This window comes from Scardinius erythrophthalmus (genome assembly GCF_964197995.2).
Source record: "Scardinius erythrophthalmus genome assembly, chromosome: 11".
NCBI classification, from domain to species: domain Eukaryota; kingdom Metazoa; phylum Chordata; class Actinopteri; order Cypriniformes; family Leuciscidae; genus Scardinius; species Scardinius erythrophthalmus.
Genome location: NC_138231.1, coordinates 6,059,122 through 6,131,210, shown reverse-complemented (window position 1 = coordinate 6,131,210; position 72,089 = coordinate 6,059,122). Strand labels below are relative to the sequence as shown.

Here is a 72,089-nt window from a genome sequence, read left to right as displayed (position 1 = left end):
AATCCGCCATTAGACAGATTTTATCTCCTTCAGCTTTCGACTCACCTCGTCGCTGATTCTCTCCAGAGTGAAGCCGCTCGTCGTCGAACAGCCTTCCAGCGGAACTGCTTCGCATCTCGGCGTCTGCCAAGCTGAGCGTTTCCCTGTGGCATCCGACGAGTATCCTTTTTTCTAACTCAAAAGAGCATTCTAAAAGAGCAAATCGCTGTTTTCACAGCGCGCGGCGTTGTTGCAAATGCCGCTCACCGTGTGTGACTCATGCGGGGTCTCCCTGCACGCCTCTGACACACACTCTCTGTGTGTTACCTGCCTCGGCCCTGAGCACGCCGAGGCAGCGCTCACTAAAGGCGGCTGCCTCCACTGTGACGGAATGCCTGTTGCCATGCTCCGTGCCAGATCTTCCGCCGCCTCGCTGAGTGTTCCCGCCCACCTTCCATCTCCGGCGCCCCGTGAGCCCCGTAGGAAGAAGCGGCGCGACCAGAGGCCTCCTGAACGCGCTCATCTGGACGAATGCACGCCGGGTCTCTCCCCGCACGCTTCGCCCGCGCCTTCATCTCCAGTTCTGTTCTCCCAGAGCGACCAACGCCCCTCTTCTGAAGCGGCAGGTCTCGTCTCTTTCGGTCTGTCAACAGAAGAACTGGACGACGCTGTTTCTATGGCAGCATCTGAAAGTGAGGAATGGTCGGGCTCCGCGGACCCCGCCCCCCTCTCTCAGCTGGATCCCACTGACACTCGAGCGAGCATTGACGCCGAACTCTTCCGTGTCATGTCTCGCGCTGTCGAAGAACTGGGACTCGCCTGGCTTTCCCCAGCTGAGCCTACCAAAAGCCGCCTCGACGAATGGTACCTGCCGGGGCGCCAACAGGCCCCTCGTCAACGTGCCGCCCCCTTTATGCCCGAGGTCCATGATGAGCTCACTAAAAGCTGGCGCGCGCCCTTTTCAGCGCGAACGCGCTCTTCAGCTTCTTCAACGCTCTCCTCTGTGGACGGCGCTGAAGAGAAGGGGTATGTTTCTCTCCCTCCATTAGAGGAAGCGGTCGCTGCACACTTATGCCCCCCCACTGCTGGGAGTTGGAGGGCTAAAACCGTGCACCCCTCTAAGCCGTGCAGGACCACTTCGGCTCTCGCCAGCCGCGCTTATGCTGCCGCCGGTCAAGCCGCCTCTGCACTCCACGCTATGGCGACCCTGCAGGTGTTTCAAGCTAAGCTCCTCCGCACTATGGACGAGTCTGGCCCGGATCCAGACACCTTCAAAGACCTCAGGAGTGCTACAGATTTGGCGCTGAGGGCCACGAAGACCACCGCGCAAGCACTGGGCCGCAATATGTCTAGCCTGGTTGTCTTAGAGCGCCACCTGTGGCTCACTTTAACGGAGATCAGGGACGCTGACAAAACTGCCTTCCTCGACTCTCCAGTCTCTCCATCCGGTCTCTTCGGCCCTTCTGTAAGTAGCTTCGCTGATCGCTTCACGGAGGCTCAGAAAGCTTCGAGTGCTATGAGGCACTTCCTGCCCAAGCGCTCTAGCTCGGTCCAACGGCGCCCCAAGAGCACGCCGCGACCGGAAAAGCCCGCGTCTCAGGTTCTCCAGCCCCGCCCCGCGGCTGACACCACTCGACGCCTGAAGCCTGCAAAACGATTCCCGTTTCCCAGGCGCCAGGGCCCTCGACCGAAGCTAACGCTCGACCATGAGCCCAAGAAGCCGTCCTAACCGGCAGAAAAAGGGGTCTATGTCCCGCCGCGGCCGGACCAGCCCCAAAGATCGCTCGAGTGCTTCTCACAGCCCCCTCTTCAGTTCAGGCGGCTGGAGCAGTTGTGTATGCAGACAATGGGCCCGTCACGTGTTATGCACCCCTGCACCCAAACGCTGTTTTAACGGCGACCCACACAGAGCACAAAACGAGCAAAATTTCTCCCCTGACTTCATATCAGTTCGAGCCCCCGTCTCTGGGCGTTCCAGATATGATGATGCCTTTGGCTCTTCGGGCTCTAGCCTTGCAGGCTATACCAGAAGTTTCAAAATGGGTGATAAACATCATAAAGCACGGCTACTCGCTTCAGTTTGCACGCAGACCCCCGCGCTTTCGCGCTGTGGTTCAAACCTCGGTCAGCAGCACACTGTGTCATGTCCTCCGCACCGAAGTACTAAGTCTGCTAGCAAAAGGGGCTATCGAGAGGGTTCCTCCTTCTCTAAGCGAGTCAGGCTTTTACAGCCGTTACTTTCTTGTTCCGAAGAAAGACGGCGGCCTGAGGCCCATTTTAGATCTCAGACATCTGAACAAGGCTCTCATGTCACGGCCGTTCAGGATGCTCACGACCAGACATATACTGGCGCAAATTCGCCCAGGCGACTGGTTTTTCTCAGTAGATCTGAAAGACGCTTACTTTCACATTCAAGTGAATCCCCACCACAGGCCATTCTTGAGATTCGCCTTCGAGGGGCAGACATACCAGTACACGGTTCTACCGTTTGGGCTGGCTCTGGCACCTCGTACATTCACGAAGTGCATGGATGCAGCTCTCTCCCCCCTGAGACAGCGGGGAATGCGCATTCTAAACTACCTCGACGACTGGCTCATTCTGACTCAGTCAGAGGCGGAGTCACATACTCACAAAGCCTGGCTCCTCAGCCATCTAGAATGTCTAGGGCTCAGGGTGAACTTTTCAAAGATTATTCTGTCACCCAGCCAACGTATCATGTTCCTGGGGACAGTATTCGACTCCGTTCTTATGAGAGCATGGCCCTCCCCGGCCCGTGCTCTATCGATTCAGCGGCTCGCCGCATCGTTCACGGAGGGGTCTCATGCACCCCTCAGAACGTTTCAGAGGATCCTTGGCCTTATGGCCTCAGCATCATCAGTACTCCAGCTAGGCCTACTGCGCATGCGTCCTCTTCAGCTATGGCTAGCACCTCGGGTGCCACCCCACGCCTGGCACTCAGGCCGATTGATTATCAAGGTGGATCAGCGCTGTGTTCAAGCCCTGGCCCCTTGGACGAACGCCAGCTGGTTTCAGCAGGGCGTGAGTATGGGGGTGGTCTCCAAGAGGAGGGTGATTTCAACAGACGCTTCCAACTTAGGTTGGGGAGCCCTGTACGAGGGCAGGCCTGCCTCCGGCCTCTGGTTGAGCTCGGAGAAACGCCTACACATCAACTGCCTCGAAATGAGGGCAGTTTTTCTGGCCCTGAAAACCTTCCTCCCATACCTGGCTGGACACCACGTATTGGTCCGGACGGACAACATGTCAGTGGTATCTTACATAAATCGCCAGGGCGGCCTCAGGTCCCGCAACCTGCTTGCCATAGCCACACAGCTACTGTTATGGGCTCACACCAATCTGCGCTCGCTCAGGGCAGCTCACGTGCCGGGCACGTTGAACACAGGAGCAGACATGCTCTCTCGGGGCAGGGTTCCCCCAGAGGAATGGTCTCTCCACCCTCAGATGATTCTCCTACTTTGGGAGGTCTTCGGGAAGGCGGAAGTAGATCTCTTCGCCTCAGAAGACAATCGTCACTGCCCAATCTTCTTTTCAAAGAGCAGGGATGCGTTGGCCCACGACTGGCCCAGCCTTCCCCTCTATGCTTTTCCTCCGGTCTCGATGCTCCTTCAGGTCATCGAACGGATCAGAGACACGAAATGCGCAGTGCTCCTGATAGCTCCTCTATGGCGAACCCAGTCTTGGTTCCCGGAGCTGATACGGCTGTCTGTGACAGACCCTTGGCCAATCCCAGTGAGGCGCGACCTCCTGGCTCAGGCCAGCAGGACTATATGGCATCCCCGTCCCGATTTGTGGCCCCTACACGCTTGGCCACTCAACGGGTACCCCAGGACCTCCCAGAGGGCGTCCTGAACACGATCAGGGAAGCTAGAGCTCCGTCTACCAGACGCCTCTACCACCTTAAATGGTCAGTGTTTTCCAGCTGGTGTTTAGCTCGAAACCTCGACCCACACACTTGTGAAATTCCAAGAGTGCTATCCTTTCTCCAGGAGATGCTGGATGCGGGTCGCTCCCCCTCCACTCTCAAGGTATACGTAGCAGCCATTGCTGCACAGCATGTATTGGAAGCCGGAGCCTCCTTAGGAAAATGCGACCTTATAGTTCGCTTCCTTAAGGGCGCCAGAAGGCTTAACCCGCCTCGGCCGCCATCTGTCCCAGCATGGGACCTTTCTTTGGTTCTGCGGGCTCTTAAGGGACCTCCCTTTGAACCACTTCGGTCAGCCGACCTAAAACCTCTCTCCCTGAAAACCGCCCTGCTGTTGGCACTGGCGTCAGTCAAGAGAGTAAGTGACTTACAGGCGCTCTCTACTAGCGCTTCCTGTCTGGAATTCGGCCCCAATGACTCTAAGGTCATCCTTAGGCCAAGACATGGATATATTCCTAAGGTGCTCTCAACTCCGTTCAGAGCCCAGGTTATTTCTCTGTCAGCTCTTCCCATCTCAGAAGAGTTCAGTGATGTTCTCACACTCTGCCCTGTCAGAGCTTTGAGGATTTATTTAGAGCGTTCAGCCTCTTTCAGACAGTCTGAACAGCTTTTTGTTTGCTTCGGGGGCCGAACCAAAGGTCTTCCTGTCACGAAGCTCACGCTGTCCAGGTGGATAGTGGATGCCATTGCTCTGGCCTACACCTCACTGGGCCTTACATGTCCCATAGGTGTTAGAGCTCACTCCACGAGAGGCGTCGCCTCTTCGTGGGCCTGGTCAAGTGTTGTTTCTATCGAAGACATTTGTGCGGCGGCCGGATGGTCCGTCCCGTCCACATTTGTGAGATTTTACAACCTGGAAGTTCCTGCTCTGCAGGCACGAGTTCTCTCTATCTAAGCTCTGGCTCTGCGGACCCAGGCTAGTTTTGACATTCCTTCTGTCACATTGTGCGATGACCGGCTAGTCTGTTTCGTCCACATTTGTGAAACGTTACAACCCAAAGTCCCTGCTCCGCAGGTACAAATTCTCTCTAGCTAGGCCCTGGCTCTATGGATCCAGACTAGTTACGAAAATGCCTATGTAGGACCTTATGCGGCGGCCGGCTGGTCCGTTCCGTCTGCATCTTTAACCTCTATGGTACCTGCCTTATAGGCATGAGTAAGTCTCTATCTAATGTATGCAGCGGCCGGCTGGTCCGTTCCGTCCGCATCTTAAACCTCTATGGTACCTGCCTTATAGGCATGAGTAGTCTCTATCTAACGTATGCGGCGGCCGGCTGGTCCGTTCCGTCCGCATCTTAAACCTCTATGGTACCTGCCTTTTAGGCATGAATAGTCTCTATCTAACGCTGGCTCTGTGGACCCAGACTAGTTTTTGACTCAGACACTGGTTGTCATCTCGAGTTGTGGGATTCTTAAGACTGGCCCTTGGCCCAGCTTTATCTGTTTGGATATCTAAGGGCCTGAAGATTCGGTCTCTTTATCCTAGGCTATTCTGTACTTCCTGGAGCTCTCGGTGAGTCAGATTGGCCAAAGACGACAAGCTCGGCGTTTTAAATAGTGTTCCCACAGCGTTTTCAACACAGTACGAGAGAACGTTCTCGTAAGGGAACGTACTTGGTTACTTACGTAACCTCGGTTCCCTTAGAGATAAGGGAACGAGTACTGCGTTGCCTTGCCGTGCTATTGTCTCTTATGGCAGGTGTCTTTTCGCTTCAGTCGATTTAAACCTGTCAAATGGCGGATTCTCTGTGTATTTATACTCTTCTGTCACGTGCAGTTTCGCGCGCTTGACTCTGGCAGAGTGCCAAGCGCCCCGATTGGCTCGCGCTCCTCTGCTGTTCCGCCATTGGTTCGTGCAGTTGCTTTGCACAAGCCAATCAGCACGCTCACGCGAGCTTCTAGCTCTCGCATGTGCTGCAGCAATGCGTTTTAAAATAAAGGCTTCAATATTCTCGAGAAAAGGACTTTTCCCACAGCGTTTTCAACGCAGTACTCGTTCCCTTATCTCTAAGGGAACCGAGGTTACGTAAGTAACCAAGTACGTTTTACAGTGATAATAGGAAATTACAGTAACAGAGATTGTTTTGGCTTTACAGCAGCTCTAGGATAAAATTATAGTCCAGCAAAAGTTATGACTGACTGATTCACTTCCATTGCGAAGATATCGCAAATTCACGAATGATTGCGCGACATAACAGGATGCCCTGTGCTGAATTTCTGCGGAGTACGATGTACTCTCAACAGCTATCCAAATTCACTCACTCATTTTCATTCACTCCTTCAAGTGAATTTTATTAGTGGACTAATGTAGGGAATAGTGACTGAGGGTTTAGGGGGCGATTTTGGATTCAGCCAAGGGCAACAGGAACTAAATACAACTCAACATAGGCACAACAAGACAAAAGATTGTCAAAATAAGAGTCCATGAAACAGAGATATAAGCTGCATCCCAATTCAGAGGCTGCATACTTCGAAGGACCCAGACTTCAAAGGCAACACCTCTGAAGGCCACAAAGGTTGGAATGAGCATTTTTACGGACGGACTAGACGGAGGGTTGTTCTTGTCGCCAAGCAACTGTGGCAGCTGCGGTTGACAAGCGGCAGTAACGTTTGTACTAGACTTTTTTGAAAGTTGTATTAAACTGCCTGAATTTAAAACAGGGTTCACCATGGTAATTTTCTCTTTATAAGAGTATAAAATATATAGAATCACATCTTAGTAAGATATTTCAAAATTTGAACCACTTTAAAGATTTTTTTGAAAAAAAAATTATTTGTATCATTAGATATTTGAGTAAGTTGAAGCCCAATACTTGCGTTTAAAAGTGTATTTCGGCAATCTCTCTCAAAAATAAGGAAGGAGGATCCTTCTTCAAGCCTCGAAGGATCCATCTGTTGTTATCCTTCATTTCGCAGGAAACGAAGGCCGCGTTTGAAGGATGCAACCTCTGAATTTGGACGCAGCATCAGGGAATGGTGACAACGTGTCTAATTGGCTGCTATCTTTGCTCATTAATTCCAGATATTTTTTGGATTTGGAATGAGATAAATGGTAAAGATATATATATATATATATATATATATATATATATATATATATATATATATATATATATATATATATATAGCTTTTTTTATATATATATATAGCAAGATGAATGATTATTAAGTAATGTACAAAACAGAAATTTTAAAAGATGTCATTTCAGTCTGTATATTTTTTTTACTCTTAATTTTTAATGAGTGCTTGATTGTCATTTGTTGCCCTGTGATGATGTGGGAGGGTCAGAGAAGAACATGAAGAGTATTTAAAGCCCTAACTGGACTAAATAACATTTTTATAGGTTCTGTTTTCTGAGACAGGCAGGATGGATCTACCTTCACAAGAATACGATCCCACTGAGTTTTGTTTTCCTGCAGTGAACAACTCTTGTCTTAAAGGCACACACCTTGTGTCCACTCAGACTGTGTTGTATCTCATATTGGTGTCGGCGATGACTGTGACTATTCTAGGAAATTCTGTGGTCATCATCTCCATAGCGCACTTCAAACAGCTCCAGACTTCCACTAATATCCTGGTGATGTCTCTGGCTTTCGCGGACCTGCTGCTTGGACTGGTGGTCATGCCTTTCAGTATGATCCGTTCTGTCAATGGTTGCTGGTACTATGGAGATACTTTCTGTTTGCTCCACTCCAGTTTTGACTTATTTCTCACATCTGTGTCTATTTTTCACCTCATTTTTATTGCTATTGATCGACATCAAGCTGTGTGCTATCCACTTCAATACCCTACGAGAATAACCATCCCTGTTGCATGGGTCATGGTGATGATAAGTTGGAGCATGGCTGCATTATATTCATATGGTTTGGTGTACTCAAAAGCTAATGTGGAAGGACTGGAGGAATTTATTGAATCCATATACTGTATGGGAAGTTGCACTCTGATTTTCAATGCATTGTGGTCTGTTTTAGACACGTTACTAACTTTTTTCTTGCCTTGTTCTGTCATGGTTGGACTGTATGCAAGAATTTTCGTAATTGCAAGAAAGCACATTAGAACAATTGGTGATGCAAACCAGCATGAAAATGAAAGCACGTTTAAGAGCTCTCGACGATCTGAGCGTAAAGCAGCAAAAACTCTCGGTGTGGTCGTGGGTGCATTTATTCTTTGCTGGCTGCCATTTTTTATTAACTCTATAATGGATCCCTACATCAACTTTTCCACCCCAGTTGCTCTTTTTGAAGCGTTTGTCTGGTTGGGTTACATTAACTCAACCATAAACCCCATCATATATGGCCTTTTCTATCCATGGTTTAGAAAAACCCTTTCTCTCATTATAACAATGAGAATATTTGAACCAAACTCGTCTGATATCACTGTTTTCTCTGTTTGACTATTCCATTTCTGATCTCACTGTGCATTTTGCAGATCACATAAAAGACAGTGTAAAATCAGAGGTTTATTCTGTGATAAATTAAAGGGTAATCTAAAATCAGATCTCTGGCACACTTACTATATATTACTGTGCATTATGCATAACATTAAACACAAATTGCATTTAATCAAATTACTGTAAGTTGCAGTCTACTTTCCAGTAAATTGTGGTTAGTCTTGGACGCATTACAAACATTCTTAAGTTGTTCTGTCATGGTTAGACTGTATGTAAGGATTTTTATAGTTGCAAAAAAAAAAAAAATATGTAAGAACAATCGGTAAGTCAAACCATTATGAAAATGAGAATGTGTTTAAAAGCTCTCAACGATCTGAGTGTAAAGCAGCAAAAACTCTTGGTGTGGTCGTGGGTGCCTTTATTATTTGCTCTAGGATGAATCCCTTCATCAACTTTTCCACCCCAATTGCTCTTTTTGAAGTGTTTGTCTGGTTGGTTTGGTTACATTAACTCAACCATAGACCCCATCATATATGTTTTTTTTTTCTGCCCATGGTTTAGAAAAACACTTTCTCTCATTATGACAATGAGACTATTTGAACCAAACTTGTCTGATATCAAATTTTTTCACTGTTTTACTTTATTTAATTGCGATCTGACCTCACATAAATAAAGAACAGTGTAAAATACAATGCGTTTTATCAATTAAAAAAAAAAAAAAAAAAAAAAACAGTCCAGCCACCTTAGTTCAGTACATTGCAAAGCAGACATGACTATTTTAAACAAACAGAACATAAACACCAGGTCCAAAAAACGGCCCACTCGTTTAGGCCTGTATATGAGCAAACATGAGGAAATCGTCACACATTTATAAACAGTATTTGCATAAAGTGCTGCAGTAAAGATTTTTTTTTTTTTTTGGCCAACCCAGAAGTTCGCATCACCCTGGTTCCCTCGACAAAAAACAAATAGGATTTTTTCCCTTGGTTTTTGAATTATTGCAGAAAATAAGCTCTGTGGCTAACAAAAGTTTATGATACTTACATGTTTAGTTAATTTGAATAATTTACACAAATTAACAGCTTTTATGAATTATACACTCAATAATACAACAATTATACACTCAAGTTGGCTGTGAAAGCGGAGTTGTGAGTAGATTCGTTTTCTTGTTCGGCCTGATGACGTTTAATGTCCCCAACAACCTCGTTTAGACACTTGTTAAAACCACCTTTTACAAGACAAGTAACAGCTTTTCTTTTTTTTAAAGCAACAACATGTAACTTTTCAACCTTCATAATATATTTCCAAGACCCTTGTGATAGTACATCGACTTACAATAGGTTGAATGAGACGTCTGCCAGAGCCTGACGGGGTCTGTATCGCTTTTACTGGCACTATGTAACTTCGGGGTGCGGGTAGTAACCAGAGCTCAAAAAGAACTACAAAATTCGACTGCTTTACGGCATACGTCACTTTGCCCACCACTTCCTCAAATGTGGCCAACCAGCGCGTTTGTTTTCCTACGTCTGTTTTCGTCATGGCTGAAGCAGCAGCGAAACGTAAGAAGTCCAAGGTTTTGTCGGAGTAGAGTCGGAAGAGGAAAAGGGAGAGTAATAAACTGAAAGTCAGGACGAGGATCAATATTGGTCGAGCGTTTGCTCGCTGGCGTTAGCTAATGGAGGAGGAGAGTTACCAGACCGATGCTGACTTGGCCGTCATGCTGTTGAACTAGTAAGTAACTGTAAATTGCTTGCATACTATCTTTAGTTTTTCTAATCTGTTGTCTGCCTGGCTACGTTACGGAAACTATCTGGTCCTCCATTTATTTATCTTCATGAATCAGCTAGTAGATGAGCGAATTATCAATCTGGTAGCTAGTAAACACTAACATGGTAGCAGTTTTAGATGGTTAGGATGCTATCGCTATCATTCTCGTTCAGATTTGAGCATTGCAATCGACATGCAAATCGCAAATGTTTGAGTTAAAATGTTTAGTCTACTAAACATGTATCAAGTCAAGTCAAGTCAAGTCAACTTTATTTATATAGCGCTTTTCACAATACAGATTGTATCAAAGCAGCTTCACAGTATTAAATAAAATAGTACATCAGTGTATGTTTCTGGTGTAAAACATCCACGTTTGGTAATGCAGATCAATAGCACTGTTGAATCGATTAATCAAATTAAGTATCCCCAACTGAGCAAGCCAAAGGCAACAGTGGCAAGGAACCGAAAAACTCCATTAGGTGACCTAATGGAGAAAAAAAAACCTTGGGAGAACCCAGGCTCAGTCGGGGGCCAGTTCTCCTCTGGCGTTTATGAAGTAGAGACCGGATTTAACTGTAAGATTAAAATATTATATGAATGCCTGGCTGAAGAGATGCGTCTTTAATCTAGTTTTAAACTGGGAGAGCGAATCTGAGCAACGAACAGAATCAGGAAGGCTATTCCAGAGTTTTGGTGCTAAATGTGAAAATGCTCTCCCTCCTTTGGTGGATCTGGATACCCTAGGTATGACCAGAAGCCTCGAATTTAGTGATCTTAAAGAGCGCGATGGATTATAGGGCGATAGAAGATCCGTTAAATAAACTGGAGCTAAGCCGTTTAGGGCTTTATAAGTCAGTAGCAATACCTTGTAATTAATACGGAACTTTATAGGTAACCAATGTAGTGATGATAAAATTGGTGTTATATGGTCAAACTTTCTTGATCTAGTAAGAACTCTAGCGGCGGCATTTTGGACTAACTGTAGCTTGTTTATTGAGGATGCAGGACAACCAGCTAATAAAGCATTACAGTAATCTAGTCTCGAGGTCATGAATGCATGAACTAGCTTTTCTGCATCAGAAACAGATAGCATGTTACGTAATTTAGCAATATTTCTAAGGTGAAAAAAGGCTGTTTTTGTAACATATGAAATATGATTTTCAAAAGACAAGTTACAATCTAATATAACACCCAGGTCTTTTACTGTAGAGGATAAAGTAACAGGACACCCTACTATGTTAAAGTTGTATTGAAGGAGGTTTTGTGGGCGGTTTTTTGAACCGATAAGTATTACCTCTGTCTTATCTGGATTTAATAAAAGAAAATTGTGCGTCATCCAATCTTTTATATCTTTAACACACTCTGTCAATTTGGATAATTTAGCGTTTTCATCCGGCCGTGATGAAATATATAGTTGAGTGTCATCAGCATAACAATGGAAACTAATTCCATGTTTCCTTATAATATTTCCAAGTGGCAGCATATATATTGAGAATAATAGAGGGCCTAACACAGATCCTTGCGGCACTCCATAGTTTACTGGAGTTATGATCGATTTTTCTCCGTTTAAATAGACAAAATGGTAGCGGTCAGATAGGTATGATCTGAACCAGCTTAATGCTTGTCCTTGAACACCGGTATAGTTTTGTAGCCGATCTAAGAGTATTGTGTGATCTATAGTATCGAACGCAGCACTAAGATCAAGTAAAACTAGTATTGAGATACAGCCTTGGTCAGAAGCTAAGAGTAAATCATTTGTGATTTTAACGAGCGCAGTTTCAGTGCTATGATGCGGCCTGAACCCAGACTGAAACTTTTCATAGGTGTCATTTTCTTGCAAGAAAGAGCCCAGTTGGGCAGACACAACTTTTTCTAATATTTTGGACATAAAAGGAAGATTTGAAATGGGTCTATAATTTGCTAGGTTATTTGGGTCTAATTGTGGTTTCTTAATTAGTGGTTTTATAACTGCCAATTTAAATGTTCTTGGAACATGACCTAAAGATAAAGACGAGTTAATAATATTGAGGAGAGGCTCTTCCACTACAGGTAACACTTCTTTCAATAGTTTAGTTGGTATGGGATCTAATAAACATGTTGTTGTTTTAGAGGAAATGATAAATTTATTTAACTCTTTTTGTTCTATAGTTGTAAAGCACTGTAATTGTTCTTGCGGGGTGATAATCGAGGCTGAATTATAAGGCGCGATTGAAGATTGAACGTTTACAATTGTGGATCTGATGTTTTCTATTTTCTCAGTGAAAAAATTCATGAAATCATTACTACTAAACTGTAACGGAATATTTTGTTCAGGTGACGCTTGTTTATTTGTTAGTCTAGCCACGGTGTTAAATAAGAACCTAGGATTGTTTTGGTTATTTTCTATTAGTTTGCGGAGATGCTCAGCCCTGGCCGCTTTTAGGGCCTTTTTATAGCGTGACGTACTGTCTTTCCAAGCGATTCTAAAAACCTCTAAATTAGTTTGTTTCCATTTACGCTCTAAATTACGGGTTTCTCTCTTTAGAACACGAGTAGTATTGTTGTACCATGGTGCTTTAATTTTCTCTCTGACCTTTTTTAGTCTCATAGGTGCAACAATATCCCATTTTCCAGAGAGAACGGTGCTCATAGTGCTGGTTAGTTCGTCTAGTTCATCTGTTTGTTTAGGTTCAGGCAGCAGCTGAGACAGATCCGATAAGCAATTTGAAAAATTATCTATGGTGGATGGAAGGATTGTTCTGCCTAATCGATAACGCGGCGCAGCATGATATATTACCGGGGTACGTAATATGCAAGTTACCATGTAATGGTCAGTTACATCATCACTTTGCGGAATGATATCTATATCGGTTGGATCGGTTCCATGTGATATAATTAAATCGAGTGTATGATTAAAACGATGAGTCGGTCCGGTAACGTTTTGCTTAACCCCAAAGGAGTTTAATAAGTCCATAAACGCAGCCCCTAACGTATCATTTTGATTATCTACGTGTATGTTAAAATCTCCAACAATTAATATTTTATCGACATTGACCAATAGATCTGAGAGAAAATTTGCAAATTCTTTTAGGAAATCAGCGTAAGGCCCTGGTGGTCTATATACGGTAGCCAAGGCTAAAGATAATAGGGATGTTTTTCTATCATCTAAGAGCGTAACATTTAGTACAAGTACTTCAAATGAAATAAACTTATAACCCGTTTTCTGAGTAACATTGAGAATATCTCTATAGATAGTTGCAATACCGCCGCCACGACCAATCAGACGGGGCTCGTGCTTATAGGAGTATCCTGATGGAGTAGACTCATTTAGACCGAAATAATCATTTGGTTTAAGCCAGGTTTCAGTAAGGCAAAGTACATCTATGCTATTATCTGTGACTATTTCATTTACAATAACTGCCTTAGGTGTGAGTGATCTAATGTTTAAAAGACCTAGCTTTAGAAATTGTTTTTGTTTACTAATAGCAACATTTTCTGTTTTAATAACAATTAGATTTTTCCTAGATCCTGCAGTAGATTTATTATTTGATCGCACTAAACGAGGAATAGACACAGTTTCTATGCAATGTTCTACACTAGTATTTATATCAGTTAATTTGGTGCAGCAGAGACTATGATTTGGACTTTTGGTTACTAGTCAAAAGGTATTTAACGTTTTGGAGATGTTATCTGACAGAAGATCCGATCCGAATCTGTTTGGGTGTAAGCCATCAGCACGGTATAGCCTAGGACGCTCCCAAAACAGATTCCAATTATTTACAAAGAGCAGTTTCTGCTCATTGCACCATGACGTTAACCATTCATTTAGCGCGAATAATCTACTAAACTTGTCATGTCCTAGACGGTACGTGGGAAGCGGTCCTGACACAATGATCGTTATATCAGGCGATGTGCTGCGTACCGTATCGATCAGATTCCTGAAGTCTTTCTTCAGAACTTCCGTCTGGCGCAGCCTGATGTCGTTCACTCCCGCGTGCAATACCAAAGTTCCGACGCGCTCGTTATCGTTCAGAATCTCGGGAACGCGAGCAGCGATTTCAGAAACACGAGCACCAGGAAAGCAGTGACTGTGCACCTTATTTTTACCTGATGTAGCATGGACGTGCCGAACAATGGAATCACCGATGATCACAGCATCGCGTTCTGTTTCGCGAAGAGCGGAGAAGCGGTTTTGTGTGGATAACTCGAAAACCGGGAGGGTCGGAGAGGGTCTTGGTCTAGACCTGACTCGCGTCTTCCGCTGCGGAAATATCCAGGCTTCGTGGTGGCGTGTTGGAGCCGGAGTGAACGAGACCATGGCTGATCGCGACCTTGGCGCTCGGAACCGATGCCGAGTAACGCACGGAGTAGACGAGGTCGGAGTCAGCCGGTTAGTAACATTAATCTCTGATTTGTGAGCATCAGCGCGTGATGTTTCAAGAGCTAAACGCCGGTCTCTCAGCTCGGCCTGTCTCACTAAAAGGTCGTGGATCTGTTTCTCAACAGCTTCCAGCTCAGACTGTACCGCGTGCAGCTCAAATGTGTCCTCACCTGCACCAAAAGGTAGACTACTTGCATCTGATATATTCGCCATTTTAACAGATGGACAGTAAGTTAGCAACGACACTACCAGTGATGCTATCAATTAATACTAATTTCTGACAAGCGTCTTAGATATAATCCGTCTTTTAAGTGGTACGGGTGTAGAGTAGACGCACGATAGGTGAAAAATGTTTGTAAGTGAGTGTTGAGAAGACGCGTTCAGCCGTGATCCCCGGGAGTAACCTATAAGAGTATCCAGCGTAGAATCACTAACAGGCTTGAGACACGTCTGCTCAACAGTCCGCGTTGTAACTATGAGGTTTGAGCAGTAGTGCTTCTCAGTGAGGAAAAGTAGAAAATGTTTGTTGTAAGTAAGTTTAAAGAGTAAAATCAAGAATTATAAATCAAATCGATAGAGCTCCAAAGACAACAACGCGTTCAGACGCGACGCATGCGCATTCGACAACAGGAAGTATCCCCCAGGGTATAATGTATAAATTATGAAAGGGGGAAGATTAATAATATTGTCATTGCCCATATGAAAAAAACCTGCATGCTTCATATACAGTAACCGTAAATCATTTTACGACAGCGGTAATGGACAATTCCGCTTCCAACCTGTAGGGCGACCGCAGAGGAAAAGTTCCATGTTGTTGCTTTAATCTCTAGAGGGTATTACTGATGTATTTTATATCATAGAATAAAACATGAAAAATTAGCTTGTGTTTGCCACAGACCTTATTTCAAGCACTTAACCAAATACCCACAAAAAAAAAAAAAAAAACTTTGACTTCAGGACAATGGAACCAGAAGTGCTAAAATGCTAACTCGTTTCTGGGTTTTGGTCTACAAATATACATCATACATGCACCACATAAGTAGGCGAATTGAGACGCTGCAATAGGGAATCTTGACACTGTGAACGGTTTGCTGCCATCTTTGCTCATTAGTTCCAGATATTTTTTGGGATTTGCCATGAGATAGATGGTATAGCTTTCATTTATCCTGTCATTTACACAATTTTATTTGAAATATACATTTTTATATACGAAGATGAATGGTTATTGAGTAATGGACAAAACAGAAATTTGAAATAATGTCATTTCATTTGGTATATTTTAACTCTTCATTTTTAATGAGTGCTTGATTGTCATTTGTTGCCCTGTGATGATGTGGGAGGGTCAGAGAAGAGTACAAAGACTATTTAAAATCCTAAAACAGCATTTCATAGGTTCTGTTTTCTGAGACAGGCAGGATGGATTTAAATTCACAAGAATACGATCCTACTGAGTTGTGTTTTCCTGCAGTGAACAACTCTTGTCTTAAAGGCACACACCTTGTGTCCACTCAGACTGTGTTGTATCTCATATTGGTGTCGGCGATGACTGTGACTATTCTAGGAAATTCTGTGGTCATCATCTCCATAGCGCACTTCAAACAGCTCCAGACTCCCACTAATATCCTGGTGATGTCTCTGGCTTTCGCAGACCTGCTGATTGGACTGGTGGTCATGCCTTTAAGTATGATCCGTACTATCAGTGGTTGCTGGTACTATGGAGATACCTACTGTTTGCTCCACTCCACTTTTGACTTATTTCTCACATCTGTGTCTATTTTTCATCTAATTTTTATTGCTATTGATCGACATCAGGCTGTGTGTTATCCACTTCAATACCCTACGAGAATAACCATCCCTGTTGCATGGGTCATGGTGATGATAAGTTGGAGCATGGCTGCATTATATTCATATGGTTTAGTGTACTCGAAAACTAATGTGGAAGGACTCGATGAATATATTGAATCCATATACTGTATAGGAAGTTGCAGTCTGCTTTTCAATGCATTGTGGTCTGTTTTAGACACGTCACTAACTTTTTTCTTGCCTTGTTCTGTCATGGTTGGACTGTATGCAAGAATTTTCGTAATTGCAAGGAAGCACATTAGAACAATGGGTGATGCAAACCAGCATGAAAATGAAAGCACGTTTAAGAGCTCTCGACGATCTGAGCGTAAAGCAGCAAAAACTCTTGGTGTGGTCGTGGGTGCATTTATTCTTTGCTGGCTGCCATTTTTTATTAACTCTATGCTTGATCCCTACATCAACTTTTCCACCCCAGTTGCTCTTTTTCAAGTGTTTGGCTGGTTATGTTACATTAACTCAACCATAAACCCCATCATATATGGCCTTTTCTATCCATGGTTTAGAAAAACCCTTTCTCTCATTATAACAATGAGAATATTTGAACCAAACTCGTCTGATATCACTGTTTTCACTGTTTGATTTCGATTTCTGATCTCACTGTGCAGCACACTGATGCTTCCTTTTGCAGATCACATAAAAGACAGTGTAAAATCAGATGTTTATTCTGTGATAAATTAAGGGTGATCTAAAATCAGATCTCTGGCACACTTACAGTGTCTTACTCTGTATTATGCATGATATTAAATACAAATTGCATTAAATCAAGATACTGTATAGGAAGTTGCAGTCCACTTTTCAGTAAACTGTGGTAAGTCTTAGACACATTACAAACTTTTTTCTTACCTTGTTCTGTCATGGTTGGACTGTATGTAAGGATTTTTATAGTTGCAAAAAACATGTAAGAACAATCAGTCAGGCAAACCATCATGAAAATGAGAATGTGTTTAAAAGCTCTCAACGATCTGAGCGTAAAGCAGCAAAAACTCTCGATGTGGTCGTGGGTGCCTTTATTATTTGCTCTAGGATGAATCCCTACATCAACTTTTCCACCCCAATTGCTCTTTTTGAAGCGTTTGTCTGGTTAGGTTACATTAACTCAACCATAGACCACAGTATATGTTTTTTTTTTATACCCATGGTTTAGAAAAACACTTTCTCTCACTATAACAATGAGACTATTTGAACCAAACTTGTCTAAAATCTATGTTTTCATTGTTTAACTTTATTTAATTGCGATCTGACCTCACATAAATAAAGAACAGTGTAAAATACAATGACTTTTATCTGTTTAAAAAAAGAAAAGAAAAAAAAAAGAAAAAAAGCAGTCCAGCCACCTTAGTTCAGTACATTGCATAAAGTGCTGCAGTAAAGATGTTTTTTTTTTTAGGCCAACCCAGAAGTTCGCATCACCCTGGTTCCCTCGACAAAAACCAAATAGGATCTTTTCCCTTGACTTTAAAATTATTGCAGAAAATAAGCTCTGTGGCTAACAAAAGTTTATGATACTTATGTAGTGAATGTGAAAGACATAATTCACCTTTGTTATTAAGTGTAGTTCTGTACACTGTTTTTCTGCATAACTGTTCAGGGATCGCGGTCCCTTTAAGATGTTGGGAAGGCGTGATTACATAGGACGCGGTTCAGCGCCATTCTTCCGTGGTTTGTAAAATAAACGACACACGCATTCGTGTGCTCAAAGTGAGAAGTTGTCTCTTGCAAATTACTGCAATTTCCACACTGGTGACCCCGACATTAGTCTGCTGGACGTATCCAGAGACACGACGCGATCATGACTGCGAACGCTGTCACCCTCAAACTCCCTGAATGGTTCGCCCAGACGGAAGCGCAGTTCACGCTGCGTGAGATCACCGCGGATACGACCAAATATTACTACGTTGTGTCTGCTCTCGGAAATTCAACAGCATCCAGGGTGGTTAGCCTTCTTACAAATCCTCCCGAAAACGAGAAGTTAAGTATACAGCACTTAAAACCCACCTGTTGAAAAAGTTTGAACTGTCGGACACTGAGAGAGCCAGCAGGCTTTTCTCTCTTCAAGGCAGTGGCGGCTCGTCCATAGGGGGCGCTGGGGCGCCGCCCCCATCAACATTTCAGAAATTAACATGGGTAAAAACATTATATTAAAATGAAAAAAAAAACATTAAAAAATAATAGTTTACTTATGTGCCGGCTGGTAGTAAGAGCCTCAGAATTTAATAAAAACTGTCTTTAATCGATTAACTATTTACTATGTTTTTCAATACGTTTCATGGGCGAGGGACGCCGGACACATGGGTGTTTATGTGAGTACACAAATTCTCGGGCAGCATGTGACCTGAAGCTGGTCTCTGATTGGTTTCTTAAAGATCCTCCTCGGGGCGCTAGTCGTTGCGTCCCTGGCCAATCATAATTGGATACATGTTATTTTATCCAATCTGATTGGTTCTCGTCACCTGTCATTCAACTGTTCGCGGTGGGAAGTAACCAATAACCTTGCTTGCTACTAGACTGATCACTCACTTTTTATTACGCAATGGCAGCAGTTAATCCAAATTCTGTCATTTATTTACAAAAAAAAAAAACCTTTCTCAAGACTTTCGCTTGAAGAAAAAAAAAAAAGATTAAGGATCTCGGACCGGAACAACCAGATTTACACATCCAGCAGCAGGCAAGTGACAGAGGTCAGAGGACGAAGCATGGTAAGTGTGTGCGCCATGGTGATGCAGGATTGACTGACAGCAGATGAACTCTCTACAACAAACACATGCTAACTTACGAGACGTTGAAGAGAAACAGGAATATGATGGCAGACATCGCAAACATATGTTTCAATGTGCAATTTTTTTACATATAATGTTAGACGTCGTCTTTTTGTCTGGTACTAATAATCTTCACTAAGTTAACGTTAGCTAAACACTACGTTAGCATGAGTTTTATTTATTTAATATTAATTTGACAGGGACAAATACATAGAACATTGCTTTATAAAGAATACAAAGTAGATGCCATGCAATTCATAAAGCTTTTCTGCTGAAGGAAGCATAAAGTGCTCTAATGTCCTGGAAGTCCAGAGTCAATGCAGCCGTCTACCAGGACATTTAGAGCACTTCATGCTTCCTTCAGCAGAAAAGCTTTAAGAAGATGCTTTATGAATATGAAGATGATTTTCAGCAGGATTTTTCCCTGCCCAGTGCCCACACTGCCAAAATAACCAAAACCTGTTTCAATGACCATGGGATTACTGTGTAACTAACTAATACAGTGTGATTTCATGTAATAGGCTATTCTAATTTTCAAAAATTTTGATTTTGTGGGTTCCATGAGCTGTAAGCCATAATCATCAAAATTATAACAAATCAAGGCTTAAAATATCTCACTTTGCAAGCAATCAGCCTTTTTATAAAATTAGTTTCACATTTTAAGTTGAATTTCTAAAATAATTTAACTATTCCATGATATTCAAATTTTTGGAAAGGGTCTGTATATAAAGGAGAGCAACATTATGTTCAAGTAGGAAACATGCTTTTTGTTACTACTTTGTTGGTCTGAAATGTAAATAAAAAGAGATCAAAATAGCTTTTTTGTTTCTGCTTTGTATTTTGCAAAGCAGACCCCCCCCCCCCCCCCCCCCTGGAAAAAAAAATGCGCCCCCCCAAAAATAATTATCACCAGCCGCCACTGCTTCAAGGACTGGGTGACAGCAAACCGTCCGAGCTCAAGTCTCTCACAATGGACCGTATGCTGGATCTTTTGGGCGAACACAGACCGTATGCTGGATCTTTTGGGCGAACACAGACCTGACTTTCTTTTCATCCAGCTTTTCCTGCGTCAGCTGCCTTCCCAAGTGAGAGCTGCATTAGCCAACACCACAATCACTGACTGTCGTAAACTAGCTGAAGAGGCTGATACATTTTTCCTGGCGAGTCAGGGACATTGTGTGGCCGCGTTTTCCCCTGCACATATTTCTTCAGTGACACAGGACGACTCCACACTTATTGCTGCGACTACTTCTCGTCGGCAGCAGTTTTCTGGCACCCAACAGCTCTCTGGATTGTGTTTCTATCATGCAAAGTTTGGAACCAAGGCCAACAAATGCCGTCCACCATGCAGTTTCAGTGTTTCGGGAAATGCCAGGGCCGGCGCTCAGTAGTGGCCATGAGTGTCGGCCGAGTAGGCAGGCTGCTTTTCATCCGCGATAGCATCTCCGGTCGCCGTTTTCTGTGCGACACGGGAGCACAAAGGAGCGTTCTGCCTGCATCCCGTTTGGACATGGTGACCGACAGCCACGGCCCCCCTATGGAAGCTGCCAACGGTAGCCCCATCCGCACATATGGAACAAGGTATGTCGAACTGTGCTTCAGAGGACAGCAGTTCGGTTGGGACTTTGTTACTGCAAAGGTTGCCGTTCCCCTCCTCGGCGCCGATTTTTTGTGTGCACATGGACTGTTGGTAGATGTTAAGAACCGCCGTCTGATTGATGCTGTCACGTTTTGTTCTTATACGTGCACGCTCAGCGAGGCTGACCCCATCCGACTGTCTAACATGCTCTCAGCTTCCGATGACTTCCACCGTCTACTGGCCAGTTTCCCAGCCCTCACTCAGCCCACTTTCTCTGCATCTACTGTGAAGCATGGTGTGGAGCACCATCTTGCCACTGATGGTCCACCCGTTTACGCCCGCGCTCGGCGCCTCGACCCGACCAAGCTTGCCGTTGCAAAGGCTGAGTTTGCAAACATGGAACGCCTGGGCATAATACGCCGATCCGACAGCCCATGGGCATCACCCCTCCACATTGTCCCCAAACCTGGCGGCGGCTGGTGCCCGTGTGGCGACTACCGGCGGCTTAATGAGGCAACGGCACCTGATCGATACCCAGTCCCGAACATACAAGATTTTTCAGCACACCTGGCTGGCAAGGTAATTTTTTCCAAGGTGGACCTCGTCCGGGGATATCATCAGGTGCCGGTACACCCACGGGACATTCCCAAAACAGCAGTAATCACGCCGTTTGGTCTGTTTGAGTTCCTACGCATGCCGTTCGGCCTTAAAAACGCCGCCCAGTCTTTCCAGCGCCTCATGGACTCTGTTTTGCGGGACCTGCCTTTCCTTTTTGTGTACTTGGATGACATCCTGGTAGCAAGCACATCCAAGTCTCAGCACCTGGCACACCTCCAAACCCTTTTTGAGCGGCTTAGCCACCATGGACTAATTGTCAACCCCGCCAAGTGCCAGTTTGGTCTCTCCACCATCGACTTCCTAGGACACAGAGTCACTAAGGACGGGGCAGTTCCTCTCCCATCAAAGGTGGAGGCAGTCATGCAGTTCCCATGCCCACACACTGTCAAATCCCTGCAGGAGTTCCTCGGCATGGTAAATTTTTATCACCGCTTCATCCCTCGAGCCGCTCAGCTCATGGGGCCTTTGCACAAGGCCCTGAAGGGTAAACCCAAACACGCTGTGGACTGGACTGAGAGCAGAGTCAAGGCTTTTGATGCCACTAAAACAGCACTAGCGAACGCCACCATGCTGGCGCATCCTTCTGTGACAGCCCCCATTGCCATCACCTCGGACGCCTCGGATTACGCTGACGGCACTGTTTACGAGCAGTGGGTGGGCGGGGCCTGGCAGCCGCTGGCTTTCTTTAGCCGTCAGCTGCGCCCTTGTGAGTGGAAGTACAGCACTTTCGACCGGGAGCTGCTGGGTCTCTACCTCGCCATTAGACACTTTCGTTCCCTGCTAGAAGGCCGACACTTCACTGCTTTTGTGGACCACAAGCCGCTGACTTTTGCCATGGCCAAGGTGGCTGAGCCGTGGTCTGCCCGCCAGCAACGGCATCTGTCTTACATTTCCGAGTTCACCACGGACTCGCAGCGGCTGTCCGTAAACAAGTTCCGCGGATGAGGACTGAAGGTCCTCCTTTGGTGCAGTCCTGATGCCCAGCATCACCCACGGGAGCTTGTCGACCCAGTTGCTGTCTTTGAGGCTGGCACGCAGGGAAGCCTTCATCGACCTATGAAAACGTTCACAGAGTCCGTTAGCCTGCGGGTGATATGCAGTCGTGCGGTGGAGTTTCACTCATTTTTCATTCGCCACGATGCCCACAGGGGACCACTACGCCCACCCTACGAGGGCCCATTCCGGGTTCTGGAGGCAGGGGACAAACACTTTGTGGTGGACAGGGGTGGCAAACCGGAGCAACTCTCCATCGACCGCCTTAAACCGACTCATTTGGACGTGGCTAGACCCATTGACCTGGCCCAGCCCCCACGACGCGGACGGCCTCCTGCTCTGCCCCCACCCTGTACTCCCATCCCACTCAAGCCTCCCACACTCCATGCCCCTCACCCGTGTAATGACGTTACACCGGCTGCATTGGGGTCTCCTCGACCTTCGGTACAGCGCAGTCGTTGTGGCCGGTTGATACGCCCACCTCCACGTTGACTGTTTGGTTTTTCTGTTATGGTGAATTCTGGGGGGACGTGTGTAGTGAATGTGAAAGACATAATTCACCTTTGTTATTAAGTGTAGTTCTGTACACTGTTTTTCTGCATAACTGTTCAGGGATCGCGGTCCCTTTAAGATGTTGGGAAGGCGTGATTACATAGGACGCGGTTCAGCGCCATTCTTCCGTGGTTTTGTTTACCTTGTAAAATAAACGACACACGCATTCGTGTGCTCAAAGTGAGAAGTTGTCTCTGGCAAATTACTGCAATTTCCACACTTACATGTTTTGTTCATTTTAATGATCTACACAAATGAACCACTTTTATGAATTATACACTCAATAATACAACAATTATACACTCAAGTTGGCTGTGAAAGCGGAGTTGTGAGTAGATTAGTTTTCTTGTTCGGCCTGATAACGTTTAATGTCCCCAACAACCTCGTTTAGACACTTGTTAAAACCACCTTTTACAAGACAAGTAACAGCTTTTCTTTAATCCCTAGAGCAGTGGTTCCCAACCTTTTTTTGTCTGAGACCCCCTTTTTCCCAAGAAAATATTTTAGGGCCCCCCTTCACATTTAATGATATTATATCGCTGTTGTAAGCTTGCAGCAAGGATGACAAAATATGTTGTTTTTAAGCAAACGATATGTTTACTATAACCAGATATGTTTATGCACAAATAATAGCCTATGATATTGAAAATACAATAACAAAAACATCTGTAGGCCCTTTGTAATTTAAAAACGTAAGCCTAGGAGTAGCCTATAAATTGGCCCTATTTGAAATGCAATAACAAAAAAATTCACACTGGTGTGTAGGTAAAAAAAAAAAAAAAGAATATAGGCTATTACTAAATGACTGCTGTCTGGGGCCTCAGTACTTGCATGTTATTTGTGAGGCTTTATCAATGTGAGGCTTTATTTTTGACGCTTTTGGCGCTATAGCGAGCAATAATAAACTTGCGTTTATTAACAGAATAATGCGTCTTTAAAACATTAACATTGTAGCCGGAACTACTTCTCTCTCTGTGTACGTCTATGACGAGTCACGCAGGTACTGGGCTACTCCGCAGCGTCAGCGATCCGATCTAGTGTAAAATAGTCCCAATGTAAACACTTATTATAGGTGTACCATAGTTGTTCAGGATAAGACAAAAACACGGATTGGAAAATGGATTCATGATGAACTCGCTCATTATATACATTTTGTAAATTTTGAACAGAAAAAAGTTAAGGACTTTTATTTAATGCTGCTCATTGCTCAAAACTTTTCAAAATATGACGCGACCCCCCAAAGAGCTCGCTGAGGCCCCCTTGTGGGCCGCGACCCCCCTGTTGGGAACCACTGCCCTAGAGGGTATTACTGATGTATTTTATATCATAGACTAAAACATGAAAAATTAGCTTGTGTTTGCCACAGACCTTATTTCAAGCACTTAACCAAATACCCACTAAAAAAAAAAAAAAAAAAAAAAAAAAACTTTGACTTCAGGACAATGGAACCGGAAGTGCTAAAATGCTAACTCGTTTCTGGGTTTTGGTCTACAAATATACATCATACATGCACCACATAAGTAGGCGAATTGAGACGCTGCAATAGGGAATCTTGACACTGTGAACGGTTTGCTGCCATCTTTGCTCATTAGTTCCAGATATTTTTTTGGATTTGCCATGAGATAAATGGTATAGCTTTCATTTATCCTGTCATTTACACAATTTTATTTGAAATATACATTTTATATACGAAGATGAATGATTATTGAGTAATGGACAAAACAGAAATTTGAAATAATGTCATTTCATTTGGTATATTTTGGTATAATTTTTAATGAGTGCTTGATTGTCATTTGTTGCCCTGTGATGATGTGGGAGGGTCAGAGAAGAGTACAAAGACTATTTAAAATCCTAAAACAGCATTTCATAGGTTCTGTTTTCTGAGACAGGCAGGATGGATTTATCTTCACAAGAATACGATCCCACTGAGTTTTGTTTTCCTGCAGTGAACAACTCTTGTCTTAAAGGCACACACCTTGTGTCCACTCAGACTGTGTTGTATCTCATATTGGTGTCGGCGATGACTGTGACTATTCTAGGAAATTCTGTGGTCATCATCTCCATAGCGCACTTCAAACAGCTCCAGACTCCCACTAATATCCTGGTGATGTCTCTGGCTTTCGCAGACCTGCTGATTGGACTGGTGGTCATGCCTTTAAGTATGATCCGTACTGTCAGTGGTTGCTGGTACTATGGAGATCCTTTCTGTTTGCTCCACTCCACTTTCGACATATTTCTCACATCTGTGTCTATTTTTCACCTCATTTTTATTGCTATTGATCGACATCAGGCTGTGTGTTATCCACTTCAATACCCTACGAGAATAACCATCCCTGTTGCATGGGTCATGGTGATGATAAGTTGGAGCATGGCTGCATTATATTCATATGGTTTGGTGTACTCGAAAACTAATGTGGAAGGACTGGATGAATATATTGAATCCATATACTGTATGGGAAGTTGCATTCTGCTTTTCAATGCATTGTGGTCTGTTTTAGACACGTCACTAACTTTTTTCTTGCCTTGTTCTGTCATGGTTGGACTGTATGCAAGAATTTTCGTAATTGCAAGAAAGCACATTAGAACAATGGGTGATGCAAACCAGCATGAAAATGAAAGCACGTTTAAGAGCTCTCGACGATCTGAGCGTAAAGCAGCAAAAACTCTTGGTGTGGTCGTGGGTGCCTTTATTCTTTGCTGGCTGCCGTTTTTTATTAACTCTATGCTTGATCCCTACATCAACTTTTCCACCCCAGTTGCTCTTTTTGAAGTGTTTGTCTGGTTATGTTACATTAACTCTACCATAAACCCCATAATATATGGCCTTTTCTATCCATGGTTTAGAAAAACCCTTTCTCTCATTATAACAATGAGAATATTTGCACCAAACTCGTCTGATATCAATGTTTTCACTGTTTGATTTCGATTTCTGATCTCACTGTGCAGCACACTGATGCTTCCTTTTGCAGATCACATAAAAGACAGTGTAAAATCATATGTTTATTCTGTGATAAATTAAGGGTGATCTAAAATCAGATCTCTGGCACACTTACAGTGTCTTACTCTGTATTATGCATGACATTAAATACAAATTGCATTAAATCAAGATACTGTATAAGAAGTTGCAGTCCACTTTTCAGTAAACTGTGGTAAGTCTTAGACACATTACAAACTTTTTTCTTACCTTGTTCTGTCATGGTTGGACTGTATGTAAGGATTTTTATAGTTGCAAAAAACATGTAAGAACAATCAGTCAGGCAAACCATCATGAAAATGAGAATGTGTTTAAAAGCTCTCAACGATCTGAGCGTAAAGCAGCAAAAACTCTCGATGTGGTCGTGGGTGCCTTTATTATTTGCTCTAGGATGAATCACTACATCAACTTTTCCACCCCAATTGCTCTTTTTGAAGTGTTTGTCTGGTTAGGTTACATTAACTCAAACATAAACCCCATCATATGTTTTTTTTTTGTCTACCCATAGTTTAGAAAAACCCTTTTTCTCATTATAACAAGGAGACTATTTGAACCAAACTTGTCTGATATCAATGTTTTCACTGTTTGACTATTTAATTGCGATCTGACCTCACATATATAAAGACCAGTGTAAAATATAACGTGTTTCGTTAACCTCATAGCATAATTGCCTACGTCCTATTTAAAAAAAATGACTTTTTGAGCAATGAGCAATTATGCTATGATGCTAACGAAAATATCAAAACAGTGGCCTGTATAAAAATTCAAAAGCAGTCCACCCATCTTAGTTTAGTGCATTGTGAAGCAGACGTGACTATTTTAAACATAAACTGTACATAAATACCAGGTCCAAAAATGGCCCACTCGTTTAGTAGGCCTGTATGAGCAAACATTAGGAAATCCTCACACATTTATAAACAGTATGTGTATGTGGCTGTGAAAGCAGAGTTGTGAGTGGATTAGTTTTCCTGTTCGGCCTGATGATGTTTAATGTCCCCGACAACCTCTGTACAGTCCCATTTAGACACTTGTTAGCTACCACCTTTTACAAGACAAGTTACAGGGTTTTTTTTTTTTTTTTTTTTTTTATCCTTAGAGAGTATTACTGCTGCATTTTATTTGGTAGAATAAAACATGAAAAAATAAAACGTGTTCACCGCAGATCTTATTTCAAGCACTTAACCAAATACCCACTCAAAAAAAAAAAAAAAAATTGACTTCAGGAGGACAATGGACCCAGAAGTGCTAAAATGCCAACTTGTTTCTGTGTTTTGGCATACAAAAATACATCATCCCTGCACCACCCTTTTATGCATGACATAAAATACATATTGCATTCGGAATGCTGATAAAAAAAACAATAATACTAATTATCACATGAAAAAAAATTAATGAACATCAGGAGGAATGTTGAAATATACAGTAGGCTAAAACTTACCTAAATGTATCATGGTAATAGTCATGTCATAAAAAGTAATGTACCAAATAACAGGGTTCTAAAGTTTACTCAAGTTAAGATATTTCTTGTCTTCAATTTTTTTTTACAAGTGCTGTACCTGATAAATTTACAAAGGAATTGATATTAAATCAAATAGTTTGGAATTTTATTTAGTCCCAAGCTTGTGAATTATTATTGAATCGAAGCGTGGAATTGTCAATACTTGCCGTAAACCTTATTCATCTCAAAGGTAGTAATTGTACATGTGTCATGCTCTGGCTAGAGCAGGCGGAGCAGAGACCACCACAGCGGAGGAGACAGGACTGAAGACCCCCACAACAGAGCAGGCGGAGCTGAAGACCACCGTGGAGCATGGAACCATGAAGGTACTGGCCATACTGCATACCATGGCAAAACTGAAACAGATCATAGAGAGATTATTTACAGCCTCAATTGCCATAAAGGGGAGCTCAGTTAGTTCAAAATCAGCCTCTGTGGCCGTGACTGGGCAGACAAAGGGTTCAAGAACGGCCTTCTTGGCCAATACTGGACAGGCAGAGAGTTCATATGGCCTCCTTGGCAATAACAGAGACTCTGGAGTGGTAGCAATGACGTGAAGAGACGAGACTATGATGTGGCGGCCATGATGTGAAGACAAGAAACTCTGGCTGGCGGCCATGACGTGAAGAGACGAGACTCTGGCTGGCGGCCATGATGTGAAGAGACAAGACTCTGGTGTGGCGGCCATGATGTGAAGAGACGAGACTCTGGTGTGGCGTCCATGATGTGAAGAGACGAGACTCTGGTGTGGCGTCCATGATTTGACGAGACGAGACTCTGACGTGGCACCATGACATGACGTGATGAGACTCTGAAGATGAACTTTCTCAGAAAGTTCAGAATTGGCTTCCGTGGCCATGACTGGGCAGACAAAGGGTTCAAGAACGGCCTCCTTGGCTATAACAGGGCAGGCAGAGAGTTTATGGCGAGACTCTGGTGTAGTGTGGCGTCACGTCACCACACCAGAGTCTCATCTTGTCTTGTCTTGTCACGTCACGTCATGGTATGGTATCACATTTTATAAACATCAGAAACCATACATAGAAACAACAGCAGGAAACATTAACACAATACAAAGAACAAAAGATAACTGAGGGTTTATGGCAAGGGGCTAAATGAAGCACAGGTGTAGAAGACTAGTTGTCATGGTAATAAACAAGGGTTGCTATACAAACTAACAAGACAGCAATGGAGACAAGGGAAACATGAACTAAATACACAGGAACTGAACATAGGCACAACCAGACAAAAGAATGTCAAAATAAGAGTCCATGAAACAGAGTCATAGGGAATCTTGGGTGCTTCTCAATATCCAAGATATCTTCTTTTGTGTTCATCAGAAGAACGAAATTCATAAAGGTTTGGAACAACTTGAGGGTGAATAAATGATGACAAAATTTTCATTTTTGAGTGAACTATCCCTTTAAAGCCTTGTCTGTGAAACCGGGGGATATAATTTTAATTGCAATATTACTTTTTTTAATCAACATGACGCAATATAAGATTGATACATAAAAATAGATTGTAAATTAAAATTCTTAGTCACTCCCATAAACGACACCTGTCATTTGACTTATATAAGCAAACTGGCAGTGAAATCATCTTTAGGATTTTGGATCTGCAGCCAAGGGCGTAGATTTGGTTTGAACATTGGGGGGGTTGAAGTTTGGGTATGCCTCCTGATATTGTGATCATGTTATAAATATTGGGGGGGTTGTAATGCATAGATTTAAATATTGGGGGGGTTATCTCCCCCCCATCCCCCCCACAAACTACGCCCTTGTCTGCAGCCATATCACATAGGCAGTGGTGGAAAGTAACTAATTACAAATACTTTCGTTACAGTACTTGAGTAGATTTTTTTATTTTTTCTACTTTCTTGAGTATAATTAAATTGTGGTACTTTTACTTTTACTTGAGTAGAATTAAAATAAAGTATTCAACTTCGCTACATTTATTTTTCACCAAAAGTACAGAGTACTTTGACAAAGGTGCCGACAGAACAGAGCAACAGAGCAAGCTTACTTTTCACAAACACTTTTCAAACGACTGCGTGCGGTGGAGGGCGGCTGAGCCCTCAGCCCTGCGCTTCAGCCAATAACAGACAGTTCTGAAGCGCTTCAGCCAATAACAGACAGGTCTGACTCGGGTGCAAAACCAATCAAAACTTCCAGTTCAGCTGGGGGGCGGGGCGTTCAAACCGCGCTTTGACATTCAATCACTGGCGCTCGTGTTTAGAATCCGTATTGCTAACGTTTCAATATTTTATTGAATATAAGTGAGCTATGCTCATATTCTGATTTTAAAATGTAATTGTGGCAACTCCTGAAATGGGTCATCCCATTGATATTACCAAAGCATTGAGCAGTTGAAGTAAATAAAAAAAACTCGGCTCATAACATGGACACCGTTATTGCTTGGACGGAGCAAGAACAATGTAGGCTAAGTGTCTTGAATACATTAACACAGTTCAACTGAAAGGTAAAGCTCGCCCTCTTTAACAATACAGTTAAACTAAATGTACGAAACAAACTTTGTACAAAGCTGAAAAACCCTCAACAACAGTGAAATAAGATCGCATGATTTGTCTGTCAATCAGATGCATGTAAAAGCAATAGTAGGCTCCCAGCACATTTTCGGTAGAACGAAAAAAAGAGCATTTAATTTAACGTTAACCATAACCCACTTAATTTATTTATTTATTTTTTACTGGCAATTTTTATATTCATACTACATCTCTCTTTTTTTATCGGACCTTTCACTTAACCTTCTTTCAAATATGAAATTATTCAAATAAAAACATTCAAATGATCTTACCTGTACTTACTTTTAAAGATTAGTAATAAAACATTTTCTCTTGACAACAGGGAAAGCTAATATGTTTGCTTAGCATACCGTCAAAAACTACAATTTATGAGTTTAATATCATGTTTTGCTTCAAAATCAAAATTACTTGAAATTACTTCTGTGGTTTCATGTGTGAGAATATAATATTTTATTAAATTCTATAATACAGGCTATGTTGATTAGCATTGCATTAATGGGTTAGTTCACCCAAAAATGAAAATTAGCCCATGATTTACTCATGAAAAAGTGCATCCATTCATGATAAAAAAAAAAAAACTCCACATTGCTCCAGTGGGTTAATAAGGCCTTCGGAAGCGAAGCCATGGGTTTTTGAAAAATACCCATATTTATAACTTTATAATCTAAAATAACTAGCTTCCGCCAGACGATCGTACGCATACTAAGCAAATTGACTTGCACCACAAGAGTAACCTGTGACACATGCATGATGTAGAATGTAGGAGTATTGTAAGGTTAGACGCCTCTCGTGGTTTAAACAAATAGGGCTGTGCAACAAACTGAAGCTCCTCTTCTATAATATATATACATTGTGCGTATATAACATATATAATATAACATATAATACTGTATATATACGTATATAAACTGAAGCTAGTTATTTTAGATTATAAAGTTATAAATATGGGTATTTTCCTTACACAAACACATGGCTTCACTTCAGAAGGCCTTTATTAACCCCCTGGAGTAAAAGTGGAGCACTTTTATCATGGATGGGTGCACTTTTTTGGGCTTCAAATTTTCTCTATTATATCTCTATTCTGCCATTATAAAGCTTGGAAGAGCCAGGACATTTTTTAATATAACTCTGATTGTATTTATCTGAAAGAAGAATGTCATATACACCTAGGATGGCTTGAGGGTGAATAAATCAGGGGCTAATTTTCCTTTTTTGGTGAACTATCCCTTTAAAGACATACATCATTCTTATGAAAATACCTAAGATATCGCTATCATGTGTTTATCTTCATGTTTCTTCAGTCAAATGTCTCTATTTGCATGTTATTATATCCATATTGGCATTTCCTGAAACGCCAAATTGGCATTTCTATGAATCTCACTTGTGGACTTTCTGCACGAGGTATGAATCGGTGTGTACTGGGCTTCCAGTATGAATGAAACAGAATTGACATGAGAGTGTTTAGCGCTCCATATCTCTATCATCTCCCCATTTTTGGTAAAAATAGAAAAATAATATAAAGTACTTTGTAACGTAGTTACTTGAGTAGTTTTTAAGCATTACTCTTACTTGAGTCATATTATTTTTCAGTACTTCTACTTGTACTCAAGTAAATTATTACTTAAGTAGCAATACTTTTACTTAAGTACAATTATTTAGTACTCTTTCCACCACTGCACATAGGCATTGAAGTTTAAAGCAGTGAAGACTTTCTCCATATAATATATTGAGCATCACTGCTTTCCCTCCTGGAATACAAGCTGCTCTCTGGACTTTCATTTGAATTATGTCAATGTATTGTTTTTCTTGTACATATCTACAATCTCTGTGCTGACGGTGTGTGGAAACCTACTTGTCATCATCTCTATAACAGTTTTCAAGCAACTTCACACACCGACCAACCTCCTCATCCTCTCACTGGCCGTATCTGACTTCTTGGTGGGAATTTGTGTGATGCCGGTTGAAAGCGTCAGGAGAATTAACTCGTGTTTTTATATGGGAAAATCTCACTGTCGTATCTTTCATATAATTTTTTCCACTCTTGTGTCTGTGTCCCTCATAAACTTCATTCTTGTGGCTATTGATCGTTATTTTGCTGTGTGTGATCCACTCCTGTATATGTCCAAAATGACAATTCAATTCAATTCAATTCAAATTTATTTGTATAGCGCTTTTCACAATACATATTGTTTCAAAGCAGCTTTACAGAAAGTGCATTTCAGAAATGTACATAGAGAAATACAGTTAGTTAATCATGTATTGATTTAGGGCATAAACATCGCCAGCGTCGAGTCGTCTCTTCACAGGCGCCGAGTCGTCTCTTCACAGGCGTCGAGTCGTCTCTGCACGGGTGTTGGAGAATCTGTAGTTTCCATGAGAGGCTGGATACAAACTGGAGCTGACGATCTGTATTTACCTCGGGACTAGCGTCCCGAGATAACAACAGAAAAGCATATGGGAAATAATTAGCGTAGCTGCTGTTCGCAATATTAATGCATTCAATCTGATTCAACTGTAGTATAAAATGTAAGTATCATGTGAATGCCTGGCTGAAGAGATGCGTCTTTAATCTAGTTTTAAACTGGGACAGCGAGTCTGAGCCTCGAACAATATCAGGAAGGCCATTCCAGAGTTTAGGAGCTAAATGTGAAAACGCTCTCCCTCCTTTAGTGGACTTAGATATCCTAGGAATGACCAGAAGCCTCGAATTTAGTGATCTTAAAGAGCGCGATGGATTGTAGGGCGATAGAATTTCCGTTAAATACACGGGAGCTAAACCATTTAGGGCTTTATAGGTCAGTAGCAATACTTTGTAATTGATACGGAACTTTATAGGTAACCAATGTAGAGACGACAGAATTGGTGTTATATGATCGTATTTTCTTGATCTAGTAAGAACTCTAGCGGCGGCATTTTGGACTAACTGTAGCTTGTTTATTGAGGATGCAGGACAACCAGCTAATAAAGCATTACAGTAATCTAGTCTCGAGGTCATGAATGCATGAACTAACTTTTCTGCATCAGAAACAGATAGCATGTTACGTAGCTTAGCAATGTTTCTAAGGTGGAAAAAGGCTGTTCTTGTAACATATGAAATATGATTTTCAAAAGACAAGTTGCGGTCTAATATAACACCCAGGTCTTTTACTGTAGAGGATAAAGTAACAGGACACCCTTCTAAATTAAAGTTGTATTGTAAGAGGTTTTGTGGGCAGTTTTTTGGACTAATAAGTAATACCTCCGTTTTATCTGAATTTAATAGCAGAAAATTACATGTCATCCAGTATTTTATATCTTTAACACACTCTGTTAATTTAGATAATTTAGCGTTTTCATCTGGTCGTGATGAAATATATAATTGAGTGTCATCAGCATAACAATTGGAATTAAGTGGAAATTAATTCCATGTTTTCTTATAATATTACCAAGTGGCAGCATATATATTGAGAATAGCAGAGGGCCTAACACAGATCCTTGCGGTACACCGTAGTTTACTGACGTTATCTTCGATTTTTCCCCATTTACGCAGACAAAATGGTAACGGTCTGATAAGTATGATCTGAACCAGCTTAATGCCTGTCCCTGAACACCAGTGTAGTTTTGTAGTCGGTCTAAGAGTATTGTGTGATCTATAGTATCGAACGCAGCACTAAGATCAAGTAAAACTAGTATTGAGATAAAGTAAATCATTTGTGATTTTAACGAGCGCAGTTTCTATGATGCGGTCTGAATCCAGACTGAAACTTTTCATAGATGTCATTTTCTTGCAAGAAAGAGCACAGTTGAGCGGACACAACTTTTTCTAGTATTTTAGACATAAATGGAAGATTTGAAATGGGTCTGTAATTTGCTAGGTTATTATGATCTAATTTTGGTTTCTTAATAAGAGGTTTTATAACTGCCAACTTGAATATTCTTGGAACATGACCTAAGGATAAAGACGAGTTAATAATATTGAGAAGAGGCTCTTCCACTACAGGTAACACTTCTTTCAGTAGTTTAGTTGGTATTGGATCTAATAAACACGTTGTTGGTTTAGATGCAATGATAAGTTTATTTAACTCTTCCTGTCCTATAGTTGTAAAGCACTGTAATTGTTCTTGCGGGGTGATAATTGAGGCTGAATCATAAGACACCATTAAAGATTGTACATTTACAATTGTGTTTCTGATGCTTTCTATTTTCTCAGAGAAGAAATTCATAAAATCATTAGTACTACACTGTAACGGAATATTTTGCTCCGCTAACGTCTGTATATTTGTTAGTCTAGCGACGGTGTTAAATAAAAACCTAGGTTTATTTTGGTTATTTTCTATTAGTTTGCGGAGGTGCTCAGCCCTGGCTGCTTTTAGGGCCTTTTTATAACGTGACATACTGTCTTTCCATGCGATTCTAAAGACCTCTAGATTAGTTTGTTTCCATTTACGCTCTAAATTACGAGTTTCTCTCTATAGAAAATGCGTAACACTGTTGTACCATGGTGCTTTAGTTTTCTCTCTAACCTTTTTTAATCTAATTGGTGCAACGATGTCTAATGTACTAGAGAAAATGGTGCTCATAGTGCTAGTCATTTCCTCTAGTTCATCTGTTTGTTTGGGTTCACTGAGCAGCTGAGATAGATCAGGTAAGCTATTTGAGAAATGATCTATAGTTGTTGGAAGGATTGTTCTGCCTGGTCGATAACGCGGCGCAACATGACAAATTTCAGCGGTACGTAGTATGCAAGTGACCATGTAATGGTCAGTGACTTCATCACTTTGCGGTATAATATCTATATCGGTTGGATGCTCCATGTGATATAATTAAATCTAGCGTATGATTAAGACGATGAGTGGGACCAGTTACGTTTTGCTTGACCCCAAAGGAGTTTAATAAATCTGTAAACGCAGCCCCTAAAGCATCATTTGAATTATCTACGTGTATGTTAAAATCTCCAACAATTAATGCTTTATCGACATTGACCAAAAGATCTGAGAGAAAGTCTGCAAACTCTTTTAGGAAATCAGCGTAAGGCCCTGGCGGTCTATATACAGTAGCCAAGGCTAGAGATAATATGGATTTCTTTCTTACATCTAAGAGAGTAACATTTAGCACAAGTACTTCAAACGAATTAAACCTGTGACCTGTTTTCTGAGTAACAGTAAGAATATCTTTATAGATTATAGCAACACCACCGCCACGACCAATCAGACGGGGCTCATGCTTGTAACACTATCCAGGAGGAGTAGACTCATTAAGACCGAAATAATCATTTGGTTTAAGCCAGGTTTCAGTAAGGCAAAGTACATCGAAACTATTATCTGTGACCATTTCATTTACAATAACCGCCTTAGGTGTAAGCGATCTGATGTTTAAAAGACCTAGCTTTATAAATTGTTTTTGTTCACTAATATTGAGATTTTCTGGTTTAATCACAATTAGATTTTTCTTAGATCCTGCAGTAGATTTATTATTTGATCTCACTAAACGAGGAATAGACACAGTTTCAATATAATGTTCTACATTGGTACTTATATCAATTAAGTTTGGACAGCAAAGAGTGTGATTTGGACTTTGACTTACTAGTCATATGGTGTGTAGCGTCTTGGAGATGTTGTCCGACAGAAGAGCCGCTCCAATTCTGCTGGGGTGAAGGCCATCAGCACGGAAGAGCCTAGGTCGCTCCCAGAAAAGATTCCAATTATTTACAAAGAGCAGTCTCTGTTCATTACACCATGACATTAACCATCCATTTAGAGCAAATAATCTACTGAACCTTTCGTGTCCTAGTCGGTAGGTGGGAAGCGGTCCAGACACGATGATCGTTGTTTCAGGCGATGTACTGCGTACCGTCTCGATCAGGCTCCTGTAGTCCTTCTTCAGAACCTCCGACTGCCGTAGCATGATGTCGTTCGTTCCCGCGTGCAGCATGACAGCTCCGACGGGCTCGTCACCGTTCAGAATCCCGGGAACCTGTGCAGCGACATCGAGAACACGAGCACCAGGAAAGCAGTGAGTGCGAACCTTACCTTTACCTATGGTAGCACGGACATGCCGGACGATGGAACTGCCGATGATCACAGCGTCGCATTCCGTCTTGCGTAGAGGGGAGAAGCGGTTCCGATCTCGAAGGCCGGGAGGGGCGGAGAGGTCCTAGCTCTGGTCCTGGCCCGCGTCTTCCGGTGTGGAATCACCCAGGGTCCATGTTGTTGTGTCGGTGCCGGAGTGAATGAAACCAGGGATGATCGCATCCTGGGCAGAGAAACACATGGAGTAGACGAGGTCGGAGTCAAAAGGTTACTAACCACTGACTTGTGAGCATCGGCGCGTGATGTTTCAAGCGCGAAACGTCGATCTCGTAGCTCGGCCTGTCTCTCTAGTAGGTCGCGGATCTGCTTCTCCACGGATTCCAGCTCTAACTGCACAGAATGCAGCTCGAAGGTGTCCTCACCTGCACTCAAAGGTAACGTTAGACACACATCCGTTATATTCGCCATTATAGCAGATGTGCTATAATGGCGAATTATAGCTTTCAGTGATACGGGTGTAAATAAGTCGATCGATAGGCGCGACCAGGGATGTAGTGGAGGCTAAACGCACGTAAGCGCCGTTTACGCACCTCCCAAAATTTGGAAATAGCGTTTGCCCACCTCCAAAGTGCGTTTATCCACCTCTACATTGCGTTTATCCACCTCTAAATGTCACGTTATTTGAGCGGACTTTGCTTTTCCAGTGCGTGATCGCCGATCGGCAAATGATTCGAGCATATGGGCCGTTAACTATAGAGCAGAACGCGCAGCGCGCAAACACGGAGCAGAGAGCGCAGCGCGTGGACTGGACACACACACACACACACACACACACACACACACACACACACACACACACACACACGGAACAAAGAGAACGGTGCACACACGTAGAAGAAAACACACGCTCCTGAAGTTACTAAACAAGCTCCGCGAGAATGAAACTTGATCGCAGCCGCAACAGGAAATCATTAAAACGATGCAAAAAAGTGATTTTGTTTTATTCATTACAAGCAGCTGGTTTAATGTAGGGAGCATGTCAAAACCCAACTGTACAAGAGATTCAGAGGGAATCAAGCCTGCACCAGGTTAAAGACTTTTCCCTCTACAGGGAAACACTGATCCACATTTTTCTGATAGACCAAACAACTATTCAATTAAACGAGGAAATATTCAACAGGTTAATCGACTATGAAAATAATCCCAAATCCCTAATCATTATGCACAAGTGCATTGCATTGGAAGCCCTGGATATAGGCCTCACTCTCTATCTTTCTTACATATTTTTGTTCTCTACGTTTTGTCATTTAGTAGGGGAGACCGGGGACAGTTGCAACATGTCATTTTTCTACAATCAGAAACAAAGCTAGAGTGATGACACTCATACTGAACATGCACAGTTAGCTCATTGAGACAAAAAGCTTAAAGTTAATTAATGAAATTAAAGGTATTTTTAACATGTTGCAACCGACCCTGGGTCGGGGTCAGTTGCAACATCTGGCTTCTTCCATTCAAATAAATACTGTGAACAATGTCTTATAAAATCATCTTTAAATGGTATGGGAAATTAGCAGACAGATGCAAGTTTAATATAGGCCTATACAAATTTGGTTGGTCTAGTCCAAATAGTAACTGACAAAAAGTGTTGCAACTGTCCCCGGTCTCCACTAAACTTTATAGATTTCAACCATATTATTCCTTTTTGAGTCTCTTTACCAAGAACTTATATTAATGTATGAATTGAATAGTGATTGTGTGACCTATGATGAGGGAACAACTAGTGATACCCTTGGTAGTATCATCAAATGATAGCCTATAGCGATGTCATCAGGATACACATACACCGGTAGGCAGTGGCCCACCTTACCGAGTGACCGCTTCGTGGTCCACCAGAATGTATAGTTTACCCACCTCTTTTTTTACCACTACACCACTGGGCGCGACTACGCGTGTAATGCTAGCGGGCTAAGGCTAGTAGCGGAAGTTCGAAAGGTTGGATATATGTAGCGATATCAGAGCAATTCGATTGTTTTTTAAGGAGAATAGTATTCCAGATATGTTCACACGCTATAAAAATGAAAAAGTTCGTTTGTAAAAGAGTGTAAAGAAGAAAAACAAGGTTTCTGAATTAATTCGACGGAGCTCCAAACACAACAACGCACTCAGTCGCGACGCATGCGCAATCGATCAATCCCTGATAATCCAATGAGAAAAACACTGATCTGCATAAGTTTAGGATGGACTATATGCATCTTTTATAATCTTGTACGAGTGAATTTTGGAAACTTAAACCTGACAGGGACAACTGTGATCTGTTTTAGAGAATGTGCAGTGGCTGTCAGCAATGCCTGGGGTTCAGCCGACTTGATAGTGAGCTTCATTACTCCGTGTATAATGATGTTTACCCTGTATGTGAGAATTCTCGCAGTGGCCTTAAGACAAGCAAAATCCATCTCCAAATTTACAAAGAAAAGAGTCTCTCAGAAAAATCTAAAATCCTCCAGGAAATCAGAGGTGAAGGCAACAAAAACATTGAGCACAATTGTCTTTGTGTATTTCATTTGCTGGGTTCCCTGGTATATAGGTATGCTTAATATCAAACAATTTCAAAAGTCATCTGTGAGTGTCTCTGCTGTAGTGTGTTTATTTTACACTAATTCATGCATTAATCCATTTATATATGCAATATCTTACCCCTGGTTCAAAAGGTCAGTGAAGCTTATTGTTAGCCTAAAAATACTGCAGACATCAACTAACCAGTTTAACTTGTTTCCTGAAGACTGTTAATATACAAATACAAAGTATTTGTACTTCAATCTTTATATATCCTTCATTCTCTTTGTTTAGAATGACAATTCGCAAAAATAGAAGACATTATAATTAGGAGATATTAGAGTGTGAAGAGTACTTGTAACTGTCTTTGTGAATTTTAATGATGAATAGCCTAATTAACACATGTGGAAATAACATCATAATAAAGTCTGGTTCTTATTTGCTAACTAGTTTGCCCACAAAAAAAAAAAAAAAAAACACACACACACACACACAAAAAAACACAACGAGTTATGATTTATGTTTTTTAAAAGGTGTTATATTTCGAGACAGCTATAAAACATTTGCGACTAAAAATATGTAGTACATGTTCCTGAACGCACGCAGAAGATTGAACAGAAATCACGTGACTCAGGCATCAAGAAATCAGCTGTTTCACTCAGGAAATCCAGGTAAACTGAACATCGAAAGTACATATCAAAGTAAAAGGCATGTCATTATACACAGTGCATGTGTGTTGACTTAATTAAGAGTAATTTTACGGGGAAAAGTCAGTGAAGAAATGAGATGAACAAGCGTCGCTGGTTCTGAAGTTCATTCAATGTGAAAGTCTTTGACAGCTCGTGTTTCTGAACATTTATTTAACAATACGACAATTTCATATTCCTGACCATTGTTGGTGTATGTTTGGTGTGTGTCAGTAAATACAGAGACTGTCCAACTTTATAATAAATTAATGTGTTTGGGAGTTTGGGCGCTGTGATTTCCGCATTCTTTCGTTTTGCAGGTGCGGAAGTCGGTAAACATTAGTTAGCCTGCTAACGTATGAACAATATACGTTAATAGTATCTCTGAGATTAAATGTGATTTAACATCAGTAAACTTTCTAGGTTTGGTGACTCATTCTGTGATCTCCATCATGTCTGGGTCAAGCGGAGTTGATGCAAATTTGCTGGCACAGAATATAAGTTCAAATATCCAGAGAATAACACTGCTGAGTGAGTCAATTTTACTCAATACTTCTTTATTTATGTGATGTGTGGACTGTTTGCATAAATGTTACATAAAAAGTGTGAGTTTGAATCACTGGTTTTGCCAAATACACTTTAAATAACCATCCATTTTGGCCTAAAACTAACTAGAAAACTGCTGATTCAGTCCTTGCAATGAACAAGACCATTTTAAACTACAAGTCTAGACTAGTCTTCACCTGGGCGTTTAACCCTGCCGGAAAAGCCCACCAGACACGTCAGAGCCCACCAGAATGGGCATGGCCAGAGGCTATAAATTGAGCCCATCGTCCGTCAGGGACCTCAGATTAAAATCTCCTTCAGTGAATCACCACTTCGATGACTCTGGAATACAAGCCTTTGCCTCCGTTGACGAGCAATCCAGCGGAATAAGCCCCTGCTTCGCAGAATTGAGAACGCTGGCTTCCTTCGCCGCCTTCAGCCCGCTGTTCTGCTGTGCCATCCGGCATGCCATATCCTTTTCAAAGCTGTGTGTTCGCCGTCGCAACACACCTTTCTAAAAGAGACATTTCTGCGGGCGTTGTTTTAAATGCCTCGCACCAACTGCGCCTCGTGCAGAGGCCCTCTCGTCGGTGGAGACCGTCATATCCTCTGCACTTCCTGCCTGGGCCGTGACCATGCAGAAGCTGCACTCGCCAAGGGCGGCTGCCCTGAGTGCGACCTGATGGATCTACCCACACTGCGGGCTCATCTTGCCGTCTTCACCGAGGACGACCCCGTCCTTTCCGCTCTCTCTTTGCCTTTGCTCGAGCCGTGCAAGAAAAAGCACCGTTCACAAAGGATGCCTGAGCGGACGGAGATGAGCGATCTCACACCGGCCCAGTGCCTCGCTCTCTCTAGATGATACCTCCTCGCCTGTCCAGTTCACGCAGGCAGACCAACGCCCCTCTATGCATGCGGCAGGTCTCGTCTCCTTCGGAGTGTCGGACGACAACGAGGACAAGGATGATAGCCTTTCTATCGCTGCATCCGACTGTGACGATTGGGCAGGCTCTGCTTCTGGCCCCGCACCTTTGACTCAAACCAGCACAAGAACGAGCTTGGACGCTGAGATTCTCTGTGTACTCACCAGGGCCGTCGAAGACCTCGGGCTCGATTGGTCTTCCCCGGAAGAGCCTGCACGCAGCAGACTAGACGAGTGGCTCCTGCAGGGGCGCCGGCAGGCCCCTCAGCAGAGACCCGCCCCGTTCTTCCCAGAAGTATACGATAAGCTTACTAAGTCTTGGAAGGCTCCACACTCAGCGTGCCTAAAGCACTCTTTTTCCTCGACGCTCTCCTCTGTGGACAGCGCGAAGGACAAGGGCTATAAGGCGATTCCTCCCCTCGACGAGGCCGTGGCCGCTCACCTCTGCCCGCCCACTGCTGCTGGATGGAAGGCCAAAGCCTCGCATCCGTCTAAGCCCTACCGCACTACTTCAGCTCTTGCCGGCCGCACATACGCCACCGCCGGTCAAGCTGCGTCGGCACTTCACACAATGGTTGTCCTCCAAGTGTTTCAGGCGAAGCTTCTCCATTCTATGGACAAGTCTGGACCTAACCCGGAGGCCTTTAAGGATCTGCGCAGCGCCACAGACCTGGCCCTGCGAGCAACTAAGTCGATAGCCCAATCCATCGGCCGTAGCATAGCGAACCTGACAGTGCTTGAGCGGCACCTCTGGCTCACGTTGACGGATATGAAGGATGCAGACAAGGCAGCGTTTCTTGACTCCCCTATCTCCACTAGTGGGCTGTTTGGTCCTGCCGTCAAAGGATTTCCTGAGCGCTTCACCGAGGCTCAGAAGGCGTCGCAGGCTATGCGCCACTTTCTGCCAAAGCGCTCCAGCTCCGCTTCGAGCCGCCAGATGAAGGCGCCGCCGCCTCAGCAAGTGAAGGCAGCACCGACGGCCTCTCAGCCCCGCCCAGCGACTGAAGTCCATCACACAAATTCACCCGGGAGATTGGTTTTTCTCAGTGGATCTGAAAGACGCTTATTTTCATATCCAAATATCGCCTCATCACAAGCCATTTCTGAGATTCGCTTTCGAGGGACAGGCTTACCAGTACACAGTACTACCGTTTGGCCTATCGTTGGCACACCGTACATTTACAAAGTGTATGGATGCGGCACTTTCCCCCCTGAGACAGTGGGGAGTGCGAATACTGAACTACCTCGACGATTGGCTGGTTATAGCACAATCAGAGGCACAGTTAATAACTCACAGATCATGGATCCTTAGCCATCTAGAATGCCTGGGTCTAAAGATCAACTTTTTCAAGAGCACACTATCTCCCAGCCAGAATATTTCCTTTCTGGGTATAGTAATAGACTCTACACAAATGAAGGTGCGCCTCTCTTCGGAGTGTGCGCTCTATTTCAGAGCGGGCGCCCGGTCCCCCCTCAAAAGTTTTCAGAGGATGTTGGGTCTCATGGCCTCAGCATCAGCGGTGCTCCAGCTCAGATTACTGCACATGCGCCCTCTCCAGCGCTGGCTAAGACTGTGTCCCAGCTCACATGTGGCGCTCCGGCCACTTACTAATCAGAGTGAATCACAGCTGCATCAAAGCCCTGACTCCCTGGAAAGCGATCGACTGGTACCAGTCCGGCGTGAGTTTGGGTGTGATTTCGAGGAGAAAGGTGATCACGAAAGACGCCTCCAACCTAGGTTGGGGAGGCCTCTACGAGGGCAGGCCCATCTCTGGCCTTTGGTCAAGCCCAGAGAAGCGCCTACACATAAACTGTCTGGAGATGAGAGCGGTCGCTCTATCACTCAAAGCCTTTCTTCCATATTTAAAAGACGACCACATCCTGGTCCTCAGGTCGAACACCTTGCACGCCATGGCCATGGTCTCATTCTATGGGCTCAGCACAACCTGTGCTCGCTGAGGGCAGTGCACGTGCCAGGCATTCTGAACCAGGGTGCGGATGTGTTATCTAGAGACAATGTTCCCCCAGGGGAATGGTCTCTCCACCCTCTAACGGTTCAACTAATATGGAGCATCTTCGGCGAGGCAGAGGTCGACCTCTTCGCCTCCGAAGACAACGCTCATTGCCGAATATTTTTCTCAAAGAACACGGACGCACTTGCCCATGAATGGCCGAATCGTCCACTGTATGCTTTTCCTCTGTTCACGATGCTACCTCAGGTCATCAAACGGATCAGGGAAAGCAAATGTGCAGTGCTTCTTATAGCCCCTCTCTGGAAGACCCAGCTTTGGTTCTCCAATTTGACACAACTGCTGAAATCAGCCCCATGGCCAATTCTGCTGAGGAGAGATCTCCTCACACAGGCGAACGGGAGGATCTGGCATCCCCGTTCCGACTTATGGCCCCTTCAAGTATGGCCCCTCAATGGGTGCCCTGGTGCCTCCCGGATAGGGTGCTGAAAACCATCACTGAAGCAAGAGCGCCCTCAACCAGGTGCCTCTACGCTCAGAAATGGAGGGTGTTCTCTGGCTGGTGTGATGCTCGGAGCCTGAACCCCCACTCTTGTGAGATACCGAGTGTACTTGCCTTTTTACAAGAGCTTTTGGACGCAGGTCGCACCCCCTCCACGCTCTAAGTTTTTGTGGCGGCCATAACAGCATCTCACGCTCCTGTGGCCGGACAAGAACTAGGAACAAACTACCTCGTTGTCCGCTTCCTTAACCCTCCGCGACCCCCCTCTTCCAGGACCTCTCCACGGTCCTAGAAGCACTGAAGGGCACCCCGTTTGAGCCACTTCAGTCTGCTGACCTGAAGCACCACTCGCTCAAACCCGCTCTTTTACTGGCGCTCGCCTCAGTTAAAAGAGTGGGCGATTTACACGCGCTGTCTTCAAGCGCGTCTTGTCTTGAGTTTGGACCTAACGACTGCAGAGCCGTCCTTAAGCCAAGGCATGGTTATATGCCTAAGGTGCTCTCCACTCCCTTCAAAGCACAGGTTATTTCCCTAGCAGCTCTTTCCTCACCAGAATTTACTCTGTACCGTCAGGGCTCTCAGAGTGTATCTAGAGCGTTCTGCCTCGTTCAGACAGTCAGAACAGCTTTTGTGTGCTTTGGCGGCCGGACCAAAGGTCTCGCCGTCTCAAAGCAGAGATTATCGTGCTGGATAGTTGAAGCTATAGCGCTGGCTTATGAATCTAAGGGCCTTCACTGCCCCTTAGGCATCAGAGCTCATTCCACAAGAGGCATGACCTCGTCTTGGGCTTGGTCAAGTGGAATACCCATCGAAGATATCTGTGCGGCGGCCGGCTGGGCCTTGCCATCCACATTTATCAGGTTTTACAACCTACTAGTCCCTGCTCTGAATTCTAGGGTACTTTTGATATGAAATGTGTAAGCACAAAACCCCCATAAAACTTGGGCCCGATACTTATCCGGTCCTGTTTTACACAAACTACAGTTCCCATATATATTATACATTATATATATAATTTATTAGGGTTTGGCCCTCATTAGGCCCACTCCTTGTTTTTTTCCCTTATGAAGCCTGTCACTGACCGGCTTATTGGGTTCATACTTTACTCTTTACGGCTTCAGGCATCTTGCCTCGGGCTAATACTAGAGCGAAGTTAAGCACGCACAGCGTTTTGAAGGGGGTTCCCATAGCATAAGCTACTTACGCAATAGGAGAGACCTCTTGAAAGGGAACGTCTCAGTTACTAGCGTAACCTCGGTTCCCTGAGATGAGGGAACGAGTATTGCGTAACTCGCTGTGCTTGTGCTTTGATCAGGGAATCGCTTCAGTCGACCTTCAGTAACCTGATTGGTTTACGCGTGAGCCGCTCCGTCATAGGTTCGTGCAGTTGCCGCAGCACAGCCAATGACCGCTCTCGCCGTTCATCTGTGTATGCTGTGCAGCTGCACTGCGTTTTAAAAATTTGGCTTCCATATTCTCGAGAAAAGGAGTATTTCCATAGCGTAAGCTACTTACGCAATAGGAGAGACCTCTCGAAAGGGAACCACAATACACACTTTTACATAACCCAATAGCATGGGAGGTGTGCTTAAAAGTGGTTCCCTTTCAAAGCGGTAACTCAACATTACGTCAGCTGTGACGTATATGGGAACTCCTCCCTTCTCCACTTTCGCTGAAATCTTATGGGCTAACGCCAGCTGGGAACAGCTGCCCAATTGACACGAAGCATGCAAATACTGACAGGTTCGCGGGCAGTATAAATTGCATGGGCGCGACAATTACGTCAGAATCTCTTTCTTCACGCTAGATGTCATATCTTAGTCATCGTGGAAGTTGCAATAGAGGACTACTCACCCCGTTTTTCCTCTCCGTATCCGATGGCTGCTACATGGCAGATATGTGCGGGTCCCATTGACCCGCCCGACCTTCACCAGTTCTGTGTCACCTGCCTGGGCCTCGCCCACGCCGAGGCGGCACTCACGGACAACACGTGCACCCACTGCGCCGAGCTGCCAGTGCGCGCCCTCAGAGCCAGAAGAGAAGTGGCTCGGGCAACAGTGGTGATGAGGCCCACTGCCGCCAGCCAGCCGCTGGTGGGTCCTCCGCCCGAAGACGAGTTTGACGCTGTCAGCTTTGCGGGCGGTAGCTTCCGCCCCCCCACGCCATTGCGAACTTCGTCTCCTTTGGAGTTGGCGAGGAAGACGACTCCATGTTGCTCTCGGCATCGGAAAAGGACTGGCCGTCTCAGTCGGACTAACCCAACCAAGAGGGCCCTGCAGATCTCCAGGAGGAGCTCGTCAGGGTCCTCGGCAAGGCCGTCACGGAGCTGGACCTCGCTTGGAACGCCCCGGACGAGCCTGTGAAAAGTAAGTTGGACTTGTGGTTCCTACAGTCGAGCCGCCGCCAGGCCGCATTGAGGAAAAGAACACCGTTCTTTCCTGAAGTGCATGAGCACGTGGTGAAATCATGGGCTGCACCCCAATCGGCGCGCACCCACTCTGCCACGCAGGCCATGTTCGCACACGTGGACGGGGCGGAAGCCCACGGGTATGTGCGCATGCCCCCCGTCGAGGAGACCGTTGCCGTGCACCTGTGCCTGTCTAACTGTGCCTGCATTGGGCAATCGCCATGGCAATACTGCAGGTGTTCCAGGCAAAACTGCTACAATCCCTGGACGGTGGCGCAGCTGACGCGGACGTCGTCAGGAATCTGCGCACGACAACGGACCTTGCGCTGATGGCTACTAAGCGCTCTGCACAAGCCATCAGCTGTTCCATGGGGTTCATGGTCGTCCTTAACAGGCACCTATGGCTAACCCTAGCTGACCTGAAGGACTCCGGTAACACTTTATTTTACAGTGTCCCTATTACATAGGTTACATGTACTTACCATAGTAATAAGAGTAAATTCTGCATAATTACATGCAATTAACCCTTAACCAAATCCTAATCTTACCCTAACCCTATAGTAAGTACATGTTGTTAATTATTATTACTCAGTACTTAAATATATAATTACACTGTAACAATGACACCTTAAAATAAAGTGTAACCCCAAATCCTAACCCTTTAGCAAGTACGTGTAGTTGCGTAATATTACTCAGTACTTAAATATTACAATTACACTTGTAACAACGACACCTTAAAATAAAGTGTAACCTAAAAGACATTATAATTAGGAGATATTAGAGCACTGAAAAAAGGTATTCAAGCAGTACCTCATCCAATTAATAATTTGTCTTTCAATTCAGTTTACCATTATTTGTTTTATTTTTCAAGTAGCCTAATAATTTTTTCGTTCAAAACATTGTTAAATATAAATATTTTTCATTAAGAGCTCAACTAAGAAATATTTGTTTCGACGAATGTACAATTTCAAGGTTACACACAGGCCAGCGCATGGGCATTACACACAAATCTCGACTAGTCACCAGACCGCCCTGGAGGTCTAATTGGAAGTCTAATTTCCGTGGATCACTTTCCTGCACCAGAGAGAATCAGGCTGCATAAACTGAAGCAAGTGAAACAAACAACCATTTAAATGTGCGGCTGTATTTAGTAGCCTGTAAATTTTATGCCAGACATGTTGCTCTACTGACTTTCTCTGGTAGATAAGTATATGTACGTTAGTTTGAAAATGTTAACTTGGTGTTAGCTAGCTTAGTTTATACTAGGTAACGTTAATACTGTATGTCGACGTTAATCAATTCCTTAGAAAAACACTTTAGACCATGTTTACACCAACATTAAACATGCATACAAAGTCACACAGCTTCCACACTTAGGTCACTCAGACCACCTCTGTTTGTTTCTCACCCCCACATACAAACCTCTCATAAGAAGCACAACCCCACTGACAAAGACGATCACCACCTGGCCAATCTTTTTCCTCAGCTAAAAGATTGTTTCACACACACTGATTGGAGTGTTTTTGAACATCAGGACCTGGCGGTATACACAGAGGCTGTACTATCGTACATCAAGTACTGTAAAGGGAATGTTATGGTGGATAAACGCATCCGAGTATTCCCAAATCAGAAGCCCTGGATGACCAGCCAAGTCAAGTCATTACTCAAAAAAACCTGCAATATCGCCTTCAGGTCAGGAAACAAAGTACTATATACAGCACTGCCAGAGCTGACCTGAAGAGAGGAATCAGTAAAGCCAAGTCCGACTACTGGAGAAAAATAAAAAGTCACCTCTCCAATAACAATCCTCGGCAGGTATGGCAGGGTATCCAGCAGATCACCAACTTCAGCTGTGGACTCAAGCAACGCACTGGCGGAAGAGCTGAATATTTTCTTCGCATGCTTTGAGACCCCAGCCCAACAGTCTGCAGTCACACCACCTCAGCCTCAACCACTGACTGTGCAGGTACAGGATGTGAAAGAGATGCTCAGCAGGGTGAACCCCAGGAAAGCAGCAGGACCCAACGGTATTCTTGGGAAAGTACTTAGTGCCTGTGCTGACAAGCTTTCACAGGTCTTCACTAACATCTTCAACCTCTCCCTGACACAGGGTACTATCCCAGCCTCTCTGAAGTCGGCCACCATCATTCCTGTACCCAAAAAATCAAATATGACCAGCCTCAATGACTACCGCCCAGTGGCACTAACACCCATCATCACCAAGTGCCTAGAACGGCTGGTCATGTGTCACATCAAAGACTGCCTTCCTCCCTCCTTCGACCCCCACCAATTCGCTTACAGAGCAAATAGATCGACTGAGGATGCCATAGCCATCACCCTACACACCCTGAGCCACCTGGAGCACAGAGAAAGCTATGTCAGGATGCTCTTCATTGACTATAGCTCAGCCTTCAACACAATCATTCCCGACATCCTGGTCAGCAAATTGTCTGATCTGGGACTCCACCCACTCACTTGCTCCTGGATCAAAGACTTTCTTACTAACAGACCCCAGTCAGTTAAACTTGGACCCAACCTTTTCTCCATTCGAACATTGAGCAAGGGCTCCCCACAAGGGAGCCCACTGCTCTACATCCTCTACACCACTGACTGCAGACCCGTCCACATCAGCAACACCATACTGAAGTTTGCTGACAACACAACGGTGGTGGGGCTGATCTCTGAGGGAGATGAGTCAGCCTATAGAGAAGAGGTCTTGGAATTGTCCAAGTGGTGCTTGGCTAACAACCTGACTTTGAACACAGCAAAGACCAAGGAGATCATTCTGGACTTCAGAAAGTACAGGGCAGATCAGAGCCCCCTCTACATCAACGGAGACTGCGTGGAGAGGGTCCACACCTTCACCTTCCTGGGCACCTTGATCTCTGTATTGTTCTCGGTTAAGGCTGTTGTTTTCTAAGGTCAGTGTTTGCCAGCTCTTAGAAGTTGAAAATCTGACACTTGAGTAATGAAATTGTGGATGTGTGGAAGTAATGTATAATAAGTTAATAAATACAGATGTAATGAAAATTATTTGTCTTGTTTAATTAGATTTTGGACAAGATTAAATATTAAGTAATGTTCCTTAATGGGAAACATGTTTTATTAAATCCATATCTTTTTGTTTGTTTAAAATAAATAATTTCTATTAACTTGTATTTTTAAAAATGAGAAATAATTGTATAATTAAATTGATATCTATTTGATTGGAGAAAACAAATAATTTCTAATACATATTTTTTGAATGAGATCAAATATATTTTTATATATTTTTGTTTAGATCAAAAATAGAATTTAAATTAATTGACTTTCTTCAATAAGAATTAAATTATTTTAATTAGATGAATGAAAAATACATTTCAGGGAGTGTGACGAGTGCTGTAACTGTTTTTGTGAAATTTAATGATGAATAGCCTAATTAACAAGTGGAAATAACATAATAAAGTCTGCTTCATATTTGCTTACAAAATAAACACAAGAACACGTTATGATTTTTTTTAAAGGTGCTCTAAGCGATGTCACACGTTTTTTAGGCTGAAACATTTTTTGTCACATATAGCAAACATCTCCTCACTGTCCGCTAGCTGCCTGTCCCCTGAACACACTGTAAAAAAAATCCCGCAGTCTCTGTAGACAGCCCAGGCTCCACAAACGGCAACAAAAACAAACTGGGCCAACCTGGACCACAAAACATAACAAACAGTGTTCCAGCCAATAACCGAAAATAATGATTTTGGGGTGGGGGTTGGGGGGTTAGTGGCGTGCACATAAAATCGGGTTGTGGGGAGTGGAGGAGAGAGAAGCATGAAGAGGGAAGTTAGCTAGAGGAGAGATGTGCTGGACAACGACTAACGTTAGAATTATATTCTCTTGAATTTTTATGTGGCCGACCAGTCATTTATCTATATTTACCAATGCTATTGTAGATGTATATTCTGTTTTTGTTCCGTTCTTGGTGTTCAATAAAGAAAAAGTAGTCACTGAAGCACCAACAGACTTTTTTTCGGAATCTTAGGAGGACTGAGGAGATTGGAGCTTTAAATTTAATATCTAAATTTCTTTAATTAATTTAAAAAAAAAGTGCAGGAGCATGTGCTTGCGATTGATTCTGCGAGAGTGAAGGCGGGGCCTTGATTTTGCAGCTTTACTTCCTGCTCAGTACTACGCAGACTCAGGTCCCGAGATGTCAGCACCATATCGGGACACTGGCGGCTTCACTTCTCACTTCTTTTTTACAGTCTATGTGGGGCCGACACACGACCAAAGAGACAACGTTCCGATGAACAAATAGCAAAGAAGAGGGAAAATGAGAAGGAACGCGCGAAGGGAGGGGGAGGGGACGGGACGGGATGAGGAGGAGGGAGGGTCGAGCTAGCCTCCGTTTTGTTTGACAATACTTCGAACGTCAACAAGTGACATCAAGAAGTGATCACCCAACATCGCTTAGAGCACCTTTAAAAGCCTTATATAATGTCAAATATCACTAATGAAATCAAACACTAATGAAAGTGAACAGATATTCACACACACGCACACACACAAAAAAATGATTTACTAACTTTTTATTGTTTTTGAGAATGAAATCAAGTAGCCGAACAATTTGAATATCTCAAAAAAATTAGACTGTGATTCTCTGATCTTTGTGTGTGTGTGTGTGTGTGTGTGTGCGTGCGTGCGTGCGTGCGTGTGTGTGTGTGTGTGTGTGTGTGTGTGTGTCCTTTCTATTAGGAAGGAATATTCAATAATTAAATTGCAATTATGTATTCAAGAGCACAATAAGTAAATCCAAAACAAATAGAATAGGCCTGGTTTCACAGACAGGGTTTAGATTAGGCCTTATAGGCCTCATTAACTTCCATAGTATGAAAAAAAATAATAATAATACTATGGAAGTCAATGAGGCCCATCAACTGTTTGGTTCCCAACATTCTTCAAGATATATTCTTTTGTGTTCATCAGAGGAAAGAAATTCATCCAGGTTTTGAACAACTTGATGGTGAGTAAATGATGACAGAAGTTTAATCTTTGGGTAAATTATCCCTTTAAAACCTTGTCTGTGAAAACGGGGGATTTAATTTTAATAGCAATGTTACTTTTTTTTTATCAACATGACACAATATAAGATTGATACATAAAAATAGATTATAGTTGTATGATAATTGTAAAATCTGATGACTGTATGAATGCTTAGAATTTTTGGTCACTCCCATAAACGACACCTGTCATTGGACTTATATAAGCAAACTGGCAGTGAAATCATCTTTAGGGTTTTGGATCTGCATGCAGCCATATCACATAGGCATTGAAGTTTAAAGCAGTGAAGACTTTCTCCATGGAATATCTTGAGCATCACTGCTTTCCCTCCTGGAATACAAGCTGCTCTCTGGACTTTCATTTGAATTATGTCAATGTATTGTTTTTCTTGTACATATCTACAATCTCTGTGCTGACGGTGTGTGGAAACCTACTTGTCATCATCTCTATAACAGTTTTCAAGCAGCTTCACACACCGACCAACCTCATCATCCTCTCACTGGCCGTATCTGACTTCTTGGTGGGAATTTGTGTGATGCCTGTTGAAAGCATCAGGAGCATTAACTCATGTTTTTATATGGGAAAATCGCACTGTCGTATCTTTCATATAATTATGTACATTTTGTTGTATGCGTCCCTCATCAACATCATTCTTGTGGCTATTGATCGTTATTTTGCTGTGTGTGATCCACTCCTGTACATGTCCAAAATGACAATGAGAAAAACACTGATCTGCATAAGTTTAGGATGGACTATATGCATTTTTTATAATCTTGTACCAGTGAATTTTGGAAACTTAAACCTGACAGGGACAACTGTGATCTGTTTTAGAGAATGTGCTGTGGCTATGAGCAATGCCTTGGGTTCAGCCGACTTGATAGTGAGCTTCATTACTCCGTGTATAATGATGTTTATCCTGTATGTAAGAATTTTCACAGTTGCCTTGAGACAAGCAAAATCCATCTCCAACTTTACAAAGAAAAATCTAAAATCCTCCAGGAAATCAGAGGTGAAGGCAACAAAAACATTAACCACAATTGTCTTTGTGTATTTCATTTGCTGGGTTCCCTGGTATATAGGTATGCTTAATATGAAACAATTTCAAAAGTCACCTGTGAAACTCTCTGCTTTACTGTGTTTATTTTACACTAATTCATGCATTAATCCCTTTATATATGCAATATCTTACCCCTGGTTCAAAAGGTCAGTGAAGCTTATTGTTAGTCTAAAAATACTGCAGACAACAACTAACCAGTTTAACTTGTTTCCTGAAGACTGTTAATATGAAAATGCATGTATTTGTTACAAAAAATATGTTTGTATTGGAGATTTTCTTGGCCTTTTGTTAAAAATATCTTCAATCTTTATACATCCTCTTATACATCCTCTTTTCTTAGAATAACAATTCACAAAAATAAGACAGTAACACTTTATTTTACAGTGTCCTTGTTACATATGTTACATGTACTTACTAAACCAAATCCTAACCCCTCATTTACACTGCACATGTCTGCGGCGCATTACGGCTGCGAGACGGCTACCGGAGCTGATCGCGCCCATTCTAGTCAATGCTTGTGTTTACACCGGCCGCGACGCGGCACATTTCAGAAGCTTCCCAGAAGCGGCTCTCCGCGCCGCTTCGCTAAATATAGGCGCCTATTCTATTTTTGACGGACACGCGTCCAAGTCGCACCGGAAATACAAATAAAAGTCAAAAAACCCTGTCAATTTCAAAATAAACACCCTATGCAGACTCCCAAACGTATTGCACGTATATTGGCAATATATCCTTGGTAGGAGAATCCAGAAAAACACGTCGGACAGGCAAATCACGTGGTCTCACGCATCCAGTCGCTCCGCTTCTGATATGCTCCTGGTGTGAGTTGGCACCGCGTGGAGGACGGAATAAAACCTTGTGGCAGTCGTAATGCGCCGCAGGCGTGTGCAGTGTAAATGTCGTGCTGAAAAGTGATGGTCTGCCGAAAATTGATTGCATTATTTATTGCAATAAGTAGAGGCTTCAATATTTTTTTTGTAAGTAGAATACTGCATTTTATGGGTTGTTTTCGACATTTAAAGGTATTTTAACAGGTAAAAAGGGCTGTATTGGTTGGTACACAATAGGTAAAATAATGCAGAGTCATAAGGATAATTGCAAAAGAGATCAGTCTTTATTTTATATAGGCTACAGCTCAGCAGTAAGTCATGTTATTATAGGCTACAGTCTGTTTTCCAAATAGCCTACAAACACGTATTCCATCGGCAACAACAGGCTATTATTTCCTATAATCATGTAAATGTCATACCTGATTAAGCTATAAACTGCTGACGGTGTCTTTATCAGTAGGCTTTATTGTTGGAGCTATTTCCTTGTTTTGTTATTAAGTTAATAATTAAATTACTTTATTTTGTTTCACCTTAAATAATTTGCATGATTATTTTATTGATGTAGATCCAGAATGTTAATGTTATTATTTTAGTTAATTTGAGTATCTTTTTGGGGACTTTTATTTTGATAGTACTGAGCACCTGTTTGCATGTATACACTCACCTAAAGGATTATTAGGAACACCTGTTCAATTTCTCATTAATGCAATTATCTAATCAACCAATCACATGGCAGTTGCTTCAATGCATTTAGGGGTGTGGTCCTGGTCAAGACAATCTCGTGAACACCAATGAATGTCAGAATGGGAAAGAAAGGTGATTTAAGCAATTTTGAGCGTGGCATGGTTGTTGGTGCCAGACGGGCCGATCTGAGCACAATCTGCTCAGTTACTGGGATTTTCACACACAACTATTTCTAGGGTTTACAAAGAATGGTGTGAAAAGGGAAAAACATCCAGTATGCGGCAGTCCTGTGGGTGAAAATGCCTTGTTGATGCTAGAGGTCAGAGGAGAATGGGCCGACTGATTCAAGCTGATAGAAGAGCAACTTTGACTGAAATAACCACTCGTTACAACCGAGGTATGCAGCAAAGCATTTCTGAAGCCACAACACGCACAACCTTGAGGCGGATGGGCTACAACAGCAGAAGACCCCACCGGGTACCACTCATCTCCACTACAAATAGGAAAAAGAGGCTACAATTTGCACGAGCTCACCAAAATCGGACAGTTGAAGACTGGAAAAATGTTGCCTGGTCTGATGAGTCTCGATTTCTGTTGAGACATTCAGATGGTAGAGTCAGAATTTGGCGTAAACAGAATGAGAACATGGATCCATCATGCCTTGTTACCACTGTGCAGGCTGGTGGTGGTGGTGTAATGGTGTGGGGGATGTTTTCTTGGCAGACTTTAGGCCCCTTAGTGCCAATTGGGCACCGTTTAAATGCCACGGCCTACCTGAGCATTGTTTCTGACCATGTCCATCCCTTTATGACCACCATGTACCCATCCTCTGATGCAGGGCCAGAGTGGGGCCACTTTTCAGCCCAGGAGTTTCAGGCCCAAGACCGGCCCACTTTTTCCATGGTGGAATTCCAAATTAGCACTTTTTCCAAATTGGATAAATGAAGCAACAGTTCAGCTCTTACTATTGTGTAGTTTGTATTAAAGGGATACTCCACTTTAAAATGAAAATTCTGTCATCATATACTCACCCTCATGTTGTTTCAAACCTGTATGAATTTCTTTCTTCTGCTGAACAGAAAGGAAGATATTTGATGACGTCATACGTCAATTAGCATATTCATGACGTAATCGCTTCGTACTTGCGTTCTGCCTGCCTAATGTGTTTTCTCTCATACTATTAATGCTCCTCATACTGTATTTAATATAATATAATATAATATAATATAATAGTTACTATTGTTATATCCTTTCCTTTTTTTTTCTTTCTTTTTTTCTTCATGTGACATAGTCTTGTAAGTGTTGAGGTTTCTTTACTAAACGTCCTGCTTTTGTGACAACAGGTTCTGAGATGTCTGGCTGTACAGTGTTTTGCATCTGATTCTCCATATTGGTGATGAGTTGTGAGTGAATGTCCGCAGGTTTTTCGTTTTTTGTATTGTCAGGATCAATAGTCTCTGTTTGGCTGGACTCTATAGGGGTCACTGCATGATCCCTTCGGAGATGTCTCCTGTTTCGGGCTTCACCACGGTGCCCTTTCTCCAGATCTTATGGGGCTAAAATGGTTGAATTCTCTCTAATTCCCCATGTTTAAGTGTGTCTAAGTCTTTGGCTGATCTGTCAAAGTATGTTTGTTGCCGTTGTTGGTTTGCTGTCAATTCCCTCAAGGAACTTTGAATCTTTGGTTGCAGGAGGCTGGTTTCCGTGGGTAGTAGAGTCTTATTGCGACGGCTAAGCAGCCTCTGTGCTGGGCTGGTAGATAATCCATGTGTTGGTGTGTTTCTGTGGTCCAGTATTGCTAAATATGGATCCTGTCTGGATATTTGTGCTTTGAGCATCAGTCTCTTGGCAGTTTTGACTGCTGATTCCGCCTTGCCGTTGCTCTGAGGATAGCCAGGTGATGAAGTCTTGTGTAGAAATTCCCTGTAGAAACTTCTGGAACTCCTGTGATGAGAACTGCGGGCCATTGTCTGAGATGACTATGTCCGGAATACCCTGACGGGCAAAGTGAGCTTTCTGATTACAGTCGCTGATTTTGTGTCTGGTAGATAATCTATTTCCCAAAAATTGGAATAGTATAGTCTACTGTGATGAGATAGTCCTTGTTGTCAAAAGTAAACAGGTCCGTGCCTACCTTGGCCCAAGGTCTGTTCGGCATTTCATGTGGTCACAGTGTCTCCTTTTGCTGGTTCCAGTCCACTGATCGGCAGGTGTCACATTGCTGTACATATGCTTTGATCTGCTCGTTCATTCCTTGCCAGTACAAACACTCTCTGGCCCTCCTCAGGCATCCATCCACACCTAAATGAGAGGAGTGTATACGCCGAGTTATTTCTCTTCAGAGTTTCCAAGGGAAAACAGCTCGTTCACCTCTGAAAACAATTCCATCCTGGTAACTCAGCTCCCCTTGAACCAGGTCATAATGTCCTATTTCGTGTGGTGTCTCTGCTTTGTTCTTTGGCCAACCCTGTTGTATGGTTTTAATCAGTGTTTGTAAAGTTTTGTCCTCTTTTGTTGCAGAACGGATTAGACTAAGTCTGTCCTCTGAGATTGGTAAGTGTTGTGCCATGTTGATTGTCTCTAGCTCTGCTTCCACAGAACCAGTGGGTGCACTTTCTGGTAGATATGCTCTGCTTAGAGTGTCTGCTAGCCACATCTCTGGCCCTGGAACATACACAACATCTACATCATATTTTTGAAGTCTCAGAATCATTCTTTGAAGTCTTTTAGGCGCACTCAGCAGTGGCTTACGCTGTATGTTTTTAATGGGTTTGTGATCACTTTGTGCTGTTACTTTCCGTCCATATGTATAATGGTGAAACCTTTCCATCCCGAAGAGTAGAGCTAATAACTCTTTCTCAATTTGTGCATATTCACGCTCTGTACGTGTCAGTGCTCTACTTGTGAATGCTACTGGCTTACCTCCTTGCATTAGTGAAGCACCGAGACCTCCGTCAGAGGCATCACATTGTATGGTAAGTTCTTCCTCAGGGTTGTAATACTTCAACACTGGAGCATTTTCAATTGTTTCTTTTATTTTACAGAATGCCTCTTCATGCTGTATGGTCCATCTCCATTCGCAGTCTTTGTGCGTCAACTCTCTAAGGGTCTCGCACTGGTCTGAAAGATGTGCACAAAACTTTGAGAGGTAATTTACCATCCCTAGCAGTCTCTGAACTCCTTTTACATCTGTTGGTTTCGGCATGTATGTTATTGCACGAACTTTGTCTGGGTCGATTTTCAATCCATCAGACATCAGGAGGAGTCCGATGTAAAAGACTTCTCTTTGTCTCAATTTGAGCTTGTCAGCATTTAGCTTGATACCTCTCTCTCTGTGTCGTGCAAGAAACGCTTTCAGCTTCTCATCGTGGTCTCTCTCAGCTGCTTCTTGAGTCTCTCCTTGTCCTGTAATAAGCACATCATCAGCTATAATGTATATTCCTGGCAGGCCCTCTAATGCAAGTGTGAGCTTCCTCTGAAAAATCTCAGGGGCCGGACTTATCCCCATTGGCATCCGCAGCCAACGATACCTTCCGAACGGGGAAGAGAATGTGGTGAGAAAGCTGGACTCTTCCTCCAGCCTGACATGCCAAAAAACACTTTTCACATCGCACACTGTAAACACTTTGGCTTTGATAGGTCAGGGAGAATGTCATCGATTGTGGGTAGTGGGAAATGACTGCGCTTTAAAGCTTTGTTTAAAGGTTTTGGATCTATACATACTGAGTCTGCCGCTGGGCTTCTGCACGACCACCATACTACTGATCCAATTCGTGCTCCTCTCTACTGGTGCAATGATTCCTCTTTTCTGAAGATCTTGCAGCTCATCCTTCAAAGGTTTCATCATGGCTACTGGACCCTTCTTTTTGGGAGTTGTACAGGTTTTACAGTGTCGTCAATCTCAATTCTGTATTCTCCCTCTAGGCATCCATCATCCTCGAATACATCCGCATAATCTGTCTTTATCTGTTGCAGTGACCACTGGCTGGTTGTAGGTTTTTCTGTGGTGACTATGCTGTCTATTGCAAGAATGTTCTCGTAATGCACATTGATTAGTTTCATAGCTTCACTTGCTCTTTTACCTATTAAAGGGACAGTACATTTGTTATCCACCACCTGAAACTCCAGCCTGTAAAGTTTGCGGTTTCTTGGGTTTCTTACTTTCAGTTTGCACTTGTATCCTCCAGTTTTATATTTGGGCTCAGTAGATTAATGGGGATTACATTACAGCTTGCCCCACAATCAATTTGAAATTTCAAAAGGTCCTTTCCCAAAAACATCCCTGCGTACAACTGTGTTTTCTTTTCGTTGTCATTTTCTATTTTGTTTACAGTCTCTGAGTTTGCTACACCAACAGTTAGAATATCTTCACACTCATCGCTGTCCTGTTCAGTTACCTTGTGTACTGATTTATGGTTTGTTTGTCTCATCTGGGCTCTACATTTAACTGCGAAGTGATTTGCCTTTCCACACTTTTTGCATTTTTTTTTCCAAAATTGTATTCATTTTATGCTCTTTACCACAGAATTTGCATGTGATCATCCTGTCGCATTGATGTCGATCTTGACGCGCTCCTTGTCTGACAGCATGCACCTCTTCTACCGCTGCTCCCGCAATGGCTCTGCTGTTCTGCCATGACAGCTCCGCTGCTCTACATATGTGTATGCACGTCTGCAGTGTTAAATCTTTCTCGTGAAGCAGCCGCTCTCTCAGTCCTGCATTGTTAATTCCGCATACGATCCTGTCACGTATGAGCGAGTCTTTGATTTCTCCGAAGTTGCATGTTTTAGCAAGCATTCGTAACTCCGTGACATAATTATCGATCGATTGGTCCGCTCCCTGGCTTTTTGTGAAGAATCTATACCGCTCTACCGTCTCGTTTATACTGGGATTACAGTGTTCATCAAACCTTGCAAAAATGTTCTTTACCGTTCTTGCATCCACGGCTACGTCACTCTTCAGAGTTTCCAGCAGTTCTCGGCCGCTCTCGCCGATGAGGTAGTGAAACAACTTCACTTTCATCTTTTCCTCCGTGTCCGACATTGTTAACTCCAAGTAGAGGTGAAACTGGTCCCTCCAGGATTTCCAGGACTTGGAAAGATTGTCGGTGTCCATGCATAATGGCGATGGGGATTTTAGTCCGTCCATCGTGCAGCTCTGTTCAGCCGCAGCTCTCCACTGTCTGATTCTCAACTTTTAAATCTAGTACTCTAGAAGTGCCCACGCTGCCACCATGTTTTTATGTGTCTTTCTAATTTAATAAAGACAAACACCCAAAACTATCTTGACTCTTCTTTTTAATAAACTTGTGGGTCTCACAACATAAACAGCGGTCTCTACACACATTTCACATGTGACTACTCTCTCTGGTGTGTTCCCTTTTCTTTGGTTCCCCACTCCAACAACATCTACAACAATAGTTCCTATTGTTACAGTCTACAGGATTATTACCATTCAGCCCAACTGAGACCTTTAGTCTGCCTGTGTTCATCAACATAACATGGAAAGAAATAGAAAGTACGATGTTAAACGGAATCCCCATAACAGCCCTACTAAGTGATAACAAATTACTAGAAGAACAGGAAATCCCAGAAGACTCTATAACAGGCAGCTCTCTGAAGTCCTGGCAGACAATAGTCAAAATTTGCAGATTAGGAGAAGCATCTAAAATTATGAGATGGTGTGCCTATGATTCAGACTTTGCACCAAACAGGATCGATGGCAGATTTAAGATATGGATCTCAAAAAGGTTTAACTACTTATTCATTTATTCACAAAGGGGCATTCCAGAGTTTTGAAACCCTACAGAAAGACTGGGAAAAGATGATTTTTTTAGGTACCTGCAAGTGAGACATAATTTTAACGAAAATACATACTATATTTTTTATATGCTTATGTGGAAAATTATCTGAATTGAGAGAGTTCGGGAACCGGATGAACTAAAGCTCTGTGATAGCGAGTATTACAAGTATTAAGCACAAGAAAAGTAAATTAAAATGGTTAAACCAAATTCTTTAAATATAAAACAAAAGAAAAGCAGATAAGTGATAAGTTAGTGGAAAAACACTACTCATTCACGTCTGTCAGCAGCCGTGCGCTCAACAGATGAACGTGCTGCTGCTCCTCTCAGCCATTCACTGAACAAGTAGACGCAGCTAGAGAGAGTGACGGCGGGGAGAAAGCAAGACCTCACGCTCTCAGGACAGTATTGGCAACATTTGAAGGTTACTGAGGTTTGTCCAAAAAGTCGCTAGATTTGTCGCTAGTTGTTTTTTTTTAAAATGTCGCTAAAAGTCGTTAAAAATAGCAAAAAAAACCGCTAAGTTGGTAACACTGATCCAGTGACGTAACTCCAGCAGGGCAGCTAGCTGTCTCTTCGTTTCTGTGTTGTCGATCACTAGCGCGCAAGCGCAAGGCAACACTGTGTGCATGTAATACTCATGGGAGTTGTAGTGTCGTAGTGTCACTGTAATATGGCTTATTTCAGATGCCTTTTGAAAAGACTACAATTATTCAACCCGCCAAAGTGGCTAGTTGGAGTGACTGTGTTACCCGCCACGAGCAAAATCCACCCGCATTTGGCGGGTTGGTGGGTGTTAATGTCAAGTTTTTTTTTGTTCGTTGGAATATTTCAACGTCAAGTTGTTATTTTTGTGTTATTTTTGCCACTATTACATTGTCCTAACAATATAATTAGCATTTCAAAAGTTTGTTTGAAGTGATGTGTTCATCTGCCACATGCCACAGAAAAATCTTCCCTACCTTTCAAAACACAAGTCACCCAACTGACTATGAAACAAAGCTGTTTTCAGTGCAGGCCTATTGACTGTGATAATATAAATAAATTGTTTTGTAGAGATCAACATGTCATTCTTTATTTAAGATAATTCTTATAATTAGGAACAGAGAAAGGATATTTGCAGGTCATTAACTGAAGTGCCACACGGAACGTTTTAGATTACACACAAACATGACAAACTATATACAGGAACAGAAAACCATGTTGTTAAATTTACAATGAACACTACTTTCCCACATCGAAGTCTGGCATGGCATGGATCCATAACCATGTTGTGATGTGATCACAGGTTCCCTTCCAGAGAATTGAAGAATGTGCTTAATTTCTCACGCACTTCATAGGCATCCTTGCTGCCCCTGTTCCCTCCCATGTTCTTTATAATAGGCAGCTTGTCTCCAGTTTGTTCTGCCTCGTCCTGCCATCTCTGGTTTTGCGATGGGTTGGTGAGGAAGTTGTGCAGGATGCACAAAGCCATCACTACAGTGTCCACATAGTGTGGTGTCATGTGCAGCCTTGAGAGCAGCACCCTCCATCTCGCAGTGAGGATGCCGAAGGCACACTCAACTACCATTCTGGCCGAGGACAGTCGGTAATTGAAGTTCCCTTTCAAGGGAACTCGAGCTGCGTTTGAGACGCGGTGGGAACGCTCTGCGTGATTGCGTCGTGAAGCATGTGTATAATCAGTCCAATGGAAAGACGAGACGTCATAGGCGGGTGACGTCATCGACCAGGAAACTATAAGGCAGCCCCGCTGACACAGATCGCGTCAGCTTCTGTGCCTTCAGCAAGCGCTCTCTGTATATCTGTCCTTGTCTATTTACTGTTGTCTGTCACAGTTCAAGCACACACACAATATATATATATATATTATGATGGCGAATAAACAAGATTTTAAGCAATGTGTTGTCCCCTGCCCTCGTTACATCACGGGTGGTGACAAACATCAGCTTTGTGTGGCTTGTTTGGGAGTGGAGCATGCCCAGTCAGTTCTCGAGGGAGCCGACTGTGAGCATTGCGTTAAGCTGTCCATGCGGACGCTCCGCTCTCGCCGGGCGTTCTTTGAAGAGGACGGTTCGGTTCGCGTTCCCCGAGGTGCGGGTCCCGCTGTTGCCGAGGCACAGCGGAGGCGTTCATCTTGGGGTTCGCAGATGGATTTAGTAGCGGGGTTTGAGACGGGCCCCGCCCTTTCTCAGCCCTTACCTGCTGAATCCAGTGCTTCAGCCCAGGAAGGAGCCCGCGCTGCGGCTTCTCCTTCCCAGGTTGAGGCACCTATGTTACGACTATCCAGTTCTGAGGAATTGGATGTCGTCAGTGTTGATATGGAAAGGGAATATGAGTCCTCGCCAGCTTATTCCCATGTTGATGAGGAGCTTATGGAGGTTTTGACTCGTACTGTTGCTAAATTAAATATTGACTGGCCAGCAGATGAAGTTGAGAGTGATTCAAACAGAAAGAGTTTATTAGATGATCGATATTTGCCATCTAAATCACGACCTCCACGTCGGGAGCTTCCGTTTTTTCCCGATCTTCACACCGAGGTATCGAGATCGTGGAATAAACCAGTGTCTTTCAGGGTACATAATCCACAGACTTCTAACTATAGTAAAATAAAGGATATTTCTCACTATGGTTATTTGACAATGCCTCCGGCGGAAGAGACGCTTGCGAGCCATCTCTCCCCCGAGACAGCGTCATCTCTAAAAGCCCCGACGTTACCCACCAAGCCATTAAAAGCTACATCTTCGCTGGTGGGTAAAGCATATTCGGCAGCAGGTCAAGCCGCGGCATGCTTACATACCATGTCTATTTTACAAGCATACCAGGCTGACCTGCTGAAAGACATGGACAATTGTGAGGAAGTCAGCGCTGACACAATTCGAGAATTACGTCGCGCAACAGATCTATCTCTGCGGGCCACCAAGGAGACGGCCAAATCTGTGGGTCGGTCTATGGCAGCCCTGGTGGCCACAGAACGTCATTTATGGTTAAATCTGTCAGATATAAAGGATAAAGATAGGTCTGTTCTTCTGGATGCGCCACTTTCGCCTACAAGTCTGTTCGGCGTCGCTATAAATTGTGTCGTCGATAGGTTTCAGGAAACGAAAAAACAGTCTGCGGCGCTCCAGAGGTTTCTTCCTCGCCGGTCCATTGTCTCCGAGACTGCTTCTCGTGTTGTTAAATCTGAGCAGTCTCGGCCGTCTGCAAGCTCCTCACAGCAGCACAGAGTGCAACAAAAACAGAGTGTCGCCGCTCGGGCTCCTCCACAACCTGGGGAGTCCGGGTGGCGGTCACAGTCCAAACCAGTTAGGGGTAGACAGGATCTGAGGACCGTCATCTCTAAGAAAGCTTGGTCTAAGAAGAAGTCCTGACGCCATGGCTGTCAGGCTTCTGAGGGTGGTCCCCTCCGGGGAGGGACGGTTCCGAGGAACCGTTTCTCCTCGGCGCCCTCTGGGGGGCAATTCTCCGAGGAGAGTTGCAGCGCTGCCACTTCGGTTGTTCCCTGCCGGTTCGCCGTTTCAGGGCACCGAAGTGTCAGCGTCCCCATACGATCCTCCGAGGAGGGTCGTAGAACGGTCAGTTCGGTTGTTCCCTGCCGGTTCGCCGTTTCAGGGCACCGAAATGACTGTTCAACCAAATCCAGAGGCCAGTCTCGAGAGACTGGTTCCCTTAGCGGAATTTCTGGTAGCGTGGAAACTTCTACCAAATATTTCGCAGTGGGTCCTGAATGTAATAGAAAAGGGTTACAGAATTCAGTTCGGTTCTCGTCCGCCCAGATTTCAAGGGGTACTTCCCACAGTGGTGAACTCCGAGCAGGCTCTGGTTATGGAACAAGAAGTACTGACGCTTCTAAGAAAAGGGGCTATAGAAAGGGTTTTTCCTCCCAGCAGAGAGTCAGGGTTTTACAGCCGTTATTTCATTGTTCCAAAAAAGGATGGGGGGGTTGCGTCCTATTCTAGATCTGCGCCTATTAAACAGCAGAGTTCAGAAACTAAAGTTCAGAATGCTTACGCTAAAACAGATTGTGTCACAGATTCAGTCCGAGGACTGGTTTGTCACAATAGACTTGAAGGACGCTTACTTCCATGTGTCTATCCATCCTCATCACAGGAAGTTCCTGAGGTTTGCTTTCGGGGGCGAAGCATACCAGTATCGGGTTCTTCCCTTCGGCCTAGGTTTATCACCCCGCACCTTTACAAAATGCGTGGATGCAGCTCTGGCTCCTCTGAGACTCCAGGGCATTCGCATATTAAACTATCTAGACGATTGGTTGATTCTAGCTCAGTCAGAGCAGATGGCAGTTCGGCATCGAGATGTCGTTCTGTCCCACATAAAGAGGTTGGGGTTGCGGCTCAACGCCAAGAAGAGTGTGCTCCTTCCAGCTCAGAGGACCACTTTTTTAGGTGTAATTTGGGATTCGACAACAATGCAAGCACGTCTGTCTCCTGCACGTATATCTGCGATTCTCACAGCTGTAAAAGGGGTAAAACTAGGCCAGTCACTCACTGTGAAACAGTTTCAGAGACTGTTGGGGCTCATGGCAGCTGCGTCCAACGTAATCACTTTTGGCCTTCTGTACATGAGACCTCTGCAGTGGTGGCTCAGGACCAAGGGGTTTTCTCCGAGGGGAAATCCATTTCGCACAATCAAGGTCACGCGGCGATGCCTTCGTGCCTTGGTCATGTGGAAGAAACCTTGGTTCCTCGCCCAGGGCCCAGTGCTGGGGGCTTCTTGTCGACGCGTAACACTTTCGACAGATGCTTCCCTCACGGGGTGGGGGGCGGTCATGAGTGGCCGCTCGGCGAAAGGTCTTTGGCAGGACCATCTACGTTCTTGGCACATAAATCGGCTAGAAATGATGGCGGTATTCCGAGCTCTCAAATACTTCCTGCCAGACCTGAGAGGTCACCATGTGCTTGTCCGTACGGACAACACATCGGTGGTCTCTTATATCAACCATCAAGGGGGCCTGAGGTCACGTCATTTATGGAGGCAGGCCCATCAGATCCTCCTTTGGGCCCAGGGGAAATTGCTGTCACTGAGGGCAGTATATATTCCGGGGCATCAGAATCTGGGAGCGGATATCCTGTCGAGGCAGGGGCTGAGGCCCGGGGAGTGGAGACTTCACCCCGAGGTGGTGAAGCTCCTTTGGGAGAAGTTTGGTCAAGCTCAAGTCGATCTGTTTGCATCATCAGAGACGTCACATTGTCCCATGTGGTTCTCCCTAACGCACCCAGCTCCCCTCGGACTGGATGCGATGGTGCAGGTGTGGCCGAGGTTACGCCTGTATGCATTTCCCCCGGTATCGATGCTTCTGGGTGTTCTGGAGAGGGTTCGCCGGGAAGGGGTCCGTTTGTTACTGGTAGCCCCTCACTGGCCGTCCCGAGTGTGGTTCTCGGACTTAGTGTCTCTTCTGGACGGCTCTCCCCTGGAGATTCCTGTCAGGAGGGACCTGCTGTCCCAAGCAGGGGGCACAATCCTTCACCCCAACCCGGAGTTGTGGAAACTGTGGGCCTGGCCTCTGAGGGGGCTCGGCTTATAGAATCCGGTCTCTCGACTGAGGTCGTTGAGACCATTCTCCATTCCAGAGCACCTTCCACGAGAAAACTTTATGCACTGAAATGGAAATTATTCTCTACCTGGTGTGGTGTACGTCACCTAGATCCTGTTAACTGCCCTGTTGGTTCAGTTCTTGATTTTTTGCAAGACCGTTTCTCTGCTGGATTGTCACCTTCGACCTTGAAAGTATATGTGGCGGCTATATCGGCCTACCACACCCTCTGGGGGGCACTTCTCTTGGGAGAGATCCTCTGATTATTCGTTTTCTCCGTGGTACTTTGAGGTTGAGACCTGCAGTGCACTCTAGAGCACCGGCTTGGGATTTGGCTATTGTACTTGAGGGTCTGGCCTTGGCTCCCTTCGAGCCCATCGAAGAGGTTTCAGAAAAGTTCCTCACTCTAAAAACTTTATTCCTTCTCGCTATTTCTTCTATTAAGAGAATTGGAGACTTGCAAGCCTTGTCGGTTGCTCCTTCATGTTTGGAGTTTGCACCTGGTATGGTGAAGGCATTTCTTCACCCTAGACCGGGCTACATCCCTAAGGTCCCTACTCATTTTGCGGGGCCAATAGTGCTGCAGGCCTTTCATCCTCCACCATTTAATACCCCAGATCAGGAAAATCTTAATCTGTTATGCCCTGTGCGGGCTTTGGATGCTTACGTCCACAGAGCTGCCCTGTGGCGTAAATCAGAACAATTGTTTGTCTGCTTTGGGTCAACCAGGAAAGGTTGCCCTGCATCTAAACAGGTGATGAGCAAGTGGGTAGTTGAGGCTGTCTCACTGGCTTATGAAGCGGCCGGACAGCACTCACCTTTGGCTGTCCGGGCTCATTCTACAAGGAGTATAGCCGCCTCTAAGGCTTTAATATCAGGAGTTTCTATTCATGATGTTTTTAATGCGGCGGGCTGGTCCTCACCTCATACATTTGTCAGGTTTTATGATCTAGACCTCTCCACTCCTGGGGTCAGGTTGCTTGATTCTTAGTGTGCGCAAGGACTTTTTCAGAAGCTAACGCGATCTGTGTCAGCGGGGCTGCCTTATAGTTTCCTGGTCGATGACGTCACGCGCCTATGACGTCTCGTCTTTCCATTGGACTGATTATACACGTGCTTCACGACGCAATTACGCAGAGCGTTCCCACCGCGTCTCAAACGCAGCGTCTCGTTCCCTATCAGGGAACCAGGGTTACATACGTAACCTGAGACGTTTTCATGCCACCTTGGGAGACGATGACCCGGGAAAGGCCTCATAAGGTATGTTTTCAAATGAAATGCTGCATCTCCGACAATGACGTAGGGCATGGGACCCTGCACACCTGAACCTGGTAAAGGGGTGTCTTCGGGCACATTCAGTGTTTTAGCCTCCATGCCCCTGCCAAGCCGCGAAGAGGCGTACACCCCCCCCCCCCCCCCCGTCACTGGCCCGGCCAAAGTCTCCCACCTGGATGAAGGTGAACCAGTAGTCTGCATCCACAAGTGCCAGAAGAACAATGGAGAATGTCTTCTTATAATTGAAAAACAGACTTCCAGAATTGGGAGGTGCTTTGATGGTGATGTGCTTCCCATCTATCGCACCCAAGCAGTTTGAAAATTTCCACTTGTTCCAAAATTTGGAAGCAATGGCTTTCCACTGGTCCTCAGTTGGTGGAGGAATGTGGGTTGCCATCATCCTTTTTTCAATGGCACTGCACGTCATGTGCACAGATAAGCACACAGTAATTGCCCCCACACGGTATTGATAGGCCAGGCTAGAAAAGCTTTCTCCTGCTGCAAGGTATCTGTGTCAGAAAGAAAAAGATGTCATTGTCAATGAGTAATAATAATATAGTAGTAATAATATTACAACAAAGTGTTAGTAGTATTGATGAGATTATATTTTCTCCTCATAGGTGATGATAGCAAAAGAAGGTGGAAGTTCCTGAGAGATGCTTTTGTAAAGCATAAAAAAACAAAAGCATCCTCCCAGTGGCTCTGCAGGTGGGACAGTCAAGGAATGGAAATACGAGGTAGAAATGTCATTTCTGCTGCCTCATTTGCATCCAAGAAGGTTAGTATGTACTTTAATTTCCTTGTTTTGGTAATAGAGATACTGAATAACTTATTAGCACAAAACATTAAATTGTTTACATTATACACACAGGTTGTTTATTAATTGTATAAAGTTAAAGGTAGGGTAGGTAGGAATTGTCTAAAAAACTTATTTTCCAAATTTGTTTTAACTTTATTTATATATCAATATATAATTAAAATGTAAGTACTCTGAAAAAGAAAGTATAAAAATCGAGTGTCTGTAGACATCTCACGACTGTTTTAAAGACAGCTCATTATTTCCATTCACTCCACCCCCTCCCTTCTGGGCTCCTTCCAAAGCCACGCCCCCAAAACACATGAACGCGCGACTCCGACAGCTGAGCTGGAAGACGCATTATTTACCTGAGATGAGCGGAGAGGAAGGAGCACAGTGCATGTAGTGACATCATGTCAGAATCACATGTAATAAAAAAATCTAACTTTATCATTATGAATATAAACAAATTATATGTATTTTAGTACTCACTATCAAGCTAGCATATTGATATTGGTAAAGTTTAAAATAATTTTTTTTTGATTCGCTAACGAGCTAGTTATATCTATAAGGCAAAGCTAAAAACAGGTTGTATTGATACACGTTTTTCCATTACCATCAGTTACACTGTGATGAAGATGAATTTCGTGTAAGATTCATAACATGGTGTTCTGCATGTAAGAGTTTCCATGATGAAAGCATTGTTGACTCTGATGAGGACTACACTCCAGAGACAAGTACCGCATCGTCAGCTCGAGGACAGGTCCGGGGTCGAGGGCGAAGCAGAGGAGGCCGTGCAAGAGGCCGTGCAACTAGGGTCCGAGGATATTGACACGCGTTTTATTTCTTTGTTTACCCAAAGACTTTTTTTTCATTACCTTTTCTAGTACTGTCTTCCTTTTTTTGCCTTGTTTGCCTTCGCTAACTGCATATGCCGCTAATGTGAATTTTGATTGCTCTTTCTCTGCCATTGTTTTGCTATTCCTAGGTTCCGTGCCTCTTGAATTCCTCAAATCAAACGGGTTCGCGCAAGTGGGCAGATCCTGTGGCAAAAGGGTGGTTGCCATGGTTGCGAGAGAGTGGCAGTCGCCTAAGCCAATCCTTTGTTTCGTCCCGAATGGAAATAATGAGCTGTGTTTAATGCAGATTAAACGGTCTAGAGTCACTCGATTTTTATACTCTTTTTTTTCAGAGTACTTACATTTTAATTATGTATTGATATATATAGAAAGATTAAACAAATTTGGAAAAAAGTTTTTTATAAAATTCCTACCTACCCTACCTTTAAGTGTACTTGATTATTACAATGACCACTGTTACTACATTTTAGCTCAAGATGTTCACTGGATCCAGTACAGCCACTGGACGACACACAGGACACCATTTATTTGAGCGCAATAGAGGTGGGTGTAACATCACAGAGGTGTAACACCCCAACCCCACCATCTGGGCCAATCACATCAACACCCCACTCCCGAGCTAGTCCCTCTCCAGCCCACCCCTGCATTCAAGCTATTCTGTCAGAGACTAGGCAGAGCACTTCATCTCAAACAAGACCTGCACGTGACAGGAGAAGACAAATAGTTACTGAAGTTGAGCAACAGCTACTGGACATCATCTCCATTCCAACTTCAAATGTCCACACAGCTGACACGCAACAGAAACGCCACGCTCACGCCACGCAGCCAGTGTGTTGCCGGCCTAATCCTACCCTAACCCTAAGCAAGTACATGTAGTTGCTTAATATTACTCAGTACTTAAATATATAACTACACTGTAACAATTACACCTTAAAATAAAGTTCTGTCAGGACCACTACAGTCAAATACGATTGACAATTAGCATACAGTTTGTATTGGCGGTATAGTTCCGTTCTGGGCGAGAACTCCCTGCGCATCCATGCAGCCTAGCATGGATAAGAGCATGGATAAGAGCAGGGAGAGCAGCAATAACCCCCCAAAACAAAACCATATGCCAATATCCCCCAAACCCAACTGACAGCGCAATCTGGATGATTTTGTAGTTACCCGAGTGAGCCAAGGCAACAAAAGCATGTTGCCAATACCTGAAAAGCTTGAGCAACAGCATGTTACCAACAATACCGAAAAGCCTTAAGCAACTTGGTATGGTATGTTGCCCTTACCTAGATGGCCTAAACGAGTATGTTGCCAATACCCACATAAGCCATAGCAACAAGCATGTTGTCAATACCCAAAATGTTTACCAGTAAACATGTATATTGCAATGAATGACATACCACCTGAAATTAAGAAGTTAAAATTGAGATATCAAAATGAATCAGCTGCTTGCTTGTTGTATATCCGCAGCCCAGTTCCAGTTTCTTTCAGTGATGCCTGTGAGCTAGAGATGAGAGATGGAGATTTAATTTTCAATTATCTTTTTCATTGGAAATAAGTACTGAAGTACACAATACTGAAGTAATCCTGGTGGAAACTTCCGGTTCACACAGAATTAGCAACACATGTCATTAATACAGCTGGATGGTTTAATGTAACAAGCATGATGCTGATGCTTGGATTTATTAGTCACAAATATGTAGATTTGAATAAATTTCAATCACTAGACAAGTTATTTGTTGACGTGCACTGCGTACACTGTCACCTGTCAATGACGTCATAACTTTGTTATACTTGGTTGTAGTTCACTTCTGTAGAAAAGAAAAAAAAATTGACTTTTTTATTTATTTTTTACACACTACTGTAACCGCATTAGGTATTGAACATTAGCTCAAATGATCTATAGGGAATTTTAATAATTAATCAGGAATAAGATTAATATATCGCATATTACAGTTACATTAAATTATTGAAACCGAAAATTAGATCAATTGTATACACCAGTGACCCCTCACAATGAATTATGATTTAATCACTAATATATCAACAGTCCATTCCTCAGATCAATCATCAGGATAATTTTAATGGAAATTAATGTAGCTATCGAACAATCTGTTTGTCCAGCAAACGGCCGTAAGATTAACTCATCAATTTTTCAACAAAAATTATCTCTTTCTTATAATTCGAAGAAAGCTATTTTCTGGCCACGAAAAATCACCTTCTTGTTATTATAAAATTTAGTTTACTGAAATAGTAACAATTTGTAAAGCTTTGTACAAAGCTTTGTAGCTTGGATCAAACATTTCATTGACTTCGTAATGTGAGCAGACAGACAGAATCAATCGATGATATATTGGATTTTAATAATTGAACTAATAATACATCGAACTATGATTCACACAGAGTAAATAAGCATATAACAATACAAACAGTAAAAACAAGACAAAACGGATAACAGATGAGAGAGAGAGGATGAAAGGGTGAGCGAGAGAAAGTGAAAGAGGAATAGGGAGAGATCACAGAATGATCGCACAGTATGGCAAAATCAGACGGTGGCCGAAGCCTTTCCGAAGTTGGTGTTTTCCCGAAGTTTGACCGAAGAAGAAAAGAGAAACGGGTAAGTTCCGTCTTTTGAGGGAATCCCATCCACGCCCCTTTTTGCGGGGAGGGCAAATCATCTCCCGAGATTTTCGAGCGGGAAGAAGTTCCTTTGTCCTGTCTCTGCATAGTTTATGAAGGTGTTTAGAATTCGTAATTTCTAACCAGACAGCTGGTACACATAGAATAATACATTTTACTGTAATCTCCTGTATATGGTTGGTTCAGTCAGAGCGAGACGGTTAAACAGACACCAAGAATGAAATATAAAACAGTTAAGGATACAAAGTTACAATCAAATGCATGATTATAGGCATTTAAAGTTCGATTCACACAATAAAATTGTAGATACTTCCAGAGTGACATGTGAAGACATCTAAGCACAAAAGGAATACATTTAATACATTTAAAGGCACTTTTCATCAAAAGGGGTCCATGTGTGGTGTGTGTGTGTGTGTGTGTGTGTGTGTGTGTGTGTGTGTGTGTGTGTGTGTGTGTGTGTGTGTGTGTGTTTGAGGTGACTTCTCAGTCTCCTGGGGGTTGTAAAGTGTTATCCTATAGAAAGGGGGTCAGGTTACAAGACCATGATTCTATTTGAGAACATTAATTAGGAGAAATCATAACTATCGCATAAAAGGGCTAACCAAACATGCATCATCTTAGATTCTGAATCACTTGTATCCTGAATTAAATGCAAGGTAAGTTTTTGTGTGTGTTTGGAATGTCTCTGTGTGATTGGAATGTTACATAGAAAGTCCATTATCTCTCTGGCTGAGAGATAGAGCAGGGGGGGTTGCATTGCAAACTCGTTTGTAGCTTGCGAAGCTGAGAAGATGCGGTGTCGTGTTGTTCTGGCAATCCTCCAAGGTGCAATAAAGTGTCGCGAAAGACCATTTGTTGCAGACTAGCTGGAGCCTAAGCATGATTTGTATTTGGGAGTTCAGAGGCCAGAGCTTGGATTTTAAGAATGAATGTGCATTTGTGTTTAGATTCAACGAGCCATGATTCATTAATTCAGAACCAATGAATGAATGATCTGCTCATATGCTACACTACCCCCACCATGACTGAGGCTGATAGAATGGTTACATCCTGATGTTAGCGTCATATGTTGAGCACTATAGATCCAATCTTATGGGGGAAGCATCACCCCAAGCTGGAGCAAGCGAGGACACATTGCAACAAGCGTGTTGCTGTAGCCAATTTAACAATTTTATGGGATCTATTGGGGGAAGCTTACACCCCTAGCGGCAGCAAAATCTGATACAACAACAAGCATGTTGTATAATTGCGGAACTATTGCTAAAACTAGTATAGTTTGGCAGGGGAAGCATACACCCTAAAGCAATAGCTCTGACTAGTGGCAACAAACTGATACAACAAGCATGTTGTATAAATCACAGAACTATTGCTAAAACTAGTGTAGTTTGGCAGGGGAAGCATACACCCTACAGCAATAGCTCCAACTAGTGGCAACAAACTGATACAACAAGCATGTTGTATAAATCACAGAACTATTGCTAAAACTAGTGTAGTTTGGCAGGGGAAGCATACACCCTAGCTCCAGCTAGCGGCAACAAAACTGATACAACTAGCATGTTTGTATAACCATAGGACTAGTATTAAAAATAGTGTAGTCTGGTCGGAGAAGCATACACCCTCTAACTCTGAGTCAGATGCAGTGCAGAGCTAAGCAATGAAATATAGTGTGCTTCCTCATTCATTAACATGATTTCTGCTCCCGTCCTACGGATTCCATCGGCTGTGGAGGTGAAGATGACCAACTACATCGATGTATCGATTTATATTCCTATGATCCAACTACATCGATCTGTGCTCGGCAAGTTGGCCTTCCGGACGACATATATCAATCTAACATCGTCTTAAAAGGTAATCAATCGATTTTATCGATACTAGGAAATAACGCATTGGATTTAAGCACGTCAGACTTTATATGGATGTTTTTTCTTAGCACTTTTAATGATAAAGGCGTTAAACGTTACTCGATTCAGTCTACCTATCTGTGACGTCATCGCCATGCGTGACGCGCCAGCAGCAGCGCAAAGACAACAAGCAGCGCAAAGTCTCTCACCTCAGAAAAACGGACTTTCCTGTCCTCTCAGCCGCTATACTGCAGTAGCGCGCACTCTTCAATTGCACGCGCAAATGCGGCGGAGCGCGCTGTAAGCCTATATCGCTTC

General features: G+C 43.4%; 5 protein-coding genes across 5 annotated transcripts; all 5 read left to right on the top strand.

The window, feature by feature from the left end:
* Positions 1 to 7,287: 7,287 nt before the first annotated feature.
* On the top strand, positions 7,288 to 8,313 carry LOC308698180 (trace amine-associated receptor 13c; the record flags this gene model as incomplete). The annotated part of the gene is made up of 1 exon (XM_081378103.1): positions 7,288 to 8,313. The coding sequence occupies one exon, from the start codon at positions 7,288 to 7,290 to the stop codon at positions 8,311 to 8,313; it is 1,026 nt and encodes a 341-aa protein (XP_081234229.1).
* Positions 8,314 to 15,853: 7,540 nt separating this feature from the next.
* On the top strand, positions 15,854 to 16,879 carry LOC308698274 (trace amine-associated receptor 13c-like; the record flags this gene model as incomplete). Its single annotated transcript, XM_081378213.1, has 1 exon — positions 15,854 to 16,879. One exon carries the CDS (start codon positions 15,854 to 15,856, stop codon positions 16,877 to 16,879), a length of 1,026 nt encoding a protein of 341 aa, XP_081234339.1.
* Positions 16,880 to 24,692: 7,813 nt separating this feature from the next.
* Positions 24,693 to 25,718, top strand: LOC308698375 (trace amine-associated receptor 13c-like; the record flags this gene model as incomplete). The annotated part of the gene is made up of 1 exon (XM_081378389.1): positions 24,693 to 25,718. One exon carries the CDS (start codon positions 24,693 to 24,695, stop codon positions 25,716 to 25,718), a length of 1,026 nt encoding a protein of 341 aa, XP_081234515.1.
* Positions 25,719 to 28,385: 2,667 nt separating this feature from the next.
* Positions 28,386 to 38,610, top strand: LOC308698210 (trace amine-associated receptor 13c-like; the record flags this gene model as incomplete). The annotated part of the gene is made up of 3 exons (XM_081378128.1): positions 28,386 to 28,418; positions 31,547 to 31,977; positions 38,034 to 38,610. The coding sequence occupies 3 exons, from the start codon at positions 28,386 to 28,388 to the stop codon at positions 38,608 to 38,610; spliced, it is 1,041 nt and encodes a 346-aa protein (XP_081234254.1).
* Positions 38,611 to 50,741: 12,131 nt separating this feature from the next.
* On the top strand, positions 50,742 to 51,725 carry LOC308698144 (trace amine-associated receptor 13c-like; the record flags this gene model as incomplete). Its single annotated transcript, XM_081378049.1, has 1 exon — positions 50,742 to 51,725. The coding sequence occupies one exon, from the start codon at positions 50,742 to 50,744 to the stop codon at positions 51,723 to 51,725; it is 984 nt and encodes a 327-aa protein (XP_081234175.1).
* Between the last annotated feature and the right edge of the window lie 20,364 nt (positions 51,726 to 72,089).